Source organism: Microtus pennsylvanicus, chromosome 8, assembly GCF_037038515.1.
Source record: "Microtus pennsylvanicus isolate mMicPen1 chromosome 8, mMicPen1.hap1, whole genome shotgun sequence".
Taxonomy (NCBI): Eukaryota; Metazoa; Chordata; class Mammalia; order Rodentia; family Cricetidae; genus Microtus; species Microtus pennsylvanicus.
In genome coordinates this window covers 15,180,185-15,250,627 of record NC_134586.1, presented here as the reverse complement: position 1 = coordinate 15,250,627, position 70,443 = coordinate 15,180,185, and the positions used below count along the sequence as shown (strand labels likewise).

The 70,443-nt window shown below is 45.3% G+C and overlaps 2 protein-coding genes across 5 annotated transcripts in view; one reads left to right on the top strand and one right to left on the bottom strand.

Moving 5' to 3' along the window:
• Positions 1 to 10,010: 10,010 nt before the first annotated feature.
• Gpr19 (G protein-coupled receptor 19) lies at positions 10,011 to 41,993 on the bottom strand. Of its 4 annotated transcripts, none has more exons than XM_075982505.1 (4): positions 41,603 to 41,993; positions 41,267 to 41,318; positions 31,429 to 31,580; positions 10,011 to 12,642 (listed from the first exon to the last, which is right to left on the bottom strand). In XM_075982505.1, the coding sequence occupies exon 4, from the start codon at positions 12,598 to 12,600 to the stop codon at positions 11,371 to 11,373; it is 1,230 nt and encodes a 409-aa protein (XP_075838620.1). In that variant the 5' UTR covers positions 12,601 to 12,642; positions 31,429 to 31,580; positions 41,267 to 41,318; positions 41,603 to 41,993; the 3' UTR covers positions 10,011 to 11,370. The 4 variants fall into 4 exon arrangements, with proteins under 4 accessions (XP_075838620.1, XP_075838617.1, XP_075838618.1 ...); XM_075982502.1 differs by having other exon boundaries at positions 10,014 to 12,601; positions 41,603 to 41,990; XM_075982503.1 differs by lacking the exons at positions 41,267 to 41,318; positions 41,603 to 41,993 and adding an exon at positions 32,298 to 32,366 and having other exon boundaries at positions 10,014 to 12,601.
• A 24,772-nt stretch (positions 41,994 to 66,765) lies between these two features.
• Cdkn1b (cyclin dependent kinase inhibitor 1B) overlaps positions 66,766 to 70,443 on the top strand; it is a 4,938-nt gene continuing 1,260 nt past the window's right edge. Inside the window, exons 1-3 of the mRNA XM_075982501.1 lie at positions 66,766 to 67,755; positions 68,290 to 68,423; positions 70,400 to 70,443. The exon at positions 70,400 to 70,443 is cut by the window's right edge and continues 1,260 nt beyond it. Of these exons, the coding sequence (XP_075838616.1) occupies positions 67,281 to 67,755; positions 68,290 to 68,414 (600 nt within the window). The 5' untranslated portion in view covers positions 66,766 to 67,280 and the 3' untranslated portion in view covers positions 68,415 to 68,423; positions 70,400 to 70,443. The remainder of the gene's footprint in view (positions 67,756 to 68,289; positions 68,424 to 70,399) is intronic.

Below are 70,443 nucleotides of genomic sequence, written 5' to 3'. Positions count from 1 at the left end.
AATTGGACGCTCTTTGTGGCAATAATAGCCTTCAATTAATTATGTTCATTTTAAGAACCACTGATGTCCCAGCTGGTGATATTTTGGTCTGATTATCTACATACAGTGATTTTTAGGTGGCTAAATAACAGGGTTTTGTTGTTGCTGTTTTTTCCATTTCACCATTTTCCTTAATGACAGGTGGTCATTGATCAATCTGGACTGTCACGTAAAGGTGTGCAGTGGAGCAGAGGCACATTACGGTGGCCGATGGGTCTGAACTCTGCCTCACGTTCCTCTTTAATAAGCCTTGTAGAAGAAAGCCGCCTGTCATCTGCTCATTGAGTCCTGGGTCTCCCAGAATTATCCCAATCAGCTTACTTTTTTTAATTCCTCAACTCACTAGGGGTGCCTTTTTGAAAAGTGTGCAAAATCATGGCATGTTACAGATGACTTAGCCCAGTTACATGTGTCTCTTATACTCCATGTTCAGTGACATCCGGTGGTGCTCAGCAAAGTGGGTGTGTCCTCCCTCTAAGTGACATCAGTGACATCTGTGTGGTGCTCAGCGAGGTGGGTGTGTCCTCCCTCTAAGTGACATCCCTGTGGTGCTCAGCGAGGTGGGTGTGTCCTCCCTCTAAGTGACATCCCTGTGGTGCTCAGCGAGGTGGGTGTGTCCTCCCTCTAAGTGACATCCCTGTGGTGCTCAGCGAGGTGGGTGTGTCCTCCCTCTAAGTGACATCTGTGTGGTGCTCAGCGAGGTGGGTGTGTCCTCCCTCTAAGTGACATCAGTGACATCCCTGTGGTGCTCAGCGAGGTGGGTGTGTCCTCCCTCTCAGGACATCAGTGACATCTGTGTGGTGCTCAGCGAGGTGGGTGTGTCCTCCCTCTAAGTGACATCTGTGTGGTGCTCAGCGAGGTGGGTGTGTCCTCCCTCTCAGGACATCAGTGACATCTGTGTGGTGCTCAGCAAGGTGGGTGTGTCCTCCCTCTAAGTGACATCAGTGACATCTGTGTGGTGCTCAGCGAGGTGGGTGTGTCCTCCCTCTAAGTGACATCCCTGTGGTGCTCAGCGAGGTGGGTGTGTCCTCCCTCTCAGGACATCAGTGACATCTGTGTGGTGCTCAGCGAGGTGGGTGTGTCCTCCCTCTAAGTGACATCCCTGTGGTGCTCAGCGAGGTGGGTGTGTCCTCCCTCTAAGTGACATCCCTGTGGTGCTCAGCGAGGTGGGTGTGTCCTCCCTCTAAGTGACATCTGTGTGGTGCTCAGCGAGGTGGGTGTGTCCTCCCTCTAAGTGACATCAGTGACATCCCTGTGGTGCTCAGCGAGGTGGGTGTGTCCTCCCTCTCAGGACATCAGTGACATCTGTGTGGTGCTCAGCGAGGTGGGTGTGTCCTCCCTCTAAGTGACATCAGTGACATCTGTGTGGTGCTCAGCGAGGTGGGTGTGTCCTCCCTCTAAGTGACATCCCTGTGGTGCTCAGCGAGGTGGGTGTGTCCTCCCTCTCAGGACATCAGTGACATCTGTGTGGTGCTCAGCGAGGTGGGTGTGTCCTCCCTCTAAGTGACATCAGTGACATCTGTGTGGTGCTCAGCGAGGTGGGTGTGTCCTCCCTCTAAGTGACATCCCTGTGGTGCTCAGCGAGGTGGGTGTGTCCTCCCTCTAAGTGACATCCCTGTGGTGCTCAGCGAGGTGGGTGTGTCCTCCCTCTAAGTGACATCCCTGTGGTGCTCAGCGAGGTGGGTGTGTCCTCCCTCTAAGTGACATCCCTGTGGTGCTCAGCGAGGTGGGTGTGTCCTCCCTCTAAGTGACATCTGTGTGGTGCTCAGCGAGGTGGGTGTGTCCTCCCTCTAAGTGACATCAGTGACATCCCTGTGGTGCTCAGCGAGGTGGGTGTGTCCTCCCTCTCAGGACATCAGTGACATCTGTGTGGTGCTCAGCGAGGTGGGTGTGTCCTCCCTCTAAGTGACATCAGTGACATCTGTGTGGTGCTCAGCGAGGTGGGTGTGTCCTCCCTCTAAGTGACATCTGTGTGGTGCTTAGCGAGGTGGGTGTGTCCTCCCTCTCAGGACATCAGTGACATCTGTGTGGTGCTCAGCGAGGTGGGTGTGTCCTCCCTCTAAGTGACATCAGTGACATCTGTGTGGTGCTCAGCGAGGTGGGTGTGTCCTCCCTCTAAGTGACATCAGTGACATCTGTGTGGTGCTCAGCGAGGTGGGTGTGTCCTCCCTCTCAGGACATCAGTGACATCCGTGTGGTGCTCAGCGAGGTGGGTGTGTCCTCCCTCTCAGGACATCAGTGACATCCGTGTGGTGCTCAGCGAGGTGGGTGTGTCCTCCCTCTAAGTGACATCCCTGTGGTGCTCAGCGAGGTGGGTGTGTCCTCTCTCTCAGGGAATCAGAGAATGCTACAGACCCTGGACAGTCAGTCTTCAGTGTACCACTGAAAATGGCCAAATGGGGGCCTAGAACAGCTCAGCTCAGCATCCGAGACCCAAAAGTGTACATTCAAAGAAGTGGGCTCAGATTCCGTGGCCGGACACGTAGTGTTAAGATTCAGAAGCTGCTGAAGCCCCACCCACTCGAGAACCCTGAGGCAGAAGCTGGGTCAAATTTCTTTTTCTTTTCTTTATTTAAATAAGGTCTCACTCTGCAGCCTTGGCTGGCCTGGAACACGCTCTGTAAGTCAGGCTGTCCTTGAACTCACGGAAATCCACCTGCCTCTGCCTACTGAGTGCTGGGATTAAAGGCCTTTGCCACTACACCAGCTGAATTCTAAAGTTCTGGGGTCTCCACGGACTCAACTAAACCACTTACTGTGTTTGACACAGAGTCCCCAAACACTGTGGGGCTGGGCTGGCCTGGGCTAGCCTGGATTGGGCAGTGCTGTGTCTGAAAGACCATTTTGATTGGCAAAGATCTGACAGGAAAATCTCAGGCCAGGCCTGCCTCCCTCAGCACCCACTTCCTGGCAAGCACTTGTAAGACCCCGAGACAGAAGACAGTAACATCGAATGGAGTCTAAAGACCAGGTCAGCTCAGAATCAAACATGGCAAAACTACACCAAGACCGCACCAAAACCACCCTTTTCAGAACTACAGGAGAGAAAATACAAGGTCTATGACAACAAACAGGAAACGACCCTCACTAAACCTGTCTGGCCCCTTTCAGCTGAAGGTAGAAGGATCATCCTGAGCTACATAACAAATTTGGGGCCAACCTGGTCTACATGTGATATGGGATTCCCCTCTGTATGCTGTGAATATGTCTTATTACCATTGGTTAATAAAGAAGCTCTTTGGCCTATGGCAGGGCAGAATAGAGCTAGGCAGGGAAAACTAAACCGAATGCTGGGAGAAGAAGGCAGAGTCAGAGAGATACCATGTAGCTGCCCAAGGAGAAAGACACCGAAACCTTACCAGTAGGCCACAGCCTTGTGGTGATACATAGATTAATAAAAATGGATTAATTTAAGATGTAAGAGTTAGTTAATAAGTCTGGGCTAGTAGGCCAAACACTGTTGTAATTAATATAGTTCTGTGTGATTATTCAGATCTGGGTGACTGGGAAACCAGTGCACAGTCTCCATTTACAAACATGAAATGCCATCTCAAAAAACAAAAAGATAAGTGCAAAATGAGTTTTGGGCCAGTCAGGGATCTGTCTAGAGACCCTACCAGAAAACTGCATTTGAAACTGTAGCAGCCAGGCCCCAGCCACTACACAGGAAGAAAAGTTAACATCAAAAAGCCAAAAGTTGGTCAGGCCACGAAGGCTGGGTTCTGCGAGGGCTAAGAGACAAGCTGGAAATGCCTCTCACCTTGTTAGGGTATCTCCCATCTTTTTACTAATACAAGACAAGAAAAAATATTAAAAAGCCCACGTGGGCATCAACTTTTTAACCAGAAAGACCAAGAATTCATAGCATGGAAAAGAAAAATGTTTTCGAAAACTTGGAAACCTCTTCCTGGAGTGGAGCATCATGAAAGGGCCTTGAGTACAAATAAGAAACAGGCTAATTCGAGAAAGACATCACAGCTAGGGCATGGCGCGCGGCAGGCAGAGTGCTTGCCTAGCAGACGCCAGCTCAGATGGTCCCTGGCGCCACTCCAACAGCATGGATGCCCGCAGTCCTAGCTCTCAGGAGGTGGAAGTGGAGAATCAGCAAAGTCACCTGAGCGGAGTTCAGGAGACTACACACTCCCCAACAGGAGGGAGGAGGCGAGAGGGAGAGGGGCACACCCAACAAAATGGGGCTCAGCAGACGACTTAAACAGGGGGGTAGGTAGCTATAGTAGACTCGAGGCACGGAGGAAGGAAGGTTGCCATCAGGTCTTTGCCAATCCCTCTGCGCCTTCTTTTCTCGCTGAATCTGGAGACCACTAATTTCTGGCCATCAAGTTCCAGGGATCCTCCTGCGGCCCTCCCCAGTGTCGGGTTTAGAGACAGGAAACCACAGCCAGGTTGCAATGACTAAGCTAAAAGAATGGTAAGTTACCTTCATTGCAGGGCCACAGAAAAAGTTCCTTAGAGGGGCATTAGTCTTTTGTCTGTAGCTTCAGTGATTAAACAGATGGAGGGCCCTATGGACCGCGCATGCTCCAAACCAGATCATGTCCTCAGACCTCCAGTCCCGCCTCCTCAGCCTGATGCAGGACGTGCGTTGGTCACCCTGCAGAACTAAGATCCCTCGTCCTTCAAGTCTGAAGTGAATCCAAATTCTGTAAACTCTACCGCATAACCCAGAGCTGATGGAGAGCCGGTAAGGGTCAGTGATGCAATACTTTTCTTTTGATTTGGTTGTTTCCCAAACAGGATCTCCTGTAGCCAACCCTGGCCTTGAAATTCCCAATTCTCTTGTCTCCCCCCTCCCAAATGCTGGGATTACTGGCGTGGGACACCATGATGGTTAGTGTGGTCAGTTTGACAGAATCTAGGCTTGCCTGGGAGATGGGTCTCTGGGCGTGTCCACGTATCATCGTCATGATCTTGACGGCTTTATTTAAGGTGGGAAAACCTGCCCACTACAGTGACAGTTCCTTCCGCAGAGGATCCTGGGCTGAATAAAGGACTATGCAAGGGTCTCCCTGTCTCCCTGTCTCCCTGTCTTCCTCCCTCCTTCCTTCCTTCTTCACCCTGCTTCTTTCTTGGCCGCTGAGATGTGATCAGCTCCTTCGAATCAGCTTCCATGAACTGGGAACTAAAACACACCTTTTCCCCTGGAGTTACTTTTGTCAGAGTCTCACATCACCAGGAAGAGAAACTAAGAAAGACACGTGCCTAGATGCTTTCATGAAGCAGGCTTTCTCGGTACACAAACTGCCCTTGAGCTCCAGATCTCCCTCTTGCCTTTCAAGGGCTGGAAATGTAAGTGTATGCCATCACACCTGGCCTGAAGCAATAATTTAAATTTTTTTGTATTTATTTAGGAGAGAGAGAGAGTGTGTGTGTGTGTGTGCGCGCGCGCGCTAGCGTTTGTACACATGCCACAGTATGCATACAGGACTGAGTTCAAACTGTGGAATCTGTTTTCTCCTCCCACCTTGTAGGTTTAGAGAGCAAACGCAGGTCCCAGGCTTGATGCCAGGCACCTTTAACTTCTAAATCATCTCACTGGACCACAAAACAGTATTTAAAAAAAAAAAAAAGGCTTCTGAGAAAGAATATATAACACTCTTGAAGTGGCCACATTTGGGAAAAGTCCAGAGCTGCCCAGTTTGTAGCAGATCAAAAGTATAGAGAGGGTCTGCGGTCGATGAGATGGCTCTAAAGTGAATTTAGTCCACACTAAGTGTAACTATTTAACCCTGCACATGCGCACCCACTCAGGAGGAACTAGAGCTCAGCGCAAGCTATGGAGTCTGCACGTTCTCTGGGCCAAATTATGAAAGCCTCAGAAGAAGGATAGGATATAGCTCAGCTTTGCAGAGTGCTTACCCAGCTTGCACAAAGTCCTGGGTTTGATGCCCAGCAATGAATAATAATAATAAAAAAAAAAACCCAGGTGTGATGGCGCATGCCTGTAATCCCAGAACTGCAGGTAGGGGTGGGAGGGTGGGGGGTAGAGGCAAGAGGATCGGAGCCAGCTCGGAATATATGAGACTCTGATTTAAAAAGAAGGGGAATGGAAAACGGGGAGGCCGCGGTAAGTGCTGGTGGTACCCCAGCCGGTTTGGTGATCTATGGGGCTTTTTCAGCATGGTCACATTTGTAAAATGGGTTTGAAACAATATTTTGAGTAGCGATTTCGCGCCTGTAACGGGTATTGTTTGCTAGGGAATTTCCTCCGATGTTTATAGCACACTGATTGATTAACCCACAGCTGAGTCTGGGTGCTCTACAAGCTCCGCTGTGTGGTTGCTAAGAGACGAAGATGTCTCTGAATTCCGGTGATCTGCTCGGCGAAGAGAGGCCGGCTCTGCCCGCTAGACACAGCGCCACCAAGCGGCGTCTCTCAGAACTGCTCTCCGGCCTTCCCTCTCCAATGTTCCAATTAAGAGAACAAAGGCCCACTGAGTATCCTTCAAGGTCGGCCCTCTGCGAGGACGTTTATTTTCCAACAAATGAATGGTGAGAGACACTAATTGTCATATTTATTTGAAAATAAAGTTCCTGGGGGGTGGAGAACCATAGCAGGGGTGTATGGAGGTCAACTTTCAGGAGCTGGCTACTTCCATCCAGGAACAGAACCCAGATCTTGGGCTTGGTGGCAAGCACACACTGAGCCCCTTCACCCACCCAGTTTGTCCAGAACGGTAGATTACCCCCAACTTTACTTATTGGCCTGATTTCAATCTTCTAAAGGGAGAGAAACTTCTAGTGTTCCTTCTGCTCTGGAAAATGCATATTTAATTTAAATTGTTATTTTATGTATTTACTTTTTAGGAGACATAGTCTCACTTTGTAGCCTAGGCTGGCCTGGAACTCGCAGCTATGTAGTCCAGGTCTTCAGCCTCCTAGGATCCAAAGCATAAGCCTAAATCTTTTTTATTTTTAGATGGGGGAGAGGGGGCCGGTCAGGACTAACCCGAATGCCTTACATGTGAGACTATCACTTTCCATTGAGCCGTATCCTCAGCTCTCTTTCTTTTTTTAATTTTAAGAGAGTCCTGCTGTGGCCGGGCATAATGGCACATGATTTTAATCCCAGCACTCTGTAGGCAGAGGCAAGCAGATCCGTATGACTCTGAGTCTAGCCTGGTCTACATAGTGAGTTCCAGGACAGCCAGTGCTACAAGTGAGACATACCTCCATTCCACTATCCCCGAAAAGTTAAATTTAAAAGGTAAGACAGTAAAATAGATTAAAGGCGGGATGGTGCTGCAAACTGGTGTGACCCCAGCATTTGAGGGGCAGAGGCAGGAGGGTCAGGAGTTCAAGGACAGCCTTGTCTTTATAGAAAGTTCTAGACCAGCTTGAGCTACAGGAGACAATCAAGGCAGAGGCAGGTGGATCTCTGTGAGTTTGAGGCCAGCTTGACCTACAGCCCGAGTTCCAGGACAGCCACAGATACACAAAGAAACCCTGTCTCAAAAAATCAAAACCAAAATAACAACAATGAAAATAAATAAATAAGAACCCCCAAATCCATAAATCAATAAAATAGGGGCAGGTGAAAAAAAAATAGGGGCAGGTGTTAGTTTTTTGTCAACTTGACACAAGCTAGAGTCATCTGGGAAGAAGACCCTGAATTGAGAAAATGCCTCCATCATACTGGCCTGGGCTATTTTCTTTATTGATGATTGACATGGGAAGGCCTAGACCACTGTGGGCAATGCCACCCTGGGCTGGTCATTGGCTGAGTAAGCCATGGAAGCAAGCCAGTAAGCAGCATTCTTCCCTGGGTTGTGCTTCGGTTTCTGACTCCAGGCCCCAGCCCCGACTTCCCTTCATGATGGACTGTGAGGTTTGTAAAATGAAATAAACCCTTTCCTCCCCAGGTTGCTTTTGGTGTTTATCACAGGCACAGAAGCAAAGTAGGAAAGCTGCTGGGCTTGCTGAGTGAGCCTGCATGCCTGTGCACACACACATCATACATACACACAATAACAATAGTAAAGTTTAAATAAACAGAGTCTGGAGAGATGGCTTAGCAATTAGGGCACTTGCTGCTCTTGCAAAGGACTGGCGTCGGGTTCCCAGATGGTTCTGATGCCCTCTCCTCCTCTCCGCAGGCACTTGTACACTTCAACACACACATACACACTACAGTATTTAAAATAAGTGCCAGGTGATGGCACACAAGCCTTTAATCCCAGCACTCAGGAGGCAGAGGCAGGTGGATCTCTGTGAATTTGAAGGCAGCCTGGTCTACAGTGAGTTCCAGGATAACCAAGGCTACACAGAGAAACCCTGTCTCGAAAACCAAAACAAACAAAAATAAATAAGTAGAACAAGTAGAAGGGAGCTTTCTGCTTTAAAGTCTGAACCATGAAATGCAGAGGCCAAGTGAGGCAAGCCTCTGACTCATTCCAGAGACATCTGCCAAGCGTGCGAAGAGGGGGACAGAGGGAAACACAAGGTCTTGTTTTCTTTTACATTTTTAGCCTTTTGAATTGGTCCTTTGAAGGGAGCATCTCGACCTAAAAGCATTTCTGAAGGTATTTTGTTGTTGTCATCCGCTTCTGAGGACAGTCTCACGACATAGCCCTGCTGGTCTGGAGCCTACTGTGTAGACCAGGCTGACCTTGAAATTCCAGGTCCTCCTGCCTCCGGAGTGCTGGCAAGGGTGCGAGCATGTCCAATCTCTGCAGATGATGTTAAAGCAAATATCTTATTGTTCTGTTTGGGTTTTGTCTTGGATTTTGAGACAGGCTCTCACTATATAGCCTTGGCTGGCCCGGATCTTGCTATGTAGACCAGGATGGCTTAAACCCTGGGCTCTGCCTGTCTCTGCCTTCTGAGTGTTGTGATTTAAAGTGAGTGTCTGCATTGCTGTCCGTTGTCACAAATACCAAACTCAGTCTTGTCTTATTTACTGGTGTTTGTGAGACTAACTTCTGGATGAGGTTGAAGAGCCAATCTATGGCCAAGAGAAACTCCATCTTGCTGTCATCTTTACAAGGTCGCGATCAGGCCCACAGGGCACGTCTTGGTGGGGCTGCTCACGTCAGAAGTCTCTGAAGAGACTTCTGAAATGGTAAGGAATGAGCCACAGGAGGAGGGCCTGAGTCAGAATGCCAGCTGTCACATTCCAACCTAGCAAGTTGCCTCACATGAGAAGTTCCAGTCTCCTCATCTGGTAAATAGAGACAATTATGAACTCATCACAGGTGAGGCTGAGGCAAGAGTGCCTTGAATATGTAGTCAGTCTGGGCTATAAAATGAGACCCAAACTAAAGAAACACAAATAAAACCCATAAATACATCACGGAATGGTTGAGAGGATGAGCTAATACATAGATTGCTAAGCAATGAGTTATTACACGCGGCTTGTTAGCTAGCCCATGAAAATGCAAACCAGGCTTGTCTGTAAAGCCCTTACTTCATTAAAATAAATTCCTTGTGTTGTATTGTCTTTGAGACAGTCTTACACGTGTAGCCAAGGATGACCTTGAACTTCTGATTCTCCTGCCTTCATTTCCAGAGGACTAGAATTATGAGTGTGTGCTATATTCAGATATATATATATATATATTTTTTTTTTTCTAAAGGTATTAGTGCTAGATTTCAAATCAAACCTGGGAATAAAGGAGCCAACTCCTAAGTCATGGTTCCTGTCCGAGTTTGGAAGCAAATCATGGTTCACGCTAGGGAGACAGAAGGGAAGGATGTCTGACGAGATGACCTCATAGGGCTGGAGGGATGGCTCCTCAGTTAGGAGCACATGTCACTCTTGCAGTGGACCCGAATTTGACCCCAGCACCTGTGTTGGGTGGCTGACAACAGTCTGTAATCCCAGTCCCAGGGGATCCAATGCCATCCTCTGGTCTCTGTGGGCATCCTCCCCTACAAACACGTAAGTGAATGGTTATTTTTTTTATTGTAATTACAATAAAAGGCCTCGTGTCCGAATTTATAGGAGAAAAAGTAGTCAGATCTTGCCCTTGTGCCCTGGTGGTCACAGGACGTCCAGGCATTTGAAGAGCTCTTTGTGAACTGCAGAGCACAGAGAAATGTCATTCCTGTTTTTGGCAAGCCTAGCAAGGAGGCTTGCTCCTTTGCCTGAATATGACTTAGAGAAGGAAGATATGGGTCCTCGGAGCTCTGTGGGTGAATCACAGTATGTTGGTGCACTGGTTTCAAGCTTACACCAGTAAGAAGGCTCAGGGGGGAAGGTGCCCGTTGTTAAGCCCAATGACCCAAGTTCAGGCTCCAGAACCTACAGAGAGGAAGGTAAGGACTCCTGCGAGCTGTCCTCTGTCTCTCCAAGTGCACCCCCCCACCACCAATAAATCAATAGTGGATTTTCAAGGCTCCACCAGCTGCTTGGACTAAGGAAGGATAACAAGAGAAGGCAAGGAAGGTAGATGACTGCAAGCATCTCTCCCCCAAAGAATGGTTAAACCCATCACAGGAGGCTTCCCCAGTCCCATTAGGCTCGGTGGATGGGCCCTGCCCCCCTTTCAAGAGGTAACATGCAAATACATACAGGGTTGCTCAGCTGAGAAACACAAGTTCTTGAAATGTTCTGCTTAACAGATTTCAGTGGAATGGGAGGCCGCGGTTACCAAAATTCAGTAGAGAAAAGACAAAAACAAAACAAAGCAAGACAGAACCAACAACAGAAGAGTGTGCATACTGACATGGTGCTAGGGCAAAAATAGCAAAGTGTTTTAAATTTTTCTTTCACATTTATTTAGTGTGAGTGTGCAAACACAAGTGCGGGCGTGCCACAAAAACGTGTGTGGAGACCACAACTTGTGGGAGTTGGTTCTCTCCTTCCGTCATGGGGGCTCCCGGGATCTAACTCAAGTCGTCAGGCTTGGTAGTGAGCGCCCCACCCTCTGAGCTATCGCTCCCATTCAGGAAAGAACTTCCAAACAAACGAACAGAGAGGTTTTTGCTTTTTAAAAATTTTGTGTGTAAAGGTGCTTTGACAGCATAAGTGTCTGTGCACAAGCGTGTAGTGTTCCGAGAGGCCAAAAGAGGTCACTGACTCCCCTGAAACCAGAACACAGGTGGCTGTGAGCTGCCATGTGGGTGCTGGGGTTTGGAAGACCAACCACTGCTCTTAACCACTGAGCCATCTCCACCCCAGGAAAGAACTTTTCACGGGCATCTATCAGTGGGCGCACTGCTGACCAACAAGATCCACAGGAACCACAATCAACAGTGGATGCACTTTACAGACAGACGGCCGAGTGAGAACGACGCCAATCCCTTCCCTCTTTATATATTTAAAGCTTTTTAATCTCTGGCACATAACAACAGTGGAAGAACTCTTAGAAATTAGACAAAAGTGTTTGGTGGGGTTGAATTGATGGGCCAGGCAAGCTTCTTTTCCCTGGCCTCTCGGTCAAATGAGTCATAGACGGAGTCTTTGGTTACCGTCCTGCTCACGGGAGGGATTTCTGAAATGCCGACATAGTTTCTTTTGGCCATCCTCGAGCTGGCCGTGATGGTGTAGGCATTGCTGCGGTAGCATCTCATCGAGGACATGCAGAAAGTCTCTTTCAACCCTCTCCGAAAATTGGCGTTATAAATTGAGTAGAGAGTGGGCTTCGAGGCAGAAGAGCTGAAGGACACCCACGTGACCGCTGTGAAGACAAGGGAGCTCTTCTTATAGTCTTGCTCGTGGGGGTGCCAGAGCTGAGCCACGTGGAAAGGCAGCCAGGAGAACAGAAACACTACGTTCAAGAGGAGAAACATCTTAACGGTTCTCACCTTTGTCCTGGGGACGATGTTCATCGTCCTCCTCAGGGTCCGCCCATCAGTGCCTATTCTCCAGATGTATTTTATGACCTTCTGGTAGAATAAGATTATGAGGACGGAGGGAATCACAAAGCCCACCAAGAAGTGGATAACAGTATAGGCGGTTCCCTCCCAGGAGGAAGGGAGGAAGTAGTTACAATGGCTGTCCCCGCTGGAGCCGTAGAAAAAGAAGACGGGGGTCACAAATGCTGCATCTAAGATCCAGGAGGCTGCGATCATCTTCTTGGCCTTTTCCCTGGACACCTTGAAGCTCAGTGGGTAGACGATGGTGTAGAAGCGGTCTATGCAGATGGAGAGAAGCACGTAGATCTGGACACCCGGGGTAAGATACTGGCAGTAGCGCACGACCTTGCACATGGCACTGCCGAGGGTCCACTGTCCCGTGGTGAACTGCAGCACCACGAAAGGCGTGCTGGCCACACTGAGGAGAAGGTCAGCACACGCCATGGACACCACAAAGTAGTTGGTGGTGGACTGAGTCCTCCGGCTCCTGTGGATGACCAGACACACCAGGGAATTGCCAAAGATAGAGAACAACCACAGAGCGCCAAAGAAAATGCTGGCTGTAGCCACCTCTCCAGGGTTCAGTCTATACCGAAGGTCTGTCCTGTTGCTCATCCAGCCGTGTTCCTCATGGAATTCCACCAGGCCACCGGGCAGCAGGGCCTCAGCTGCCTCCAGGCAGCTGTGGTTCTGAAGGGGCACCAGCGGGGTAGCAGTAAGCACAGGCAGCTGGTCGTTCTCCATTCTGTGAGAAAAACCACAGCAGTCATTCTTTTCCTCTTAGTTCTAGATAAGACAAGAATGAAGCCTCCTGTTAAGACGCTGTCACGTAAGCTGGCTGCTAACGAGCCTGGTCTTTTGATACTATTCATTGTACAGTACTGGATTTCATAGACATTTCATTCAGGCCAGTCACGTGCTTGACCACATTCACCCTCCAAAACATCCTTTTCTCCCCTCTTTTTTTTTTTTTTTTTTTTTGATTTTTCGAGACAGGCTTTCTCCGTAGCTTTTTGGTTCCTGTTCTGGAACTCCCTTTGTAGACCAGGCTGGTCTCGAACTCACAGAGATCCGCCTGCCCCTGCCTCCCGAGTGCTGGGATTAAAGGCGTGCGCCACCACTGCCAGGCTTCCCTCTTGCTAGGCTTTCTTCTCCCAGACAATCTTGCTTCTGTCATGTCTGTCTGTCTGTCTGTCTGTCTGTCTCTCTCTCTCTCTCTCTCTCTCTCTCACACACACACACACACACACACACACACACACATCAATGATTTCATGTACCTATTAAAAATCTAGGATCCAGAGACGACAGAAAAACATGTGGCACCTGTCTGTGTCTAAGCTGTTTTGTTGCTAGGCTCTCCACCTCCATCCACTTCACTTTACTCTGTATGGCCGGATGGACTCTACTATGCTCCGTATGTATCCCACTTTCTTTATTCATCTGCTGGCTGGTTCTGTATCTTGGCTGTGGTGAGCTGGGTTGCAGTGAACACAGATGTGCAGGTACCTCTGTGTGTATTACCCAGGAGTGGCAAAAAGACTCCACTGTATAGACACCGAGCTCGGTGGTCGACTGTCAATGATTAGAAAACAGAACTACTAGGCTGGGTGTGGAGAACTCTGTGAGTTCCAGGACAGCCAGGGCGACGTAATGATCCTGTCTCAAAGAAGGGTAAAGGGAGAAGAAAAAGAAAAGGGGGGGGGGAGTGGGAAGGAGGAAAGGAGGAAGGATCCTCAAAAAGACAGGGGACAAAAAAAATCCCAGTAAAACAGCACAGAGACAAATTCAGAGGGCAGGCTTCTGGGCTGATCTTTAAGGCCCCATTATCCTTAGACACACAGTCTCCTTCAAACCATACCTCCTTTTATCCTTGGTGTGTGTACACATCTGTGTGATATGCATTTGTCTGTGTGTGGACAACAGTGTGTCTTCCTCTGTATTACGTTTTAAAATAAATGTGGGTATGAGTAAGCTGTAACATCCACACATCTTAAATTTAAATTTTTTTTTTAGATTTACGTGTATGAGCGTTTTTCCTACTTGTATGTATGTGCACTGTGTACATGCCTGGTGTCTTCAGCAGTCAGAAGAGGGCGTTGGATCCCCTGGAACTGAACTTACAGGCAGTTATAAACCACGATATGTATGCTGGGAACCAAAGCTGGGGTATCTGCATGAGCAACAAATGCTCTTCCTACTGAGCCACCTTTTCAGGCCCTCCACTGTAGTTTTTGACACAGGCCTCAGACTGGCTAGCTAGCACCTCCTGAGGTCCTCCTGCCTCTGCTCTGCACCAGAGCTAACAGGACCATTCGACAGTGCCCAGCCCTTCAAATGGGTCCTAGAAGATGAAGTCAGGCCCTCGCACTTGCTGTCCAACGCTGACTGAGCCACCTCCCCAGCCCCCAGAAGTGTCTATTCAGCAGGTGCTTTGCAACCGAACTGACCTAAGACTTCCCCACACTTACAATGAAAGGCTGTATTTTGCTGTATTTTCTGCACTCATGGGCTGAAATGTGACTGGATAGTAGGTTAACCTGTCCAGAAAGGCTGTGGTACCCTGTTCATGCTGCAATTAATTCTTCACTAAGTTTTCCCTAGCTTAGCAATTCACTATAATCTCCCAGAAACCTCTAAAATATACTGATTTCTGGTCCCCCCTCCCCAGCCCCGGGATTTTAATTTAATAAGTCGGGAACATAGAAGGCATCAGGATGTTCCAGAGACCCCAGGTGACGATTAAGGAACACAACTTTAATAGCTTTCTATGCTTCTGTCTCTGCCCACTGAACTCTGGGTTCTGGAGGAGGCATTATTCTGTTCTCCATGCCTCACAGTCTAACTCAAGGACTTTGCATTAACAATTGCTTGTTAAATATTAACTGAATTGGACCCATAAGCACAAAGAACTTTAACAAACTCCTCCCACCCATGGCACTGCTAGGAGAATTCAATGGGAGCAGACAGAAGATCACTGTGTTCTCAGGGAGCTGAACGCCAATAACTGTAGGAACAGAAGAAAACACGATGCTGGAAGAGAGGGCGGGGAAACGGTCACCCGGTTCCACTGCCACACTAGGGCAGAGGACAACAGCTTAGGGGCCCACAGACAGGTCTACCCCAAAGCAGGGAAAAGCCTGCAGCCTTGTTATCCTGGCGTCCCAGAGTAAAAGTTCTCAAAGGCTTCTGCTAGTGTAGAAATAAAGCCTTTTAGGGGGAAAAGAGGGGGGGGAGGGCTGTTTAATTAGTAACTATGTCTAGAGTCATCTATACATGGTCATTTTAGAAGTGACAGATACTCTGTGAAGTTATGTTAATTTACGTATACCTGTCTAGCTGAACAAATAATCCCAAAGTTAGGCTCTGTTGCCTTGTAGTACATTAACCAGTTTTGTGCCTAACCAGCTGACACTGTTTTAATGCTGACATTTTTTTAAATGCCTTTAAATTTGCATTGCTTCAAATGCTCTTAGAAGCAACCTTATCTCAGCATCTTGTAGTGATATTTTGTGTTTTAACAAATAAAGCTTGCCTGATGATCAGAGTGCAGAGCTAAGCCACTAGCGGCCAGGGAATGGTGGCACACACCTTTAATTCCAGAACTGGGGAGACAAAGGCAGAGGGATCTCTGTTAATTCAAGGCCACCCTGGTCTACACCAGATTGAATCTGTCTAAAAGAGAAAGAGCTCAACACAAAAGTGATTCTAGTTACTTGGGATCCCACACCTTTAATCCCAGAGTTAAGGAGGTGGAGACAGGTGCCAGGATATGGTTGGGCAGAGAGAGGAGACGAGACAAGGATATAGTTGGGCGGGAGGAGACAAAAGCTCAGTGCAGCCTAAGGATGCAATCTGAGGACAGTCTGAGCACTGATAGAGGTAAAACGTCTCTCTAGAGGCTGGCACACTGCATCCTTAGACGAATGGATGGATGGATGGATGGATGGAGGGAGGGAGGGAGGGAGGGAGGGATGATGGATGGATGGATGGATGGATGGATGGATGGATGGATGGAAGGATGGATGGATGATGGATGGATGATGGATGGATGATGGATGGATGGACGGACGGAGGGATGGATGGATGGATGGATGGATGGATGGATGGAGGGATGAATGGATGGATGGATGGAGGGATGGATGGAGGGATGGATGGATGGAAGGACTGATGGGCAGATGGAGGACTGGAAGCTAAAGAGATGAAGAGAAGGACCACAAAGAGAAGGATTCTTGGATGTGGTGACACATGCTTTTAATCTAAGCACTAGGGAGGCAGAGACAAGTGGATCTCTGTGAATTCAAGGCCAGTCAGAGCTGTAAAATGAGACCCTGTCAAAAGAAAAAAAAAAACCAAGAGGGGCACACATGATGAACTTTGTGCACTGTGGAGGGCTGACCCCATCTAAGCTGACCAATAGCTAGTTAGTTTCTATACCATGCAACGTCACTCCTAGGAGTTTTAAAACTCTAGTAAAGGGAGCTAGAAAAATACTCAGTAGATAAAGTGCTTGCCAAACAAGTATCAGAAGGATGCATATAAAACCTTAGACCTCCAAAACCCATATAAAACTTGGTGGGCATGGAGGCCTGGCTATAATCCCAGCACTTGGGAGACAGAGATGGAATTTTTAGGACAAGCTGGTCAGTTGGACTAGCAGCATCAGCAAGCTCTGGTTCAATGGGAGACCCCGTCTCAGTAAATAAGGCAGACCAGAGAAGACACTTAATGTCAGTCTCTGGCCTCTGCGTCCACACAGGCATGTATACCATATACACACACATGCAAAAAACACCACTAACAACTGACATTTACCTGAGAGTCCATTCTATGCCGTTCCAAGCCATCATTGTTTAAGGCATTTCTCTTTTTATGAACAGCCAATACAAGCCCACAGTAAAAGGAATGGTTAAAGAAAAAAAAAACTATCAGCATAGTATTTTCTTTAAAAAAAATTTTGTCTTACATGTGCAGTTTTTTACTTGCTTGATTGTGTGTGTGTGTGTGTGTGTGTGTGTGTGTGTGTGTGTGTGTGTGATGTGTGATGTGTGCAGTCCCCAAAGAGACCAGAAGAGGGCATTATAGCCCCTGGAACTTATAGAGAGATGTCTTGGTAAGTGTGAACTTATAGATAAGCCACCACGTGGGTGCTGGGAACCAAACCCTGGGTATCTGCAAGAACAGAAAGTGTTCTTAGCCACCGAGCCATCTATCTAACCACACCACAGTATTTTCTAAAATGATTAAAATTTTAAAACAGAGACCAACTTTTCCCTCTCTTCATTTGAGCCTGTGTGTAGTCTTCAGAAAGCAAGTCAAGCAGACCATAATGAGTTTGTAGAATGTGTAGTCCTTTATACTGAAGTTCTCCAGACCAGGTTGTCTGTGCTGTATTCAACCTGGATGAGAGATTCTGTCTCAAAAACCAAAAAACTTAAAATAAAAAATCAATCTTAGCTTAAGATTGTCAAAATGCTAGTTTTTTACATAACTTAGTTTAGAATGCTTCTACAGAATAGTAATACGGACTGCAGCACCTAAGGTCATTCGATGACAGTGGGGCTGTGACAATATTAGCATCACCCACAGGTAATACTTCTGTATATAATCCTCGGGGGCAGATGATATTGCCAGCTGGTTTTACCAGGGAAGGGAGCCTGAAGCTTTCCCCTAGACCACACAGTTGGAAACAGTGGTCACTTTGGGTTTCTTGCTCCATTTGGGTGAGCTTCATGTACACGGAGACCACAGGGGCTTGACCTGAATCTAGAGGGTCACATAGGCTGTGCTTGGAGGCCTTTCTGGACTCCTCATCCAAAACTAGAAATATCAAGTTATTCCCTACAGCCTCTCGCCTACCCACAGATAACATCTTTTCAACTTGAACGCTGGAATTTGTGATATATCCATCCCTAGCTGAGGAGCTAGTGACAGCTTTATGGATATGATCCCTGGTTGGTTGACCATGCTCTACTGGATGGCCCCACAACCACGCATATACAGGCAACACAAATTAGACTCAGTGAGTTAAAAAAGAAAGACAGGTCAGGCATGGTGGTATACCCTTCAAACCCAGCATTATAACCAGAACACACAAAAACATGATTTTGAAAGGCAGAGGTGAAGGGGGAGATTTACAGGGGTTTAGACAGGAAAGCTGAAGTCAAATATAATCAAAATATACTATATGTATATATGAAATTCTCAGAGAATATATAAAAAGTTATATATTTAAAAGACCTAAAAATAACAGCCATAGTGGTGGTGCACACCTTTAACCTCAGCATTCGAAAGACAGAGGCAGATAGATCTCTGTGAGTTCAAGGCCAGCCTGTTCTGACCTCCAGGACAGCCAAGGCAGCACAGAGAAACCCTGTCCAAAACCAAACAAACAAACAATAAAATCACAGTCACCAAGTGCAGCCTGAACACAGCACTCTGGAGAACTCTTCAGTATAAAGGACTATACATTCTACAAACCCAGTATGGCCTGTTTGACTTGCTTTCTGAAGGCTACACACAGACACAGACATACATACACACACACACACACACACACACACACGATCAAGCAAGCAAAACAACCACACATGTAAGATAAAAATACTTAAGTATTTTTTAAAGAAAATACTATGCTGATAGTTTTTTTTTCTTTAGCCACTCCTTTTACTGTGGGCTTGTATTGCCTGTACATAAAAAGAGAAATGCCTTAAACAATGGTGGCCTGGAAGGGAATAGAATGCACTCTCAGGTAAATGTACACATTGCTTCCCAATTCTAGACTCAAGGACATCATGGTGACATTTGTAATTAGCCAGCTACAACAGAAATGCTGTGTGGTAGTTTGAAAGAAAATGGCCCCCAAAGGGAGTGGCACTACTAGGAAGTGTGGCCTTGTTGAAGTAGGCATGGCCTTGTTGGAGGAAGTGTGTCACTGCAGGGGTAGGCTCTGTGGTCTCTTTTGCTCAAGTTTCTCTTACTGTCTACACAGTCCACTTCCTGTTGCCTACAATATAGTATGTAGCAGCTCCTTCTCCAGCACCACGTCTGCCTGCATACCGCCATGGTCCCCACCATGATAATAAGGGATTAAACCTCTAAAACTCTAAGCTACCACCTCAATTAAATGTTTTCCTTTATAAGAGTTGCTGTGGCCATGGTGTCTCTTCACGGCAATAGAAACCCTACCTAAAACAGAAGTGGGTACCAGAGAATGAGTGTTGTTGTGATAGCCCCAACCATGTTTTTGTTTGGAGGAATTTGAACTTTGGTACTTTGGGTTAGGAAAGCAGTGGAATGCTTTAAGCACTGCTTAATGGGTCATACTAGTAGGATCATGGAAGACAATGGTGCTGAGAATGATTTGAACTATGGGGGTCAAGAGCTTTCAGAGGAGAAGAATGGTAGTATGTGGTCTAGAGACTTGTGTGATATTTTGATGAAGAATGTCACTGGTTTTTGCCCTTGTCTGAAAATTCTGTCTGAGTCTAAAGTGAAGAGTTTTGGATTAATTCTGTTGGCAGAAGAAATCTCAAAACAGCCTAGTATAAACTCTGTCATGTGGTTATTAGTGGTAACTCTAAGGAAGATTTATAATGAAAAGAAGCAAGCTGAGCAGAGTAAATTACAAAATGTAAAATTTAAGGAGAAAAGGAGTGCCAAAAAGTGGAATGGATCTAAGTCCTGATTCAAGGAGAAAAACAGATTAAGAAATGGAATAAAGGGAGTGGTGACTTCAGGGTACAATCTCACCCAGCTAAGTTTCCAACCTGTGAAAGGGAATTAAAGAACAGCTTAGAACCTGGTGTGGTGGTGCCCCCTTTTATCCCAGCACTGGGAAGGCAGAGGCTGGCAGATCTTTGAGTTTGAGACCATCCTGGTTTATAAAACAAGTTCCAAGATAGCCAAGCTTAGGTAATGAAAGTAACCACTGAAAACAGAAAGTTGATGAAGATGTAATTGAACAAGAAGGCCATGTTCCACCACCAGCAAGCAACTGAACGTAGCTGTGGCTCTGGATTTAGAGCTAAGGATAGAAAAAACAAGTTATGGAATAAAGTCACCGAGACCAGGCATATACCAAGGATGTTCCTGAATGGAGACCTCAAGAGGCCATTGTGTGAAGCTGTGAAGTTGAAACCTGGATCGCCTTGGAGACCCTGAGACGTTAGAGCCATGGGATACCTGATGAGAAGAGCTGCTATGGGGGGTGAAGCCAGTCCAAGAAAGAAGTTAGAGATCTGAAGAGTGCTTTGATATCAGACATGAAGATGCAGAATTTCGAGTTTGCCCAGCTGGTTTTCAGTCTTGCTTTGGTCCAGTATTTCCTCCCTATGTTCTTTTCCCTATTTTGGAATTGTAGCACATATCCTGTGCTATTATATGTTAGAAGTATGTGATCTACTTTTCTAATTTAATTTCATAAGGAATTACAGTTAAGAGATTGCATGAATCTCAAAAGAGACTTTGAACTTTTGAACGTTGTTGTGGCTGTGATAGTCTATGGGGACTTTTGAAGTTGGACTAAATGCATTTTGCATTATGATTTGGAAAGATAATGCCTCCAAAGGAAGTGGCCTTTTTAAGAGGTGTGGCCTTGTTGGAGCAGGTGTGGTCTTGTTGGCAGAAGCATGTCACTGTGGACACAGGTTTTGAGGTTTCGTATATGCTTGAGCCACATCCAATTAGTCAGTCCACTCCCTATTGCCTTCATATTAAGATGTCTGTCTACATGCCGCCATGTAACCTACCATAATGATAATGGACTGAACCTCTGAAAATGTAAGCCACCCCAATTAAATGTTTTTCCTTTATAAGAGTTGTTGTAACCATGGTGTCTCTTCACAGCAATAGAAACCCAAACTAAGACATATTCATACCACAGAAATAGACAAATATAATAAAGAGTTTTTTCCTTCTTCTCTACAGAGCTAGTTACTGAACTACATACAACATGCCACTTCCAGGAAAACAGAATTCACAGCACACCTCCAGAAGCTTTTGGATGCTTGCTGTCTGAGGTGGAAACACTGAGATAAATGCTTTATAGAATCCCTTGAGGTAGTAGCCACCAACACACCTGCAGGGAGGAAGTGGAGACACCAATGGGAGTAACGCAAGTTCTAAAGGAACTAGGTACCCTTCACAAAAGCCATTCGTCCTGAAGAAGTCCAAGCCATGGGACTAATCTTAATGTGAGCACTATAGTACATGATGTGTGATATGGTTTTAAAGACTTATGGTTGACAATACTTAAGGCTGTGGTTTTCTCCAAATCACCCGTGACAATCAAAACAAACCACCACATACATTCTAAAATAACAAAGTCTACATATTTAACACGATTTTAAGTGGCCAGGTAAGCTTGTATCCTTCCGTCTCATAAAAACAACATCATTCTTTTAAAGTCATGGTCTCCACAGGCGTGGTGACACATGATAGTAATCCCAGCACTTAGGAGACAGGAGGGCCACTGAGAGTTGAAGGCCAGCTTGGACTACATAGCAAGTTTTAGGCCAACCAGTTTCAGACTCTGTCTCAAAAGACATAAAAAGGGCCAGTGATTCTCAGTGGGGCATTTGTCACGCCGTGCAAGGCTTAGACGCGGAGTTAGAATCTTAGAACCCATATGGAGTAAGAAACAGCTCTCCAAAGTTTTCCTCTGACTTCCACATACACACTACGGCATGCATACCCTACACATACATACATATATCATGTACATACACACAATAATATTTTTTTAATTTAAAGACACAAAAGTTTACTAAAATGTAACTCCGTTTTAAAGAACACATTATATATATATACATATATATATGTGTGTGTGTGTGTATATATATATGTGTGTGTGTGTGTGTGTGTGTATATATATATCCTGATCTCTAGAACCTATTCAAGTGCCAAAGTCATGGTTTTAGTGAAAATGAATGGAGGCCTGTCCTGTGACATACTGCTCTCGGCAGGCTAAGCAGTGCTGTAGCATCAATGATTACGGGAGTCTGAGGATAGCACCTTAACGGTGATTCTGCCCAGGGGTCGGCCGAACTCCAGTGTAGGACCACAGGGAGGGACTGGCCCCAGCCATCAAGGAAGGACCACCCTTTGTTAGGTGTCTCATGAAGAACAATGATGAACAACTGTGTGCTTGAGTCTGGCCTTGGAGTGCCATCTAGGTCACAACAGTGGCTACACACAGAACCATAGACTTGAGGAAACCCGGACTTAGGATGCCATCTAGTGTGCAACAGCAGAGCACCCACAGATATTCAGGCTTGTTTCAATGACAAAGACAAGCTAAAACATGCCAGAGCTTGAAGACAGGGCCAGAAAGCTAACCTTTCCAAGTCTAGCCCACAGCCTGCACCAACAAGCATTAAGAACATTTGAGAGTCGGGGGACAAGCGGTGCAGCAAGATGGCTCAGCAGGTAAAAGTGTTTGCCTTGAAAGCCTGGATATTGTGTCCATTTCTCTAACATGAAGTAAAAGGGGAAGGCGAGAACCAACTTAAGAAGTTGTCCTTTGGCCTTCAACCATGGGCCATGACAAATGAACACCCTCTCCCCTTAAAAATAATAAACACTGTTGATCAGAACTTTTAGAGAACAGCAACAACAAAAAGCACTTGGCTGGTGATGCAGCAGTTACACAGTGCTTTCTTAGCAGACTCAAGAGTCGGGTGGGGGAGCGAAATAGTCAGGAACTGTGATCACCCATGGCCAAATGAGGGCCACAGAAACTGACACAAGAGTAATCCTTGTGGGAACTCTCACACGGAGAGTCAATTGATTATTTCCCTTTTATAGAACTGGGAACTGAATTTAAGACCTTATGCAAAAAAATTTTTAAAGTTAAAGACTTAAAACGGACATAGTCGTACAGGCCTTTAATCCCAAGCAGATGGATCTCTAAGTCAGAGGCCAGCCTGGTTTACGTAGTGAGACCCTATCTCAAAAATTAGTTAATTAATGTGCACACATGCATGCATGTATTCATATATATATATACATATATATACACATACATACATACCTCCTCCCAAAAAAGTAAATAAAAATTGTTTTATATATAAAACATATCTATTTTTATGCAACGTATATATATACTTACATCTATAAAACATTGTCATTCATTATTACACACACACACACGGACTGAGATAGTGTGTGTGTCCAACATAGTAAATACTGGTGACTTTAGTAGCTATTTTCTGGAATGGAGAGGTCCTCCAGATGTAGAATCAGTAAGGGAAGAACAGAGTTTGCTGGCATCACAGCCCAGTGGGTCTCGCAGACATCTAGGGAACATCCCATTCAACAACTGCATGTGCCTTCTTCCCACCAGCACATGGAACACGCTCCAGGACAGACATTCATAGTCCACAAAACAGTCTCAACAGGTGACAAAACAAACAAACCTGAAAATCATTTTGAATATATTTTCCAACTATACTACAATAAAACTAGAAATCAATAACCAAACTATGTAAACTATACAGGTATGTGGATGTTAACCTAGTCTTGAACTTCCTTGGATTATGGAAGAATTTTTTAAATTGCTTTCCTTTTTCTTTCTGTTTTGTTGTTATTTGTTTTAGACAGGATCTCACACATCCTAGGCTGGCTTCAAACTTGGTACACAGACACGAATGGCCTTGAACTTCTAATCCTCCTGCTTCAACCTCCCAGGTGCTAGGATTTGAGGTGCAGCCTCTATTCTTAGCAGTAGAGGAATGAGTCAGGAGGGATGCAGATCTGAGAGCAACAGCAACTACACGGGGAGTTGCAGGCCACCCTAGGCTACACAGTGAGTTATAGACAAGCCTAGGCTATCATGAGTTACAGGCCACTCTGGGCTAGATACTGAGTTAGAGGCCTGCCTAGACTACAGTGAGTTACAGGCTAGCCTGAGCTACATAGTTAAGTTACAGGCCAGCCTAGGCTACAGTATAAGAAGTCACTGTCTCCAAAAATAAAGAGAATAGTAATAAAAGTTCAAATTCAAAATTTACTTTTTTTGTTTTGTTTTGTATTTTCTAGACAGGATTTCTCTGTATAGCCTGGGCTGCCCTGGAACTAGCCATACAGACCAGGCTGGTCTCCAACTCACAGAGATCCCCTGCCTCTGCTTCCTGAGTGCTGGAATTAAAGGTGTATACTACCAACACCTGGCTCAAAATTGAATCTTGCTTCATTACTTAAAAACTCTCAACAAATTAGGAATAGGAAAAATACCTCAATACAATAAAACACAAGCACAATGAGTAGGGAAAGGCTGAAACCTGTCTCTCAGATAGAACAAGCTAAGGTGCCCATTCCCATCACTTTTATTTAGTGTTCCACTCAAAGTCACAAGCATCAAGGTGGCAAAGAGCAAGACAAGACAGTTTGGAGATAATGTGCTCTTGTGTGAAGAAAACCCTCAAGTCCCACTGAAAACAATTTAAACTGATAAGCAAATCCAGCAGAGTTACAGGTACAAAGTAAATACACAAAAGTGCAATCGCTTGATATACACCTAAAGCAATCTCATCTGTAATGGCTGTAAAGCAAACACCTAGGAGTAAATGTAATCAAAGATGTGAAAGACAGCTACGCTGGGAACTGTAAAAAACACTGAAAAAAAGAAACAGGAGATTAGGATGGACGAAAGGAGGGATGGAAGGACGGAAGAAAAGAAAGGGCAAGGGAAAAGGAAAAGAAAAATTTTGTGTTCGGGGATAGAAGAATCAGAATTGTTAGAAGTCCGTAATGCTCAAAATGATTTATCTATAGATCCAACACAGCCTCTACCAAAATACCAATGGCATTCCTTATAGAATTAGAAAAAAAGTCATTTATATCAAATCACAAAAGCTCCAAATAGTCAAAGTCAAGCCAGCATGGTACTGGCATTGACACAGACAGACACACACACATCGGGGTTGGCGGGAACCCACTTTGCTGCCAAGCCTGATAACTTGAGCTGCATCCTTGAAATCCAGAGTAAAAGGAGAAAACTGATTTCTTTAAGTCATCCTCTGACTTTCTTCCACATTCCTGCCATACATGCATAGCAACCCCCAAAATAAATAAAACATCAAACACACATATTCCTAGACGTAAACTATACAACTAAACCCAAGTGACTTTTATAAAGGTGCTCAGAACACATATTGTCTTGTCCATAAATGGTGCGGGAAAAACAGGATATCTGCAAGAAAAAGGATGAAACTAAATCCCCACTTCCTGCCAGGTATAAGGAGAACTGAAATGGATGAAAGGTGTGGATGCTAGGCCTGAAGCGGAAACTACTAGAAGGAGACAGGAAAGGTCAAGGGCTCTGGGATGACAAGAACTTCCTGGATGGCATCCTGGTAGACTCTGTGAAGGTGACACAGCCTAGAGCCAACTGAGAAGGGACTTTCAGTTGAGGGGATTGGCCTGTGGGGATTTTCCTGATTATTAATTGGGGGGGGGGGCCACTGTGGGAGCTAGCTAATAAGCATAGGTCTGCAAGTAATCCAACAAGCAGTCTTTCTCCTTCAAGTTCCTGCTTGAGCTCCTGCCCTGACTTCCCTTGTGATAGACAGTAACCTGTAAACTGAATTTAACCCTTTCTTCCTCTAAACTACTTTTTATCAGAGGTTTTTTATCACAACAATGAAAAGTAAGTCAAGAAAGATAGGATGCTGACAACACAGAAAACAAAGGCAAAATTAGACAGATAAATGGGGGCTAGAGAGCCGGCTCAGCAGCTAAAGAGAGCTTGGTGCACACCTGCTGTTCGTGCAGAAGACTAGTTCTGTTGTCAGTACCCATGTCTGGCAGTTCACAATTACCTGGAACTCTAGTTACAGGGCACCCTGCATGCACAAGGACATACACACACAGACATATACATACAGACAGAAGAAGGAAGAAGGGAGGGGGGGAGGGGAGGGGAGGGGAGGGAAGAGAGTCCATCAAATTAAAAGGCTTCTGGGAAAGGTAGAGGATTAGAGGCTGCATTTTAAGACAGGGCAAAGGAATCAGGTTAAGAATGATTCCAAAGAGGAAAAACAGTGGGGTTCACAAAGGGTGTGATAGGAATAGCCAAACAGTTCAGAGAAAGAGACCAGACTGCCCCAAGGACTTGAGGATGGACAGCCAATGTAAGGAGCATGAATTAACATGCTACTGTCCCCAGAAAAGAGAAGACATCCAAGGGAAGCGAATGTGGAGAACAAGACAGCTGGGGGCACAGAGCATCTGCTTCGCAGTGGGGCCTACAGGGGGAGGGAGGGAGCTTCCCTGAGGGCTTAGGTGCTGACCTCATCAATGGAGAATCACTTTGAAGTTTGATAGCCCTGAGTCCAAGGTCAATTTGTGGGTCAACTTCTGGACTGACCTATCTGCCCAGAGGATCACTGCTGTGGAATCTGGGAACTATGCAGCCCCAGTGGATTATATCATGTCCACAACCACACCTCTTCAGGGGGGTGATGAATATTTGTGTGTCTGGGCTATGGAGATAGGTCTGCTTGACAGAGCGCAGTGCTGGGGTTTCCGCCCCTACACCTGCTAGCTACATCAATAGCAGCTAGCTAGAGGGTGGGAGCACCTGCCCAGACAAGGCCGCAAAGCTACTTACAGCAACAAAGGCCCTGGGAGTGCACCAAAGGAAACAGCTCTGGAGGACATCTGACACTTGTCCAGCACAGGCAACACTAGCACACATCACAGGGAAGACACTGTCCCTGCCTCTGCTTCAGCCACCTGACAGACCCAGAAAGAAGCTCCTCCGAAACTTGTTTTCCCCTTGTGTTTCCTGTTTTCTCTCTTCTGTATGTTTCAGTGTTTTTGCTTTGTCTTACTTCTTAGCGTACACACATATATGTGCATGTTTGCAAGTGTATGTGGAGGCAAGGCAATCTTAGGTGTCTTTCTCAGGAATGCTGCCCACCATTGGTCCTAAGCTCACTAATTCAGCTAAAATGGCTGGCCAGCAAGGCTAAGATCCTCCAGTCTCTGCTTCCCCAGCATTCTTACACAGGTGCCAGGGAGTTAGCTCAGGTCTTCCTACTTGAGAAGCAAGTGCTTTACTTGACTGAGACCCCTAAACTTCTTTATCTTATTATTTTTCACTTTTTTAAACAAAAGATTTATTTATTTATCATGTATACAGTGTTCTGCCTGCATATATGAATGAATGCCAGAAGAGGGCACCAGACCTCATTACAGATGGTTGTGAGTCACCATGTGGTTGCTGAGAATTGAACTCATGACCTCTGGAAGAACAGCTAGCCAGGGCTGCTCGGAGCCATCTCCCCAGCCCCATCTTATTATTTTTTTAGGTTCTTGTATTTTATTTATTCAGACAAGGGTTCATAGCCCAAGCTGACCCCAAATTTGAAATGTAGCCTTAAACTTCTAATCCTTCTACCTCTGCCTCCCAAATCCTGAGATTACAAGTGTGCACCCAAGTCCGATTTTTACAAGAGACTTTTTTTCCTTCCACTGTATGGGCCCCAGCGATCCAATTCTGGTTGTTAGGCCCAGCAACAAGCACCTTTACTGGCTGAGCCACCCTGACGGCACTCTGTACATTTTGGATATGAAGAGACTGTACAAGATGGGCTGAGCACTGGGGCTTCAGTCTGGCAGTTCTTAGGTGGAAACAACTTTTCCTCCCAGAAGACATATGGCATCTAGAGACATTGGGTTCAAAGGGGTGTGTTACTGGTATCTGGTAGGTAGAATCCAGGGACGTTGCTAAACACTCTACAAGAACATCAAAGAATTATCTGCCCCCAAATGCTAAATGTGAAAAAAATGCTCAGAGCTAGTCTGTCTGGTCTTAAGCTCACAATCCATATAGCTGCTGGCAAGTTAATTATCTTTGGACTTATTGTTCTCATCAATAGAATTACAGTACCTATTGATTTGTTGTCAGAATGAAGTATATGAGAAAGGGGTTAATGCAGGTGTTAGACAGAGCATCTGAGCAAAGTGTGAGACTGCTGGGGCTGTCCCCATCCAATTCCCCACAATACACTAGGACAGCCCCATCCAATTCCCCACAATACACTAGGAGGATTTCATCTTAAGAACAGTGAAGTCCGAGGAGGACCAGTGATGCCCAGGGAAGGATTTAAGAACACTACTGAGCTCTGGTTCACAATGAGCCTAACATACTTAAATGCCAAGTACAGTTTGACTGCTCCCAACTTCTTACTGTGCATTTGCTGCTTTACTATAAATATACGCAAATAAAATAGTATAGATAGAAGTTTTTGTCAGACCCTGTTCCACAGCATTAAGTTCCAAATAAACACACAGAAGCTTATAGTAATTATAAACTGTTTGGCCTACTAGCTCAGGCTTATTACTAACTAGCTCTTACAACTTAAATTAACCCACAATTCTAATTTATGTTTAACTATGTGGATTGGTACCTTTTCTTAATAAGTCATTCTCATCTGCTTCTGATGACGACTGCATCTCTGCCTTTCCTCTTCCCAGAATTCTCCTAGTCTGGTTGCCCCACTTATACTTTCTGCCTGACTACTGGCCAATCAGCATTTTATTAAACCAATATGAGTGACAAATCTTTACAGTGTACAAGAGCATTATTCCATAGCAAAATAGACTCAGAGCTGATGTGGGATTCCCCTCTGTATGCTGTGAATACCATTAGTTAATAAAGGATCTGTCTTGGGCCTGGCAGGGTAAAATAGAGCTAGGCAGGGAAAACTAAACTGAATGCTGGGAGAAAGAAGTGGAATCAAGAAAAGGCATATAGCCCTGACAGAGACAGACACTGGAACTTTACCTGGTAAGCCACGGCCTCATGGCGATACACAGATTAATACAAATGAGTTAATTTAAGATATGAATTAGCCAAAAATATGCTTAAGCTATTGGCAAACAGTATTTCAAATATGCTTCTGTGTGATTATTTCGGGGCTGAGCAGCCAGGAACAAAAAAAGCGGCCTTCCTACAACAGAGAGCTGGGCATAGTGGTGCATGGCTGGGCATGGCAGTGCATGGTGGTACATGCCTATAATCCCAGGATTGGGAAGGGGAGGCAAAGGGGATCACCTCAAGGCTCATGCCAGCTACATGGAAAGTTTGAAGCCAATCTAGGCTACATGAAATCCTATCTCAGAAAACAAACTAACTAAACAAAAACAACAACAAAAAAATAGACATAGGCCCCAAAATTAGCTCCAGCAGAATGCTGCTGAGTGTTTTGAGTCTTCTCATTGTAGGTTCACATATGTGCACCAAGAGTTTGCCATTCACTAGGTCACTTTTCAAGTTACCTGTCCCAGAGAAATGTCTGTCACTGAGAAAAAAACTACTCTTCGAAGTGCTTTGCAATGAACTACTAGAGGAAAACACAATGTTTTGAAAAAAAGTTTGCAAATCTGAGCTTGCTGCCTATCTTTCTACTTTATGTTTTAGACCCAGCACCTCTTTCAGTTTTCCACAGCGTGGAGGAATAAGAGCAGAAGAAAACCCACACAGATCAAGGGGAAAATCTTTTACTTTTTATGTTTGTTTTTATAAGACAGAGGCTTACTCTGTAGCTCAGACTACCCTTCAATTCTTGGTGGTTCTTTTACTTAGCTATCCTTTAACTCCTCACCTGTGATTACAGGCATTGTCAACCACTCACAGTGAGAAAATCCGTGTGTGTGTGTGTGTGTGTGTGTGTGTGTGTGTGTGTGTTCATACCCATGCAGGACAGAGGTCAAGGCTGACTAGCACAAAGACCCTCCTACCTCTGCCTCCTAGTGCTGAGATTACAGGTACACATAACCATACTCAATTTTTATTTTTCAAGTTCAGTGCTAAATATCTGAACTCAGAACCTCACACCCGTCAACCGCTTTATTCATTGAGCCATCTCCCCAGCACCAGAAATTCCTAACTTATAAAAAAAGTATTGGCAATTTTTATTTATTTATTTTTGATTTTTTTGAGACACTTTCTCAGGACCTGTCCTGGAACTTACTCTGAAGACCAGGCTGGCCTTGAACTAACAGAGATCTACCTTCCTCTGCCCTCCAAGTGAAGACATGCACCACCACCACCACCCAGCTAGCAATTTTCTTTTACCCTTAAAAAACTAAGATAATTTGCAAAGAAAGATCTCCTTGCTTTAAAAGCATATTATTTTAAAACAACAAATGCAGTCAGGCATCATAGTTAATAATTTTTTTAAGGTTTTCTTCTTTTTTGAGACAGAGTCTGACCCTGCAGCCCAGGCAGGCTTCAGATTTATGGCACTCTTCCTTTCTTGGTGCTAGGCTTACAGGATATATTCATTGTTTTTAAGAATCAGATGAAAGCAATATGCTTAGACTGGGCTTGTTACTAGGTTCTGAGGATAGAAGAATATTTCTAGGTTTGATTTAAAAACTCAACCATAACATAATTCCAGATTTATCTTTTTTCCTTTATACATCAGTGATCACCATAGTAACATCATGTTTTACTACTAGGTATTTATGCAGCTCAAGATGGAGAGAACGGGCAATTACTTACTGGGTTATTTGGGGGTACAGAACATGACTATTGGGATAATTCAAAATTAAATATAGATTTCACTGGAGAGCTGCTTTAGCCAAGCAAGCTGACTCAATCTTCTAGTAGCGTCAGCTGAACAAAATTTGTAGCTCTATAGACTGTTGACATCATTTCAGATAACACAAGACGGCAAGCATCATAGCTCAGTGGTTAAGAATGAGGACTTTCAAGATCAAGAGTCTTGAGCTTCAGTTTTTGTTCTATTATATGCTACCTAAGTGACCGTAGAATAGCTCCTGAACTAACTCCTCTGATCCTGGGTTTATCTCTAAATTGTATTCTGAAAAGATTAATGATTACCTATGCTTGGAATCATGGCTCACACAGAATAAAAACTTTTTCAAGTATCTGTTAGATGAAATGAAATGTATATTTGCTAGCTCTTCTCTTTGTGCTCAGTTGAAAGACTGGAAGAAACCAAGATGAGTGCATGGCAGATTCTAGCTTTTAAGTCTGGCAGATTCCTGTAAGAGCTTCCCATAAGATGTGGAGTTCTGTGGCAGTCTAGGGTCCTAAAACAGAGCTCGGGGACAATCACTGGTGCTCCTGGTTATCAGGGACAACAGGAGGATGAGCTAACAGCACAAAGGAATAGCAGGACTATCCATCCACCCAGGCTCCCTAAGCTACTGCCAGTAACCTGGGCACAGAAGAGCAGCTCACAGGCATGAAATGGGATTTTCTAACAGAGGCAATGAAACCTAGCTCTTCTGAGTGATGATTCCCCAAGACCCTTCCGGGATTAAGCAGGGAGAAATCCTTTCATCAATGAGTTTATGGTTTTATTATCAATTACTATATACAATAATTTTTCCCCTCAATAGGTACTTACTCTGGAATATTTATTTTACAGAACTACCTAAGCATCTTTTTGAACCTGTAACAAATCTAATGCCCCTAATGAGCATTTAAGCCCATAAAATCTCCAAATTGCCCCGAAAAAAATAAGAGAAAGAGAAGGTATTGTGTCCTCCGAGCCACATTCCAGCTGTGATAGAGCGATCTCGAGCACATACCTTCATGGGGACTTGATTTCAGAGACAGTCTCTGTAGGTCTTCTTGGTCAGGAGCAGCTCTCAGACAGGACTCTGGAAGATGCCATAAACCACCAGGAAACCCTCCGAACACATTCATGTCCTCTGCCTTCCCTCAGCTCACAGCCTGCTTCCTGGTAGGAGACAAGATGACGCTGTGCTGGGTTGACTGTTAAACCATCTTCCCACCCCCAGCCCCACTCTCGGGGGCCCCTCCTTCTCCTTTCCAAGGCTCTGGAATGTGTCACATGGGGAATGGATCATGTGGCTTGGGGGGAAATGTGGCCATCGGCTCTCTCCCTTCCCCCACTTCTCTTTTCAGGAGCAAAGCAGCAGAAATCTCTGACCCGATTGGCTCTGATCAGAACATCTCCATATGAAAAGGGCACGAACAGCCCACAGATCTCCAGCCTTCTTCACTTTCCTTTCTTTCACCAGGTAATTTCATCCTGAGCTTTCCGAGTTGCTTCCCAGAGGAAGATTATGCTTTCTCTCCGATCCCTCATTCCCTTTCTGTTACCAGCATCCGGACGTGACTATGCGCGCCTACTCTATCTTGGGGGCACCCTCAAGAGCACAGCTGGGCAATGGAGTATTCAGCACCACGGACAGCATTACCTTCCCTTCAGCCCTCCTTAAAGCCATTTCTCTATTTCAGGTAAATAAAAATATTTTTAAGGCTTTTCCCTGAAGCTTTTTTTTTAATATTTAAATATAAATAACCCACACCATGTACTTAGGGCTCTAACTTCCTCTACTGTCAAATTACTTTATTTGGGAGAAATAATTTAATTTCACTAATTCCACATCTGCTCTCTAGCCCCCATCCTGCAATCATCCCCCACTCTTACCTCTTAAATACATTCTTTGGGGTTTTTGTTTTGTTTGTTTTGGGGGGAGATTTCAAGATATAGAGTACTACACATGTGTTCCCTCATCTCTACTTGCGGGAAAATCTGTATCAACACACAGGAATGCTGAGGTGTACGAGCCGAGATGTTTTTGGCTCCGTCAGTGGGCCTCGGGCAGAGCTGAACTGAAGAGGCAGGACAGAAGCCTGGTTGCAGCTATTCTGTGTGGGTCTATCCAGCTTTGCTGACGTCCTGGTTGCCATGGTACTAGGTAACTGCTGAAGGGGACTATTGCTTTCCAAACCGGTCGCCATGGGACCCTGTAGTCTAAAGAAAGAGGAAAAAGAACCTAATTGTTGAAGAGCTTTCGGCTAGCATCTGCAGAACCAAATCTACCTTGTGGATTTCTTCCTGACTGGATTGCTGAGACCCTACACACTGCCAGAATTCTAAGGACCCATCGTCACACTAAGACAGTAAAAGTTCTCCCCTCCTCCCTCGCTTCCTTCCTTAAAAACCTACTGAAGATGTCAGCTATGTCGAGTATCTGAGGATGCTTCCGCAGCACAGTGGGAAGCACACAAAAAAGGGCATTTCTCTTTGAGACCACATGGAAGTGGCCTTTTGGAAGCCACTCACGTAATTCCTAATAGCCTACTGCAGAGATATGTATGAAATACGTCTGAAGTTGACCAGGAGAACCAGTTTGCAAATACTTTGCCCTTTTACAGGTAAAATAAAAAATACAATTTGAACACAGACTACTAAATTGATTTTTTAAACATCACTTCAGGTAGAAATTGAAGGGCATTAGGATTACCCCAAATCGGGAATTTAAAGTAGCTATTCCCTGGCTGGCAAGACAGCTCAGGGTGTAAAGGCCCTTCCTGACAACTCAAATTCATTCTCAGGGTCAACATGCAGAACAAATGTCAGATACTTGTCCTATGACCTACACACCCACACACACACACTCCTCCCTCCCTTCCTCTCTTTTTCTCCCTGCCTCCCTCCCTTCCTCTCTCTCTGAGAATAAATGTCTGGAGAGATGGCTTGCTGCTTTACCAGGGGACCAAAGTCCAGTTCCTAGCACCTACAAAGTGGCCTGTAAGTCCAGTTCCAGTGGCTCTGACACCCTCCTGGCCTCCACAGGCACCGGACACAAACATGGTGCACATACATTTGAGTAGTTGTGTACATAAAATTTAAAAGTCTTTTTTAAAACATAATGTAAATGTGTAGCTATATTCTTGTTTCACTGGTTGACATATAACTTATTAGTTTTCCCTAAGAATACAAACAAAGGCACTCCAAATATTGTTTTAGAGAAGAAATGCTGACTTGAAAGATGTGAAAATGCAAATTTTAAAAGAAAAGAGACAGACAGGTGTTGCGGGAGGTCCTTCCGTTCCTCCAGCCAATGGCCGCTTTTTTAAAGAGACCACGCCCCAATGGGCTGGTATCTCAGCGGCTATTGGCTGAAGGAGCGGAAGGACCTCCCGCAACAGACAGACTGTGGTGGTGCACACCTTTCATCCTAGCACTCTGAAGACAGAGCCAAGTGGATCTCTGTGTGTTCAAGGCCAGTATGGTCTACAGAGTGAGTTCCAGGACAGTCAGTGCTACACAGAGCAACCCTATCTCAGAAAACAAAACAGAGAGAGAGAGAGAGAGAGAGAGAGAGAGAGAGAGAGAGAGAGAGAGAGAGAGAGAGAGAGAGAGAGAGAGACAGCTCCTTCCTGGCTCAATGTCCACAGCTAAAGATAAAGTTCTCTTTCTGTGTGTGTGTTTGTGTGTGTATACAGGTGCACACATACACATCTGTGTGAGGACCAGAAGTTGACATTGAATCTCTTCTCAATCACTTAATCTCTCCTCATTATTTTCTGAGACAGGGTCTGTTTCTCATCAAACCTGGAACTCACTGATTTGGTTAGGTTGGCCCATCAGCCACTCCAGTTTTTAACGTGGGTGCTAGAGAGCCACTGGGTTCTCAAGCCCTTTTACTGACCAAGTCATCTCCCTAGCCCTGTATTTTCTACTTCTCTTTTATGAAAAGGCTATGCTAATTCTTTTTTATATAAGACTCAGAATACTCTTGCTATATAGTTCTGGCTAGCCTCCAACTCATGGTCCTTCTACCCTTGTCTCCCGGTGCTGGGTTTACAGGTAGATGCCCCTATACTCAACTATAAGAGTTAGAAAACCAGCTCTTAATTTTAACATTTGCGTCTTCTAGGAAATTCTCTCATAAGCTGGATATTGTTTAGGTTAGGTTGTCCTCAAACTTAGCATCCTCCTGTCTCAGCCTTCTAAATTGCTGGAATTACAGTCATGTGCCACCGAGCTAGGCTCTAGACATGTAGCACCAAGAACAACTAAACTGGGAGTGGCACTACCAACCTACACCAGCATTTGGTCAGCAGGAAGACACCTTCAAGGTCAGCCTGGGATACCTAACAAGATTCTGTCTCAAAACAAATAAACAAAACCCACCATCAGTGACGGTTTGGGTCCATTATCTCAGCACTTGTGAAGCAGAAAGATCTTCTGTTCAAGGTCAGCCTGGGCTACATACAAAGGCTTTATCATTAAAAACAAAACAAAACACCCTATTCTCACCTACTGTTACCTCAAACTTCCAACCAAAATAAGTGAATGGCTTGAACAACTGAGTAACTAATCCTTTTAATAGACAGAAGCAGGATGGTTTGTAAAGGTTCAAGCCTCACAACCCCTGTGGTAGGAGAGAAATGACTACATCCACACACGCCCCCTGGTGTGTATGTGCACACAAAGATACACACACAGTAAATACAATCAATTTCAAAATAAAAAGAGTCTTCCCAATTGCTTCAAACATTAAGGGAAAGAAAACCACTATCCAACTGTGCCTGGGAAATTCATTAAAATATCTGTCTGTTTTAAGTTCTCTGTCTTCTGCTTCCATGGTTTAGGTTTGACAGTTTCTGTCAGGTCCACTCCAAAACCAGACTAGTTTCTCAAACTATTGTTTTGGTTTTTTTTTAATTCTTCTTTCATACAATACATCCTGACCAACCACAGCTTCCCCTCCCTCTACACCTCTCCTTTCCCCCAATCCCCACTTCTCTCCCAGATCCACTGTTCCTGTTTCCCTTCAGAAAAGAACAGGCTTCTCAGTAGTATCAACTGAGGCATAACAAGATGCAATAAGACTAGACACAAATCCTCATGTCGAGGCTGGAGGAAGCAACCAGTAGGAGGAAAAGGGTCCCAGGAGCAGGAAAGAGTCAGAAACACAACCTCTTGTTGTGCTATTTTATTTGTATTTTAATAAATAAAGCTTGCCTGACGATCAGAATGCAAAACTAAGCCACTAGAGGCCAGAGAGTACTGGCACACACCTTTAATCCCAATGTTTGGGATTAAATTTTCTTAAAATTTATTTTACAAGTATTACGCCTGCATGTGTCTGTGTACCATATGCACACCTAGTACCCAAGGAGACCTGAAGGTGTCAGATCCTCTGGAACTTGAGTTACAGACAGTTGTGAGTCATGGTGTGGGTGCTGGCAATCCAACCCAGGTCCTCCATAGCTCTTAACTGCCAAGTCATCTCTCCAGCGCCCCCAGAATTAAAAAATTTTAAAGCCAGCTAGGTGTTCACTAATTTTATGTTCACGTTAAACAAACGTGAATGTGGGTATTATCCTAAAGCAAATTAATTTTTAGTTTCCACTGTTCCTTTAAAAACATCTTGTAAGGGGCTGGAGAAATGGCTCAGCAGTTAAGAGCACTGACCGTTCTTCCAGAGATCCTGAGTTCAATTCCCAGCAACCACATGGTGGCTCACAACCATCCGTAATGAGATCTGGTACCCTCTTCTGGCCTGCAGGGATACATACGGGCAGAACACTGTATACATAATAAAATAAATAAATCTAAGAACAAAATAAAATAAAAAATAAAAGAGCAATCGTGTTGCAGTATCAACACTTTAAAAATAAAACAAAATCAAAAAAAATCTTGTAAGCTGAGCGGTGGTGGTGCACTCCTTTAATCCCAGCACTCGGGAGGCAGAGGCAGGGGTATCTCTGAGAGTTCAAGGCCAGCCTGGTCTATAGTGTAAGTTCCAGGACAGGTTCCAAAGCTACAGAGAAACAGAGAAACCCTGTCTCAAAAAAATAAAAATAAATTAAAAAAAATCTTGCATTTGTTGATCCTTTTATCCCTAATTAAAACCCATTACTTGGACATATTTACTTAAAATTAAAAACCATGACTTGGACATATTTACTTAAAAGACACTACTAAATGAAATATTGTCTTTGTTTTGATTTAGTTTTTGAGACAGGCCTCATGTAGCCCAGGCTAGCCTTGAGGACTCACTGTGCATCACTAATTTTTCTTTTTTCTTTTTTTTGGTTTTTCGAGACAGGGTTTCTCTGTGGCTTTGGAGCATGTCCTGGAACTAGCTCTGTAGACCAGGCTGGTCTCGAACTCACAGAGATCCGCCTACCTCTGCCTCCCGAGTGCTGGGATTAAAGGCGTGCGCCACCATTGCCCGGCTGTGCATCACTAATTATGGGGACTAAATGTATGGTTTCACGCATGCTAGTCACACAGGCTACCAATTGAGCTACATCACCCTAACCCCTTCTGAGATTTGTATAACCTTCGGTCTGCTTCTCTTCACCCAACTCCTATCTTTCCATCCCAATCTACTACTCCCTGCAGAATCTGTTCTATAGCTACTTTGTACGTCTAATGACTGTGCCTCTGCAGTCTCTGGACTCGACCTCCTAACCCCAACAGAGCTTGGCCATTTACCAATGCTCTTGCTAGAATGAGACACACTAAAGCTTGCCTTTGTCTTTTCCCTGTATCACTTTAGCAACCTCCCTCTGAACCGTCCCTAGTCCCCAGAGGCTGTCTATACTTTTTAGGATTTTTAGATTATCACAGACTAAAGTTCTCTAATATCAGCTGGGTCAGCGGTGGCTTGAGCAAGTCTTTTGTTCAGATCTGGTCATTAGCTGCCACACTTGCAGATGACAGACACTTCATTTGGTATAGGAAGCTGTAACTCCAATAATGGCAGGCACAACTTAACCCCAATCTTCATAGCGCCAGTCCCCAAATACTTTGTGTAGAGAAAAAAAATAATTCATTACAAGAGAAGTCTATTGCACCTAAGGAAGCTACTCTCATTAGAATCCTATTTCTAACATCCCCTAAGGAAGCAGAAAGATGGCCTGGACACCCTTATTTGAAGAACCAGAACTTCACATTGGTTTAGCATGAAAACTCTGAACAAGGGCCAATAGATTTTTTTTTTTTACATCTAAAAGGAAGAAAACAAAACTAGCAGTCTTTTGCTAACTAGGAGGTGCAGGAGGCATCAGGTTTTGAGCGGATGGTCAGGATGGTCAAATGAAGGGCTCAATGATTACTAAGCATGTGTTCTACCCCTAGGCTATAAACCCAAAGCTCCTAACTGCAGCTTTTTTTCCAGTTGGACCTATCTTTTTTCTTATTTTGCCCCCTATGCAAAAGCACTGGTGATCTCCAGCAGATGGAAAAATTAGTCACGAACCTCACGCATTACTTGTCTTTGGCTCGCTCAAACTCATAAAAAGCACCTGATGGGGGTGAGACGGCTCAGTGAGGAACGTGCAGTAGGAGCTGACAGCCTGGGTTTGAGCTCTGGAACTTACACAAAGGTGAGAGAAGCTGTCCCCTGACCCCCACACCCAAGCCCACAGGCACATCACACACATCAATAATAAATCAATTAAAGTTTAAAAAAGAACTACGTGAGCCAGACACAAACCTCTCCTATATGCCTGCCTGTCACACAAGGACTATCTTTCATAGTATGTCTGCCTGATTCTGTAAAACACAGGCCCTAATCAATGATCATGTCCAGGGCTGCGGAGATGACTCAGAAGAACCCAAAAAGAGGAGAAATCTCTCTCCCAGACATTTCCCATCCCCAAGTAATTTTGTTTTCACTGAGAAAGGCTATAAAGATAGGCTTAAACCGCTCTCTTCTCGTCTGTCAGTAACAACAAAACCTTTGGTGTGGTCAGATCCACCTTATCCCTCTGATAGGCTTATGGAAAGGCTTCATTATCGATGCCTGCTAAGGAAGCATTCCCACCTGCCCTCTCAGAAGAGAAGACCACCCGGGCGGGCGCAAACACACTTTAATCATGCCTCCCCTGATCAATGGAGCACAACAGCTCCAGGTGGCAAGGAAACCAAGATATCTTTTGTGTTGCCTGTGCTACATCAAAGGGCCAGCCTGGGAGGTTCAAAGTCTTCCATACAGCAAATTCAGTATGTTTCTGGCATCCATGGTAATGACAACACTAACTGCTCCCCAGTTAGTGTGCTTATTTCAGTGCCTTCCCTCCACAATCTACCTCTCTGTGCCCAACTGTACGTCTAATGACTTGGCCTCTGCTCTTGCCTCTATCCCTCCAGAAAAATCTTCAAATGTATAACTATGCAGATCAGAAGGTCTTAAGACATGGATCTTAGTTTTTTCACTTTCTAGAGGGAACGCTTTAAGCAGTGGTTCTCAACCTTAATTAAAAACAAGCAAACAAACAAAAAAAAAAACAGAGCTTTAAAAAAAAAAATACCAGTGGAGTCTGGGCATGGTAGTGCACACAAGAAAAATAACAATGGTGCCTGGGAATAGTAGTGCACACGCACACCTTTAATCCCAGCACTTGGCACAAGAATCTTTCAAAAAAAGAAAAAAAATACTGATGGGCTAAAGAGATAGCTCAGCAGGTAAAAGCCCTTGCTGCCCCACACAGCAAACCTAACCTGCTGAATTCCATTTCTGGAACCCACAGAATAGAATGGACTCCATAGAGTTGTCCTCTCAGGAACGCTGTGGCAAAAGCATCCACATACATCATATACAAACACTTACACAACAATCATAAAGATAAAAGGCACTGATGTTGAGCCACTGAAATGGCCCAGCAGGTACAAGTTTGCTGGCCAACCTGATGACCTGAGTTGGAAACCTCTGACTACATATGTGATATTGGGAAAGAGCCAACTCCTGCAAGTTGTTCTGTGGCCTCTGCACACGAGCATACATACACATGTGCACACGCACACTAAATCAATCTAAAAATCTTTTTAAAAAAGGAAAAGAAAAAAATACTGCTATCTGGGAGCACCACTCCCAGACATTCTGATTTACTTGATCTAGGGTAAAGCCAGGCATCAAAATCTTTCAAAGCTCCCCAGATAATTCTAATGTGCAAACAAGATAAAGAGCCTGTCTCAAGGCTGTCCAGTACAGACAGACTTACGCTCCATTCAGTACCCACAATTCAGTGGGTAGGTTGCAAGCATGAATGTTGTCCAGGAAAGAAACTCCATATAAGAGACGCTAAGTTCTATGCTGTTAAATCACAGTCTTTCCAATAGTAGCACATTGGTCACTACACTAATTCTTTAAGAAAAGTTTGGAGAGATGGAGAAATGTCTCAGTAGTAAAGAGCACTGCTGCTCTGCCAAGGGCACAAGGAACACAATGGCGCACAAACATATAATGCGGGCAAAACACTTACACAGGCAATAAAAACACTTACACAGGCTTTTAAAAAAGATACTCTTAATCTTATTCTTTTTATTGTAATACTTACAAAAAAAACCCCTTTATTTTATGTGCATTGGTGTGAAGGTGTCAGATCCCCTGGAATTGGAGTTACAGACAATTGTGAGTTGCCATGTAGGTGCTGGGAATTGAACCCGGGTCCTCTGGAAGAGCAGTCAGTGCTCTGAACCACTGAGCCATCTCCCTAGTACCTCTAAACAGTTTGTATATTATATAATATACAAAAAATGGTGGATGATCCCACTCACTAACCAAGTATCTAGGCTCCAACTCAGAAATCCTCTTCTATTGTATCCATAAATTTCTCCTCCATTTTCCTGGGAATTCAGCACATACAGCCTACAGGACAGAATACAGTCTGCCAAAATACAGTGCCCTCGGGAGAACTTCCTGGTAGGGTCTACCATATCTGGCCCTTTCTTCCCTCATCCCTTCCTCTCTCCATCCACCTACCAGGCTGTTTCCTAACTAGGTTCGAACAGTTCTCCGCTCTCAGCCTCCTTGGGTAGCTGAGACTCTAAGTGTATGACTCTTTATCTGGTTCCCAAGCATTTTCCTCTAACTAGATCTTTCTCCATCATTGCCAGCTTTAATCCCAAAGCATTCCATTTCTGCTGTCTTACAAATGAAGGAATATTGCTCATCTATCGGCTGGCTGCTCTTCTGTTGGGCCTTACAAGGGGCCCCATCAGTCTTCCTACATTTACTCTATAGAGCACACAAAGGATTAAAATGCATTCGGAACCATACCCAGCACACACCTACGGTGTCAGTTACTAGGGAAGCTGAAGAGGACTGCCTGGGCCTAGATTTTGAGCCCATTGAGGCCAGTCATGATTAATTCAGGGAGATAACTCTTTCATACTGAGGGAGAAAGTCAGACCCCCCCCATCCACGGGTTTCACATCCTCAAATTCAGTCAAAAAGCAGACAAAAAAAAATCCTGAGAAGAAAAATTTGCAGCTGTCCTGAATGCTTTTCTTGCCGTTCCTCCCTACACAATACACAGCAGGAGCTACTTACACGTCACAAGTAACCTAGAGATTGTTTCCAGGAAGGTGAACACAGCTTCCATGCAAATAGCACACCTTATTACAGAGGGGACTTGAGCATCATGGAATCCCTGCAAAGACCTGGAAGCAATCGCTGGGGGTTAATAAGGAATGGCTGAATCCTGACTGTATTAAGGTGGATTCCAAGGCCTATAGAACTGAGAGGCTACAGACTAGGAATATGTAATTTTGGGATGAGCAAGTGACGTATCTGAATAACTTGTAAGCTAAATTTCATTCTGGATGAAGGCTGAGGCTGATGGGATTCTTCAGGCTCTGGAAGGTACCTTTGAGACGTTGTAGGGCAAAAATCCAGTTTGCGCAGGTGTTCCACGTGCCCTGGGAGAGAAAAGAGGCCAGGTCAGAGACGCCCCACACTGCCAACATGCCATGCTCCAGATTATTACCTGTTCGACCCCGGGCCAACCCCAGCTCTTGCTCATAACCCTGTTAGAAATGTTTCTGTCTCACTCAGTCATTCACTCCCATGCCACTATTCGCTGCCATAGACCAAACGGCATGTCTGCCTTATTTATAAATACGCACAGACACTATAGGCTAAGCTTCCTATAGAGGTTCCTTCTAGCCTCATTTCTCAAGTATGTGGTCCTGTCTTCGTTTACCTCTTCCATCCTTAAAATTTCCCATCTTCATCCCTCTGTATTCCCTCGGTCCACTTTCACAGCCTCTCAAGGTCTTCAAGGAAAAAAAAAACCTTCCGCCCCTCAGACTTATTTATTTATGCTGCTCGCAGAGATATCACTCTATACATCTAAAACTCAACATTTTATTGTAAAACCGTGATGGGCTCGCCCACTCCCGCTCTGATTATTTGATTCGCTGGAACCTGTCAAGAACTCATGACCCGTCGAAGAACAGGAAAGAGAGGGCGAGCTACAGTCGAGTGGAATTTCGAACGAAAAATCCCTAAAATTGGGATGCTCTGGGCTTGAACGCTGACAGACACGCCACAGGGGCCCGGATTTGGCCACCTGTGACCAAGCAGGAAGTTTTGAAACCCGTTTGCGCGCCAAAAAGCCGCACGCAGGCGCACGGAGTCTCGGGGAGGGGGCGGGGTGTGTGAAGTCACGTCCTGGCACAGGATCTCGCGTTGTCTGGGGAAAGGCCGGAGCTAGGGAGGTTTTTAATGTGGCGTTGTGGGGACCGCCCACCACCTCTTAGGGAGAGAAAAAGATGTCTTTTCTTCCTTTCAGTGCGGTGGCTCCGGCCGACAGTTGTGTCGGATTTTGGCTTCCATGGTCGCGCAGAAACATAAAGCAGGAAAAGCCAGCTAGTTCGTCGTCCTAGGAGACGCGGGTTCGCTCGGCGTCCTCCGCCCCACCCCCGCCTTTTTTTTTTTACTATGCAAAACAAAAGACAAAAAAAAAAAAAAAAACTTGGCCCAGGGCGCAGGCGCAGTGCTTGTTTACCGCGGGCCGAGCGCAAGCCCCTTCCCGCCGGCTGGAGCCTGCGCCTGCGCGGATGACGTGGATCTCTCTCTGAACGGGAAAACCGCGCCTACTTGTCCCGGGCCGAGGGGGCGAGGAGCGGAGGTGGAGGACGGCGCTGTGTGCGTTTGAAAGCTCGGAGGACTGAAATGAAAACAACAACGCCCAGAAGTCGGTGGCGTGTCGGAGGCACGAGCTCAGAGGACCCAGATGCTGGGCACTGTACCATCACTAAAGTGAGCGGCGGCGCTGGAGCGCGAACGCCAGCCGGCCGCGCTCACACCTCGTTAAAAGGATGGACTTTGCAGTGGCAAAGATGCAAATAAGTCCGAACCTGAGGCCGCCGAGTTCGAGCAATTCCTGCATGGGTTAAGACTGATTCTTGAAGCAAACTCAGAAAGGCAGCCATGCAAATTTTGAAACTAGAAAGAGCTGACTAGAAGCAGTAGCCAGATAAAGCAGAAGCCTAGTTTTTGAGTTTGAATATCCTTTCAAAGTTCGCTTCAAGTGGATTCAGACAATGCTTATAAAATACAATCCGATAAGCACACTTGATTTAGATTATTTTAGGTATGATTATCCATTTGCAAGTGAGGGCAAAGTGACTAAATTTTTAAAGTTCTGTGAAAGAATATTCTATAGATACATTCTAGGATGCCCAAAAGCCATAAATAAAATATAAGTGGTAAGTCAGTTTAGCGTGGATATTTTTCTAGCATTAAAATCAATTGATGTTTTTGACAATTTTATTAGACCCTAGTTATTTTTTGACTGGTGAATTTGAAGACTTTAGGTTTGTAACATTTCCTACTACAAAAGTGAGATTTGGGTAAGAAGAGGAAAATGTATACATGTGAACACACAGGGCCAGGTTTTCAAGGCTTTGCATGATCCCCAAATTCAGTCACAGGAGAAGCCACCATCTCAAAAGCTAGCTTTAGGGTTTTCTTTATGTTCAACATGATAGATTAATAATAGTATTTTAAACAATTTGTACCATCTGGATATGGTGGTATCTGGCAAAAGGGGGAGGGTAATATAGGTGGGTTTGTAGCTCAATAGTAGACTCCTTGCACAAAACCACAGGATTCATGCAGAACTGAATGAAATGGGGCCTGGTAGCACATTCCCAGCTGTAGAAGCAGGATCAGAAGTTCAAGGTTATACCTACTTACACACTTCCAGGCCAGCTTGGGCCACATAAGACCCTGTCTTAAAAACAGATGCAGGGGCTGGCTCAGAGGTTAGGAGGACTGCTTGTCCTTCCAGAGGTCCCGAGTTCAATTCCAAGCAACCACATGGTGGCTTATAGCCTTCTATATTAAATAAATAAATAAAAAAATAACAGATACAGGACAGAAACAGTAGCTTTACTTGAGGTAAGGTAATAATCAGCTTTCCAAGCCTAAGTTAAACTGACATTTCTTCAAAAAGGAAAAAAAATTACAGAAAAGATGTATAAATTCCTTGTTCACATTTATGATTAGACTAACTCAAAAAGAGGGCTTACTTTGTCAAGACTGACAGCTATCATAAAAGAACAGATTGTAATGGTAACCTTTTTTTTGTTTTGTTTTGCTTTGTCTTTTGGGATTTTTGTTTATGTTTTTTGAACGAGGGTCTTGCTGTGTAATCCAGGATGGCTTCAAACTGGGAACCTTCCGGCCTCATTGTCCCGAGTTCTGGGACTACAGAAGTGCACCGCCATAGCCACCCTGAAAGACTGTTTTAAACGTTATGATATGTCTCTAAATGGAAATTCTCTTAGATGAAAAGTTAATACATTCAGGGTGGGAGAGATGGCTCAGTGGTTAAGAGCACTTGCTGCTCTTGAGAAGACTGGAGTCAGGTCCCTAGTGCCCACATGACAGCTCACAACCTCTTGTAATTCCAGCTCCAGGGGATCCAGTGCCTTCTCTGGCTGGCTTCTGTGGGCACTACATGTGATGCATATAAATGCATGCAGGGAAACACACATAAACTACAAATCTTTTCTTTCTCTTCCTTCCTTCTCCCCCCTCCCACCTCTTTCTTTCCTTCTTTTTCTTTTTTAAAGAAAAGAGTAGATAAAGCCTGGCATGGTAGTACATCTGCAATGCCAGTACCTGAGGCTGAGGAGGAGGTTCGGATGTTCAACCAGACTAAGGAGCACAACAAAACATTATCTTAAACAAACAAAAAACACAGCAATGGTAAATGTTTGGTGGAACGTTCCAAGCCCCCTCCTCTGGGAGTGGCCACAGTCCAGACTCCACCTCCAAGAAAGCTCACCAATGGTGACCCCTCCCCAGATAGGGTCTAGACCACTCCCACAGGCTATTTAAACTGACCCCTAGAGAATGAACACATGGTCCAGGGTTTTCCATGGTCATTCTGGTTCTCCTTTTCCCATCTTCATGTTTTTTCGGGGGGAGGGGGGTTGGAGGGGGTGACCTGGGGGGGCCACTGGGAGTGCTGGCATCCATTAGAGCTAGGCATCTTCTAATTCTGTCTGATTTGGTCTAATTTGGATTATTGTGTTGGCCGAGAGGTTTGTCGGTCCGAAAAAAACTTAACAGTCAACAACATAAAATACAAAAACAGCTAAAAGGTGGCTAGAAAAATGAGTCCTGGACTGGCAAGATGGTTCTTTGGGTAAAGGCATTTTTCACCAAGGCCTGATGACCTGAGTTGGCTCCCTGAATGAACACAATAGAAGACAGCCTACTCCTGAAGATCGTCCTAGCCTCTACATGTAGTGTCTGCACATTTGTACACTGAATGTAAGATATTTGAATTAAAAAAAATGAGTCCTTTGAGTTTCTAACTCACCTACGTGTGATAAAAATTAGTGTAGGACTGGTAAGAGGTCAAACAAAATGTCCTTCTAGTGAGTGGTGGCGCAGGCCTTTAATCCGAGCACTCAGGAGGCAGAGGCAGGGGGATCTCTGTGTTTGAGGCCAGCCTAACTTACAGAGTGAGTTTCAGGACAGCCAGGACTACACAGAGAAACTCTGTCTTGAAAAACTAAAAAAGATAGGTTGGAGAGATGGCTCAGCAGTTAAGAGCACTGATTGTTTTGATTTCAATTCCCAGCAACCACATGGTGGATCACAACCACCTGTAATGAGATCTTGTGCCCTCTTCTGGCCTGTAGGTATATACAAAGGCAGAACACTGTGTACATAAGAAGTAAATCTAGAAAGAGAGAAAGGGAAGGAAAGAAAGATAAGAAAAGAAAAGAAAAGAAAAGAAAGAAAGCAAGAAAGAAAGAAAGAAAAGCCAAAGAAAAGGAAGCAAAAGCCAGCTGGTGGTGGTGCATGCCTTTAATCTCGGCACTCTGGAGGCAGAGGCAGGCAGATCTCTATGAGTTCAAGGTCAGCCTAGTCTAGGACTGTTATACAGAGAAACCTTGTCTCGAAAAACCAAAAGAAAGAAAAGAAAGCGAACCAGAGTACTGGTCACTCATTTTAACTCAGAAAATGTACTTCAAGTTTTCACGATCAGGATCAGAGAAAGTTCCCAGTGCCATTTCTTCAGCCCACTTTCTGGGTATGTTTTCTTAGTTAGGGTTTCTATTGCTTCAAAGAAACACCATGACCAAAAAGCAAGTTGAGGAGGAAATGGTTTATTTGGCTTACACTTCCAGATCATACTCCATCATTGGAGGAAGTCAGAACAGGAACTCATGCAGGGCTGGAACCTGGAGGCAAGGGCTGATGCAGAGGCCATGGAGGGGTACTGTTCACTTACTTCCCCTGGCTTGCTCAGCCTGCTTCCTTATAGAACCTAGGACTGCCAGCCCAGAGATGGCACCACCCACCACAGGCTGAGCCCTCCCCTGTTGACCACTCATTGAGTAAATGCCTTACAGATGGATCTCATGGGGGCATTTCCTTAACTGACACTAGCTTGTGTCAGGTCGACACCCACAAGCAGCCAGTGCAGCATGTTTGCTATAATTATCATGACGCTGTAAAGTTCTGCCGCATTTGTGTCTGCATACTGAGTGAATACATGGTTTTGACATTTCTGGTGGGGGTGGGGAATATATATATATTTTTTTAAATCTTTGCTGTCACTTTAACTCTACATGTTAAGTCCTGGGGGTTGGGCAGGGAAATCCAACACTCTTGTTATACCTTAAGAAGAAATTATGTGGGCTGGGTGTGGTGTCACATGCCTTTAATCTCAGCACCCCAGAGGCAGAGGCAGGAAGAGCTCTGCAAGTTTGAGGCCAGTCTGGTCTACATGTCGAGTTCCAGGACAGTTAGAAGTACACTTAAAAAAGAAGGAGGAGGAGGAAGAGGAGAGGAGGAGGAGGAGAGAAGGAGGAGGAGGAAGAAGAGGAAGAAAAGAGGAGGAGGAGGAGGAGGAGGAGGAGGAGGAAGAAGAAGAAGAAGAAGAAGAAGAAGAAGAAGAAGAAGAAGAAGAAGAAGAAGAAGAAGAAGAAGAAGAAGAAGAAGAAGAAGAAGAAATAATGATGATGGAGGAAAGAGCCTCCGGCAAGAGAGGGAACTGGCAGAAAGAAGGGCAGGTTGGGGTTGATACTATGTAGGCAAAGCCCATTGAGGACCTGCTGACATTCTCTTCCTTCTGATAGGGAACTCTATCCTTGCCTCCCTTTGTCCCGAGTCTGCATGGTTGGCTTCATAAATTTACATCTCTGAAAAATGCCCTTCTTTTATCTGTACTGCATTAAAGAATCTTTTGTCATTATCCCAAAGTAGTTGTTGCACCCCTAAACATGTTCTCAATAGGAAGTGCTCCAAAAAGAAGGAAAGAGGCCATGGTGACATGCCTATAATCCTAGCACTAAGGAGGCTGAGACAGGAGCCAGCCTGTGATACTTCATCTTTCTAAGTGCATAAGGGATATGGAGTGTCGGTACTTTTCCAGCGTTCCTCTGGAACTCACTCCCGTAAGGGCACTTTCGTTCCTATATGACTTAATAGTGTTACTCAGAGCTCCATCATCTATTGGACTCATATATTGAGCTACATATATGTACAAAGAAAAATAACGTTCTTGAACATTTTAAGCTGACCATAGTGGTGCACACCTATTGTTTCAGCAGTTTGGAGGCAGAGGCAGGAAGATCAGGAGTTCAAGGCTAGGCTGGGCTAAGTGAGATCTTGTCACAACTTCTGCCTACAAAAATAACAAGCTTAGAGTTAGAAGTAGTTCGTTCAAGCTTTATCTAGGAACGTTAAAAATAGGGTGGTGTGAAAAGCAGACAATGAAATCTCAAAATCTCAATTAGCATTTGGACTTACTAGCCTAACCTCTTTTTTGTTTGTTTGTTTGTTTAGTTGGTTGGTTGGTTTTTCAAGACAGGGTTTCTCGGTAGCTTTGGAGCCTGTCCTGGAACTAGCTCTTGTTGATCAGGCTGGCCTCGAACTCACAGAGATTCACCTGCCTCTGCCTCCTGAGTGCTGGGTTAAAGGCGTTTGCCACCACCATCCAGTTTACTCTCCTAGCCTCTTAAAGCTTCCTGCCCACTCTGATAGAAAAACATGCTCTGTTATTGACCAGCACTCTGGCTTGGAGCACTGAACTGTGTTGATAGAAATTAAGATGGACTGTAAGCATAAAATAGACTAAATTTCAAGAAATCAGCATGAAAAAGGAAAACAATAAAAGGCAAGAAGTGGGGTTGGAGAGATAGCTCAGCGGTTAAGAGCACTGGCGGTTCTTCCAGAGGACCTGGGTTCACTTCCCAGCACCCATATGGCAGCTTACAACTGCCGGTAACTCTACCTCCAGTGGATCTGACGCCGCCGCAAAATACCAATGCACAGAAAGTGAAAATAAATAAATCTTTTTCTTTTTTTAAATGTCAAGCAGCTGGGTGTGACGAGTGATCTGCAGCTGTGGGACCCTGGAGGCTGAAGCAAAAGAAGGCTGGAAACTTGAGACCAGTCGGGGCTACATCCTGAGACATTGTCTCAACAATAGCAAGGAAGTCATGATAAATGTTATTATATTTGTTACATGCTGAAATGACATTTCATTTGTTTCTTTTTTTCTTTTACTTTGTATAACTGTGGCTATTAGGAAACCCAAATTGCTTGTGTCCCTGTTTCTGTTAAACAGTGCCACCTTAGAGCCTTCAATCCTGGAACAGGTGCTGCTTCCTTGAACAGACATGCCCTTAAGGGCATTTGTTGCAATTGACAGCAGTTATAGGCCAAGTATAGTGATGTATGCCTGTCTAAGCCAGCCTGGGCTACAGAATGATATTATTTCTCGAGAAAACAAAACCTGTGCAGTTTCACCCAGACCCAGTGTCATAGGCCTACAGCCCCCAAAAAACAGGCGCATGAGACAGGATTGCAGTTCAAAGTTTTCCTGAGCTACAGGAGTTCAGGCCCAGCCTGTGCAACTTTGTGAAACACTGAGTCAAAATCAAAAGCCAAGCCATGACTAGGGACGTAGCTAAGAGTATTTGCCTAGAATGTGCACGGTCCTAGGCCCAATCTCTAGTACTGGTTTCACGCTAAAGCAAACAAATGCAGTTTCATCACAATTTAAAACCTGATCCAAAAGTTTACTTTAAAAAATTTTGTGTGTGTGTGTGTGTGTGTGTGTGTGTGTGTGTGTGTGTGTGCCTTGCATATGCTAGGCAAGTACTTCCCTGGCCTTATTTTGTCTTAAAGTCTTACTATACAGTCCAGGCTAGACCTGAATCACTAGGTAGCCCAGGCTGGTCCCAAACTCTCAGCGATCTTCCCACGTTGGCCTTTGTAGTGCTAGGATTCTATATGTGAGAATCATGCCCATGCTTTGTCAGCTTGTTTTTGAAGACAAGCTCTCCCAAAGTTGACCAGGCAGGCCTTGAACTTGGAATCCTTCCTCAGCCTGAGCCATAGCTGGAGTCACACGGGTGCGCTACAATGTCTGGCTGCATATTGTTTTCTCCATCCGTCTGCACCCCGACATACACAAGAGAAAGTGGTTTCACACCTTCGTTTACACTTTGCAGCTTTACCACATAACTCAGTGCCGTGAAATGAGTCAAGGTTTTTATTGTTTTGGTGCTGGGGAACCCAATGCTGTATTCTCTCTCTCTCTCTCTCTCTCTCTCTCTCTCTCTCTCTCTCTCTCTCTCTCTCTCTCTTCTGTTGGGATTGCACTCTGTACCCAAGGCTGTCCTGGAACACACTGTGCAACCTGACTGGCCTAGAACTTGTGGTGATCCTCCTGCCCCAGGTTCTCCAGTATGGGGGTTACTGCGCCAGCTGAACCGAGGACTTTGTGCACACACTGTACCATTGAGATAAACTCCCACCCCAAGAGTTGCTGGCATTTGACTCACATCTGCCCACCCTATCAGGGAGCCCAACAGAGCTCTCAGAATGAGTAGTGTCAGGACGTCAGACTGAACGTTAGAGTAGGCACATGGGAGTGCTCAAATTTTATTTTAAGCAGTTATGACTCCATCCGTGGTAAACACGAACCTATGATAAATCTGGACCCAAACACTGGTGAGTCATGTATTTTTCTAAGACATTTATTTTTTATTTTAGGTGAATGAGTTTCTGCCTACATGCATTGCATGTATGTTTGGGCCTGCATGTATTCATGCATGTGTGCCTGGTACCCTTGGAGGTCAGTAGAGATTCTCTAGAACAGAAGTTGCAGGCAGTTGTGAGTTACGATGCGGGTGCTAGAAAATAAACACAGGTCCTATGCAAGAATAGCAAGTGCTCTAAGCCACTGAACCGTCCATCCTTGCAGCCTCGTGATGAGTCAAGACTTGTTTTCTATATCTTCCTTTCTCTTTACTGGAGGCCTCCTCCCTTTCTTCTTATTTTAAACATGTGCTTACTTCTTTTCTTTTAAACATATTTTTCATTTGTTTACTTCTTTTGATAATCATTTAAGACACACCTGCAAACCCAGCAGTTGGAAGGCTAAAGCAGAAGGGTCTGGAGTTTGAGGCCAGCTTTGGATATCTGTAGTGACCCTCAGGCCAATCTGTGTTAGGTATTGAAACACTGTCTCAAACAAAAGAAAACAAATGAAGAAAAGAAGTCATGAAAGGATTTAGAGCTTCAGTCTAAAACATTGTATCACATTAAAATCCTGTCAGGTGTGCGCTGCGTTAAACAATGGTTACACTGAACTTGGTCGCTATGATCTTGACCACCTAGTTAGGCCATTCCACATACCAGTGATCAAGGCGCGGAGCAGAGGAGCTATGATTTAATTCCGTCCTTGTGTTTTCGCTTGGTTAAACAGTATGCCGATGCAAACCTCATCCTAATCTATAAACTGTATGAGGGTAGAGGAGATCTGTCAGAAAAACTGAATGCCAAAGAGAATCCGCCATTTATGTTACAAGAACCGTGTTTAATAGAGACTCAAGATTTTCTGTAATTTCTTTGTCCTTTTTTTAAAAAAATTATAGTTGGTCAAACCACTGTACCCATTAGAAGTCAGGGACAACTTTGAGGAGTTGTCTCTGTCTTTTTACTATGTGGATCCCAGGGACTGAACTCAGGTCATCAAGCTTGAGAGGAGGAGACTTTGGCAGCTGAGCCGCCTCACCGGCCCCGTTGTTTTGGGTTTTATATGGTGCATCTGAGTCTTCCTCACTGATACTTAGCCCCATTTGTCTGTGGAGCTTATCTGTGTCTGTGATTGCAGCACCTAACATAGTGCCTGACGTGAAAGAATGAAGTATATCAAAACAGTAATCAAATCAAACTGCTACTGTTCTGCATCAGCTGGGCTGGCTTAACTGTGTGCTTGTCTTGGGTATGAAGAGTTAGCTATTAAATCTGACCTGCCTCTGACCATATGGAGAGTGTCTGAGCATAATTTGGACATGCCTATGACTAGGTCTGTGTGATATGGTTGACTTAGCGCTTTGGGGGTGAAAGGATCTGTCTCACTTGTCACCACAGGTAACGTGTGCAATATGTGTTCATGTGTGCCGCAGGAATGTTAGCCATACCACCAAGTTCTTAGAACATGAAAAACTGATCTATGGGACATTTACAAGGGTCCCATGGTTTTTTATTATTTTAATTTTGGTAGGTTTTTTGTTTTTGTTGTTTTGTTTTTGAGACAGGGTTTCACTATATAGCTCTAGCTGTCCTAGAACTCACTATGTAGACCAGGTTGGTCTCAAACTCACAGAGATACACCTGCCTCTGCCTCCCTAGTGCTGGAGTTAAAGGTGTACACCACCATCCAAGCTATAAGGATCACATATAAACAGGAATAGAAGATACCTTAGATATTTGGGGTACCAGACACCTTGACGTAGATGTCCAGGATTAAACATTCCAGTACACTGTGATTGCTGGTCCCCGTACATCTTCACTCTGTCTGGCCTCTTCTCTATTAGCTCTGATTGTACAAAAGAACCTCCCAGTTGAAGAAGGATGCTTAAAAGAAATCCCACACTAGCTCAGAATTGAGAAATAGATGGTTATTTATTTAGGGGTAGACTCACAAATCACAATCCTCTGCTTGAACAGAGAACAGAAACCGAATCCAGCAGCCAGAACAGAGAGTAGACGCAAGCTCTACATCAGCATATATAGTATAAGAGGCCACACCCAGTGGGCTGGTAACAGGCTGTAAGACTTCCTACAGCACCCAGTTCTAATTTATTATTATTATTATTATTATTATTATTATTATTTGGATTTTTCGAGACAGGGTTTCTCCGTAGTTTTTGGTTCCTGTCCTGGAACTAGGTCTTGTAGACCAGGCTGGCCTCGAACTCACAGAGATCTGCCTGCCTCTGCCTCCCGAGTGCTCAGATTAAAGGCATGCGCCACCACCACCCGGCCTAATTATTTTTTATATATTTATCTTGTTATTTTTGTATGTGTGTATGAGTGTCTTGCCTGCATGTGTATCTGTGCACAACGTTTGTGTCCGGTGCCCGTGGGGGCCAGAAGAGAACATCAGATCCCCTGGACTGGAGTTCTGATGGCTATGAGCTGCCTTGCAGCTGTTGGAAGTTGAACCTGGGCCCTCTGCAAGAAGAACAAGCACTCTTAACTGCTGAGTGAACTCTCCATCCCCCCTCAGTTCTAAGTCTTGAGAGTGGAAGGTTGGCTTAATTAGTAGCCATTTTCCTTTTGGAGGGCAAAGGCTATACTAATTGCCATTATAGGAGGCAGGAGAGACAGCAGTTCACAACCATCCACACCTCCAGCTTTAGGGGATCTGGAGGCAGGCATACATGCAAGCAAAACACTCATACCCATTAAATAAATAGGTAAATAAATAAATGGTGTGTTTGTGTGTGTGTGTGGTGTGTGTGTTTACATACACACATATATGTGCGTGTGTTTGTGTGTGTGTTTGTGTGCGTGTTTGTGTACATAAATATGTGAAGGGTACACCCAACTGACAAGCCACCTTTTAACTTTAGTTTCTCTTTTTTTATGGCGTGTATCCCGGACTTGGAACTTGCTGTGTAGCTGAGGTCGACCCTGAAGTTTTTATCCTCCTGCCTCTGCCTCCCAAGTGCTGAAGTGACAGTCATGTCCCACCATGCCCACGCACTTCTTAAGGGCTATACTGACTACACAGACAATGACCAAAACACCTGATCATAAATGAAATGGTAAATTCATATTATTATGTTGTGGGGAAAAGTTTAGCAGGTAAACTGTTGGCAGCTTTGGAGTTTAATTAAATTTCTAAGGATTAAGCTGCCCTTGGTGGTGAATACTTCTAACCCAGCACTCAGGAAACAGAGGCAGGTGGATCTTAGAGTTTGAGCCCAGCCTGGTCTACAGAGAAAGTCCCCAGACAGCCAGGGCTACACAGAGAAACCCCATCTCAAATATATATATTAAATAATAATAATAAACAAAAAATTCTGTGGGTTAAAACTTTATTTAAATATCTTTAGAATTATTTATTTTATGTGTATGAGTGTTTTGCTCACATGTATGTCTGTGCATCACGTGCATTACTAGTGCCTGCTGAGGTCAGAAGAGGGTGTTGGATCCCTTGAAAGGGGAGTTATGGATGTTTGTGAGTTACTATGTGGGTGCTGGGAACTGAACCCAAGACCTCTACAAGAACAGGAAGTGCCTTAACAACTGAGCTGTCTGTAGCCCTGAGGATTAAAATGCTTGGAGGTATGTTAGAAGAGTAGGTTACAGAGATAGCTGTGGTCTGGAATACGTGCAGCATTGGAGCTGATGGCTCTGTCCTGGTGGTGCCCTCCATGTTGTTTAAGCAGAGCCGCAGTCAATTACGTTCCTGCTTCCTGTGTGTTCTGCTCAGGGCAGAGTAGGGAATTCTATCTCATTACCAACCATATCCTGTCCTCCTGTGGCCACAGAGGGCCTGACTGTTTTGGGTATTTCTGCCTTTTCAGTAAAGAAAGGCAAAGACTGGGTGGTGGTGGCGCACGTCTTTAATCCCAGCACTCGGGAGGCAGAGGCAGGCAGATCTCTGTGAGTTTGAGGACAAACTGGTCTACAAGAGCTACTTCCAGGACAGGCTCCAAAGCTACCGAGAAACCCTGTCTTGAAAAACCAAAAAAAGGGGGGGAGGGCAAAGAAAGTTACTCTGAAGTAACCAAGTTACATAGGTCAGAAAAAAATCTACTTCTGAGTTAAGGAAAAGGCAGAAAGTAGTACTTTGCATTTAACCTTGGAGCTATCCAATCCACAGCAATAGATCTGAAACAGACACCTGAGATGCAGAGAACAGTGAGCTCAGCATTAGTGGAGGCTTTGGTGGAAACTCAGTACAACCAGGCGTGGCACACTCAGGAGGATTACCACAAGTGTTTCAGATCAGCTCGGGCTACATTTCAAGGTCCAGTGCTATCAGTGGCTACATAGTGAGACATATCTCAAAACAACAACCAAAAACTAAACAGAAACACCATGTCACTGCCCTTCTGATGTTCTAAGAGTCTGTAATAATGCCTTACACTTTATTTCTGTGGGCTCAGAAGGTAATATCTTCTGTGATTAGCTAAGAGAAACAGCTGCTGGAAGCCTTCTTTTTTTTTTTTTTGTTTTTTTTTTTTTTTGTTTTTTTCGAGACAGGGTTTCTCTGTGGTTTTGGAGCCTGTCCTGGAACTAGCTCTTGTAGACCAGGCTGGTCTCGAACTCACAGAGATCTGCCTGCCTCTGCCTCCTGAGTGCTGGGATTAAAGGCGTGCGCCACCACCGCCTGGCTTGGAAGCCTTCTTTATACACCTTCGATCCTAGCATCTGGGAAGTAGAAGGAGGAGGATCAGGAATCAGAGGCAGCCTCAGCTACATTGGGAGTCCAGGTCAACCAGGGCTACATATGACCTTGTCTCAAAAAGAAATTTGTTTTCATTATCTTTTTTTTTTTTTTGAAACAGTGTCTTTTACACATGTGGTAGCTTAAATGTAATTGGTCCCCCCTAAACTCACAGGGAGTGGCACCCTTAGGAGGTGTGGCCTTGTCGGAGGAAGTGTGTCACTGTCAGGGTTGGCTTTGAGGTCTCCTAAACTCAAGCTACACCGAGTGTGGACAGACTTTTTCTGTTGCCTGTGGATCAAGATGTAGAACTCTCAACTCCTGCTTCCGCACCTTGTCTGCCTACACCCAACCACGTCCCACCACGGACTGAACCTCTAAACTGTAAGTGAGCCACCCCAATTAAATGATTTCCTCTAGAAGAGCTGTGGTCCTGCTGTAGAAACCCTAACTGACACAGTACACCTAAGCTAGGCCAGACTAATCGCTAACTCATGGCAATCCCCCTGCCTTAGCCGTCTAAAGGTTATAGGCATTAGCCACCCCACTCAGCTCTCTAAAAAAGTTTAAAGCCATTGTTGGCACAACAATGTGTTACAAAATGTAAGAACCGGAGCTAGGAATGGTGATACACGCCTTTGATCTCAGCCCTTGGAAGCAGAGGCAGGAGAATTGGGAATTGAAAACCAGTTATATGTTAAGCATTGGGCCAACCTAGGCTATATAAAGTCTTGTCTTTAAAAAATAAAATCTAAGAAAAGAAATTGACAGCAGCAGTGTAAAACCAATCGATGAAATTGAAGAGAGGTAGTCAATATGGGGAACACTTTTCTTTTTCAATGCTGGGAACAGAACCCACAGCCTTGTCACACTAAATATGCTGTCTTCCTATAAGCAGTTCCTCAGCCCTATGTGATGTTTTTAATACTATTGTTCCCCTAGAAGCACTCACTGCTGACTTCTGTCTGGCCTGCTCCCAAACTGCTCTCATGATATTAGGCCCATCGTCTGCTTCAGCTAGTGTGTTGGTTTCTTTCCCATGTAGGTATACCCACGACTTTCTTCTCAGCCTTCCTCAGTAAACTTCTACAGCTTCCACTCTCCTAACACGATTCTTTCTTTCTTCAGTTATTTAGTTGGTTAGTTTTGAGGCAGAGTCTCTGTAACTCTGTCTGTCTGTCCTGGAACTCACAGAGATCCTCCTGCCTCTGCCTCCAGAGTGCTTGCATTAAAAGCATGCACCACTACACTCTGCCAACATTTTTACCAAGATCAACTAAAAACAAGTGTGACTCCCACCCTTCTTTTCGCTAGACCTATCAGTTTCTTCTCTGCCCCCTGTCCCCCCACCGCCACCCTGCCTAGTCTTTTACATGGTCTCTGGGTCACCATGACCATGGGTCACAAGTGGCCTAGTGCTTACTGCTTAGGGTTCTTTTTTTAAACCCCTCTGTGTAATTACATCCTGTAGCTTGTTGAAAAACAAAACAAAAACACCAGGGTCTCATTTGCCTAGGCTAGCCCTGAACTTGCGATGCAGCTGAAGAAGGAGAATGATCTTGACCTATTGGCCTCTTGCCCTCACCTCCTGCTGTGGTCTGGCTAGTCCTATGGTGTTCCTGTCACCTATGTGCTCAGAATGTCCACATTTGTATTTCCAGCATAGATCTCTCTCTACCCTGAATGCCACCAAGTGCCTACTTAAACTTCCATCTGGGTGTCAAGAACCTCTCCAATTTAACATATATTTTTTTTTTAATTTTAACTTGAAGCAATCCTCCTACCTCTCTGTCTTCCCAGTACTAGGATTCCAAGTGTATGCTACCATGCTTGGCTCAAACCTAGTACATTTAAAGCAAAATTTGTTCTTCCTTCAGTCAAACCCAGCTTAGTAAACAGCTTCTTTTGTGGTTTCGGCCAAAACTTCCCTCATTATGGTCTTCTCTCTCTCATACACAGCATTTTCCAAAGCTTTAGCAAATCCCGTCAGCTCTCCCATCTCTTCCCATCCGCGGCTACCACCCTAGCTAGGCTGAGCCTCCGTGCCTAGGGTGCTGTGGAGTCTGCTAGCTGGTCTTCCTCCATCTTTCTTGTCTCTTTGAAGTACTTCCCACTCAACAGTCAAAGGGAATTGAAGTTGGCCAAAGTCAAATCGAAACTCTGCTCAAAGACTTCAATAGGAATAATACTGATTTTTTTACCATGGTCTATGAATTCTACGTCATCTGAACCCCTGCTTTCCTCTCTGATCTCATCGTCTACTACCCCGCCCCCATCACTGTTTCTAGCTTATTAGCTTCCATGTTGTTCCTCAACCACCCCAACGTGGTTCAGATTTGCTATTTCCTCTGCCTGGAAGACAGGAACTCCCATGGTCTATCCCCTCCCCTATTCAGGTCTCTACTCAGACGCCATTTTATCGAAGAATCCTTTCCTGTTGATGCAGCATGGGCCTTCGTTCCTCTCTCTCCCTTCCTCCCTCCTGCCCTCCCCCAACTTGTCTTTTTGTCTTTTTTGGCACTCACAACAACATGACGTATTACGCTTATTTATTTGTGTATTGTGTGCCTTCCACACTTGAGTGTAAGCACCATTCCATGACAGCAGGGACTTTGCTTACTTTTGTTCTCTGCTGTGTCCCCAGAGAGTCTGGCATCTGCTAAGGGCTCATTAAAAATTTAATGAATAAAGAAATGAACAAATAATCATGTGAATGATTATTAAGAGAGACTGAACAGAAACAGAGAGTGGGGAGTTTCCAGGTTTTGTTTGTTGCTTTTTTTTTTTTTAATTTAGATGTAACTTTGAATAAACTGAAGATTGAGGTTAGAATCATGGGAAATTTTCTCTGTGTTTTCTCAATCAGAAGAAGAGAATAGAGTTGAAAAACGTGGATTGGTGGCAAGGATGTCTGTTATTCTAAGTTCCATGTTTCACTTACAGATGTGAAAAGTGAATTATGTTCATGCATTTAAATTCATTTTTTATGTTTATTTCTATCTGCAGGACACAGGCAAGACTGCTCAGCTTGCCTTTGTTTACTACATTTTCCTTGAAATTATTTTTTCCTCTAGCTAAAAATGGCCATTTTTTTTAAAACCCTGACCTTAACATATTTAAATCATTTCTCTTTTTCTTTCTTTCTTCCTTTCTTCCTTCCTTCCTTCCTTCCTTCCTTCCTTCCTTCCTTCCTTCCTTCCTTTTTTGGTTTTTCAAGACAGGGTTTCTCTGTGTAATACCTCTGACTGTCTGAACTCACTTTGTAATCCAGACTGACCTTGAACTCAGAGATCCACCTGCCTCTATCTCCTGAGTGCTGGGATTAAAAGTATGTGCCACCACACTTGCTTGGCCTAAAAATTTTATTTTAAAAACATTTTTGTATTTATTTAATTTTATGTGTGCTGACAGAGGTTTCTGTCCTGCCTGGTCCCTCAGTCATTCAGTCCCAAAGAAACACACAGGGGCCTACATTAATTATAAACTGGTTGGTCTATTAGCTCAAGCTTCTTATTAACTAATTTTTACATCTTACATTAACCCATTATTCTTGTCTGTGTTAGCCACATGGCTTGGTACCTTTGTCAATGAGGGATTCTCCTCTTGATTCCTCTGCGGCTGGGTGATGACTGCAGACTGAGCTTTCCTCTTCCCAGAATTCTCCTGTTCTTGTTGCCCCACCTCTATTTCCTGCCTGGTTGCCCTGCCTCTACTTCCTGTCTGATCTCCCTACCTCTACTTCCTGCCTGGCTACTGGCCAATCAGTGTTTTATTAATAATAAAACAAGTGACAGGCCCATGTGTCATGTGTGTACGAATGCTTTGCCTTCATGTATGTATGTGCACCACACTCATGTCTGGTGCCTACAGAGGTAAGAAGGTGTAAGATTCCTTGAAGCTAGAGTTACAGGAAGGAGCCTTGAGTTGCCAAGTGGATTCTGGGAACCAAACTTCAGTATTCTGCAAGCGCAACCAATGCTCTTAACAAATGCAAAAACTCTCTACCCTTTGGTTTTGGTTTTGAGGCAGGGTCTCACTCTATAATCCCAGCATAGCCTGTAGCTCACTATGGAGCCCAGGCAGGGCTCAAACTGTGGGTATTCCTGCTGTCTCACCCCCCCCCCCCACCAAGCGTTAGATTTACAAGCACAAGCCACCACTCCATGCTAACCTCTTCTTACATCTAATTTCCCTCCACAGATTCCACTTTTCTTTCTCTAAGGATCTGAAAAATCATCTGTGTGGGCATGTATAATGTGGGGGAGGGGCACATATGCCAGGATGTATGTGTGGTGTCAGAGGGCAGCTCTGGGGAGGTGGCTCTGTCTTTCTGCCTTTATGTGGGCTCTAGAGATAGAACTCAGCCCATCAGGCCTATGAAGCAAGCACTTCTGCCTGTTGGGCCACCTCCCAGTTCTAGACCGTCTGTTTATGACTCGGTCCCTGTTAATTAAGCCAATGTGGCCTTTGAGGGGGTGCAATGTGCAAGCCCGTCAAGTCACTGCACCTCCTAAAATGAACTCTGCATTTGCCTCCAGAAAGGGGGTACCCTAGTCTGAGAGCCTTCAGAACACTTAGTCCTCTATTTCAGAGTTTCATGTACGTAAGATGGTCATCGTGTCTGCATCAGGACTGTGGCCATCGCGGGCCCAGCTGTGACAAAGTCAGAGGAAGTGGTTCCAGTTACGAAAAGTACCGTGTTAATTGAATGCCTGGGTCCACAGAGAGAAACCCATAACGCAGTAGTTTGGAGCAAAAGAGGTTCTATTAATATAGGACTGTGTCTTTGAAAGTAGCCACAGGGAGTCAGGTCTACAGGGCCCTGGCCTCTGTTCTCTGACCATCATCGCGTGTTCTTTGTCTTCTCTTCTGACACTTGGCAGACAGATGTTATCAGCATCTTCATCACACGGACTGAAGATAGTGTTCTTAAAAGGGCACTCTCATCCCAAGTCCACATTACCTTATTAGTCTTGAACTCACCGTGATCTGTTGCCTGTGTGTGCAGCTGCCTCCCAAATCACCCCCTCCCCCCGTGTAGCCTCTCTAGGCTCCTTACACCCAGCCTTTACTTTGCTGTCAGACTCCACTTCCTAAGACAAAGATCTCATTGTCCAAGACAGTTTGGGCCCCTTAACGGTTACTTCCCTGTGCATAGCCAAGCTGGAGGCACCAGAAGGCAAGTGCAGCCATGCCTTTGAGGTTCAGTAGATCATGCCAGGCTGCTTCCAACCCTGCCTCGTGGCCTTTCTGCCTCCTACCTATACTTGCTTCTGCCTCTCAGGTCCCTTTGGATTCTTTCTACTGTGGGACTGTCTGTCCATCTGTACAGTTAGCTCTAGCCTTAAGCACTGATCTCAGATGACCCTCACTTTTAACCTCTGGGGATGACCTCAGAACCCGAACACAGGCCCAGGCCCAGGCTTGCTTTCGTTCAGGGGACAAGTTTGGACAGCAGTCATGCCCTTCTTTTTACCAGAAGTCCCAGCAGTACCCACCACTGAACACAGAAGACAAATTTTGCTTTTGCTTGCCTTCTATGGCCTGTGACTGTCTGATCTCATCCTCCTATTACCTTCCCTCCTGACATATGCTTATAATAATTTTATCAGGGTTTTCTTTCTTTCTTGATTTTTTTTTGAGGTGGGGGTCTGATATAATCCAGACTGACCTCCAGCTCTCTATAATCAAGGCTGCTCTTGAACTGATCCTCCTGCCTCCACCTCCCAGGGGTTCTAACTATAGATGTACACCGCTACATGCTACTCTTACTTCTGAGAAGACCGAGTTTCAAGTAACCCAAGCTGACCTGGCCTCAAACCTTTAGGTAGTTAAGGCTGGCCTTGAACTCTCTCGATCCTCCTGCCTCTACCTCCCAATGGGGTTGCAGGCACGTTACACCAACAGAGCTGAAATCTTTTCTTTAATATTTTTTGGTTAATTGATTAATCAATGGGACCTCCTGAAACTAAAGAGCTTCTGTAAAGCAAAGGACACCTTCAACAAGACAAAACGACAGCCTACAGAATGGGAAAAGATCTTCACCAACCCCACATCAGACAGAGGTCTGATCTCCAAATTATACAAAGAACTCCAGAAATTGGTCATCAAAAGAATATATAATCCAATAAAAAATGAAGTACAAACCTAAACAGAGAACTTTCAACAGAAGAATCTAAAATGGCTGAAAGACTCTTAAGGAAATGCTCAACATCCTTAGTCATCAGAAAAATGCAAATCAAAACAACTCTGAGATTCCATCTTATACCTGTAAGAATGGCCAAGATCACAAATGCTGATGAAAACTTATGCTGGAGAGATTATGGGGTAAAAGGAACACTCCTGCATTGCTGGTGTAAGTACTAGCTGGTACAACCCCTTTGGATATCAGTGTGGCGATTTTTCAGAAAACTAGGAAACAACCTACCTCCAGGCCCAGCAATACCACTTTTGGGCATATATCCAAAGGATGCACAATCGTACCACAAGGACATGTACTCAGTTATGTTCATAGCAGCATTGTTTGTCATAGCCAGAACCTGGAAACAACAAATGCCCCTCGACAGAAGAATGGATAAGGAAAATGTGGTACATTTACACAATGGAGTACTACACAGCAGGAAAAAATAACATCTTGAAATTTGCAGGCAAATGGATGGAACTAGAAAACATCATTTTGAGTGAGGTAACCCAGACCCAGAAAGACAATTATCAAATGTACTCACTCATAAGTGTTTTTTTTAAGATTTATTTATTTATTAAGCATACAATGTACTTCTGGCAAGGAAGGCACCAGGTCTCATTGCAAATGGTTGCTGGGAACTGAACTCCGGACCTCCTGAAGAGCAGCCAGTGCTCTTACCCTCTGAGCCATCGCTTCAGCCCCTCATAAGCGGTTTTTAAACATAAAGCAAAGAAAACCAGCCTACAAATCACAATCCCAGAGAACCTAGACAACAATGAGGACCCTAAGAGAGACATATAGAGATATAATCTACATGGGAAGTAGAAAAAGACAAGATCTCCTGAGTAAATTGGGAGCATGGGGACCTTGGGGGAGAATTGAAGGGGAGCAGAGAAAAATGTAGAGCTCAATAAAAATAATTGGTTAATGACATTGATTTATTTGATATTTATTTATTTGTATGTATGTATGTGGCACACATGTGTTAGAGGTCAGAGGACAACTGGTAGGAACTGGTTGTCTCCTCCCATCATGTGAGTTTCAGAGATTGGAGTCAAGCCCTCTTAGCCAGTTGACCTGTCTTGCTGGCCCACGTTTTCTTTATCCTTCAAGACCCTAACACACATACACATGTCAGCTCTTCACCGTATCTTGTTCGTCTGTTTTGTTTCCTATCTCTAGTTCTTGGTGTATGTGGTGGTCTGCCTGTCAAGGGCATAAGCTCCCCGCAGGTGAAAACTATGATTTATTCATCTCTTTATGCCCCAGGCTGCTGAAGCAGATGCCCTGGGAATTTCTCACACATGGTGGGGGCCCATCATTCTGCTCCTCCAACCCTCTTGATGTCCTGGTGTCTTCCCTTATCCCTTGCTGTGAACAGCTGTGCTCTGAGGCCCACGTGGTCCGGTGTGAGTCAATGTGCCCGCCCTTTGATGCTTTCCCCTTGCTTTGTCTTGTGCATAGCACAGGTGTCCTGGAATGAATGCATCCTGCAAGGTCCCACCAGAGCTTTTGTGCTTGCTCTTGTTACTGGGACACTCTCTCATCCCAGATACCTGCCATGCCTGTGTTCTCAAGTCCCTGAGCCTCTCTGGAGGGCCACTTTCCCTGATAACCCCTGGCCACATCTGTTCCTCGGTTCCCATTTCCTCATTGATGCTTTCCACAGCGCATCCATCACCTCTGCACAGACACCGCATCCTACTCCATGCTTGTAACCCAGAGGCTACAGGAGGGAGGTTACAGAGGTAAGCAGGAAGACTGAAACAAGTTTAAGGCCACCTCGAATTACACAATGAAACACTTTCACAACAAACAAACACTAATAAAAAGCCCAACCAAAAAACCCCAAAGCAACCCCCCCCCACACACACACACATACACACACTCACAAAGAAACAAGCAAGAACAAAATGGCAATAACCCCAGTTAGGTAGGGTGGTGAGCCTCCCGAAACCACAGCATAGCACTCATGGGGTAGGAGTAGAGGCACGGGCAGAAGCCAGGCAGGAAAAGGAGGCCTGCCAAGGCAGCCTAAGTAAGCTACACGGTGAGTTCCCGGACCCGGGGGTGGGGGTAGGGAAAACGACGGCGAAAGCAAGAGAACAAGAAAGAAAGCGCGATAACCGAAGGAGCTCAGTAAATATTTGTTAGGATGAACTAAAAGTGTCAGAAACGAGGCACAACTTTCCCAGCTCTGAGAATAAGGCTGGTGATGTTGGGTGAAGGCTGTCCTGTTGTGTGCGTTTGCGTTGGGAGGGCAGCGGGGCTCTTTTTCATAGACACAGTTGAGGCTCATGACGGCCCTGTGAGGATCGCACTTGGGAACCAGGCTGCTGGGAGCTGCTGGCCCAGCCATCCTTTTGGGACGCGAACCTTCCTTCCACACAGGTGTTTTAAATCGTTTTGGTCTCAGCCTCTTTCGCTAAACTCATGAAAGTCACAAACCGGGGGTGGGGGTGGAGGGGTGTAAGTGACGCTTCTCAGCGCTAAGAAAACACCCAGAATGGAAAAAGCTGACCAAGCTTCACGAGGGACTAGGGGGTCTTTGAGATGCAAGCCTAGTGAAGACCAATGTGCTGTGGGACTTTATTCTACCCGTGTGAAAGTTTTCTTCCCGGTTTACTTTTCAGCAGGTCCCTAACTTTCTGCAAGGGACTGGGGCTCTGCTCTCTGCCTCTTCCTTCACGACTCCATAGTATTTTTTTTTTCCACGCTTCGCCGCTACTACAGCAGGCTCTTGCCTTCTCAGTATTTGCCTTACGATCTTGGGTGCCTTGATTGTAAACAAAACACTTTAGATCCGTAGTGAGGTCGGCTAAGCTCAGCCTTCCGCTGGCAGCCAGACTTCTTAAGGTGGAGTGGCTCGGATTGGTTACGTGAGACTAACACATCAACAAAATGGTGCTCCTACAGAATGCTGAATGATTCCTGCCGCGCAGGGACAGAAGTACGAAGTTTCTGCTTTCATTCGAATATTACTGTGACGAACTAAAAAAAAAAAATCTTCTGTAGTGAGTTGTTATTTCTCCGTTTTACATAAGAGCTATAGTTCACACACAGAGAGGGGCTTCTTGCTGTCTATTAACCATATTTTATTCTAGTGTAAATTTGAGGCGTGGTCTCACATACCTCAGGATGGCCTTGAACTCTCTGTAGTTGAGCGTGACTTTGAATTCCTGGTCTTCTTGTCTTTACCTCCACAGTGCTGGGATCTGTAGCATTTAAAATTTTTATGGTATTGGTGTCAAGGATGGACATATGTTGTGGACATAAGGCTCACCCCAATTTTGCTGAGCCTTCTTCCCCAGTTCAGTACATTAAGTAGGAATGTTAAGTGTTGGGGTGGGGGGTAGTTGGAGGACTAGTGGAATGGTTCAGTGGGCCCTGAGTGTGATCTGCAGAAGCCACAGAAAGGTAGGTGTCATTAGGAAACAGACTCCACAAAATTGTATTCTGGCCAGCATGCACATTTGCACAACATAAACAATAGTAATGAAAAATATTTAATTATTTTATTACATTGTGTGTGTGTTTGTGTGCACTCACACACGTGTGCATATGTTAGAGGTCATAATACACCTTGTAGGGGCTGAACTCAAGCCTGTCAGGCATTTTGGCAAGTGCCTTTGCCTGCTGAGCCATCTCTTTGCCCAAATCTAAAATACAGAACAAAACAACACCCTGGGCACAGCAGAGTGGGCCTGTAGTCCCAGCTATGGGGCTTTTGTTTTTTGAGTTAGGGTCTTACGTATCACTATCTGACCACCAACTCAGCTATGTAGTCAAGGGTGACTTTAAATTCCTGGTCCTCTTGCCTGGCAGAGGCACCATGGCACCAGACACCAAACTCTGCAATCCTAGCTACTTGGGAAGCTGAGGCAGAGTTCAGGAGTTCAAGGCCAGCCTGATCAACACAGTGCAAAGCCATCTCAAACACAACCCACAGAAGATGCAGCTTCCCACCTTGATCCCAACTGAAGTCTTTCATCTGTGTTAACTCAGAAGGCCTGGCTTTGATGTGCACCCTGGACGCACCTGTGCACTACCCCTCTTTCTGGAATCTGTATCTCAGTTGAATTCGTAGATGGTGACGCCAAAGGCCGGTGACAGCTGCACTAAATAATACTGACATCAAGGAAACATCTGCAGGCGGCCCAGGCCTGGGAAGAGCCATTTTGGATCCTGGTAAGAGAGGAGGACCTGCAGACGGCATGCAGTTCATGCCAATCCAGACAAAACCCGGAACACTGCGACCACCAGGAAGGAAAGGACAGAAAATGGACAAGCCTGAGAAGGAGGAGACCTGCATCTAGGCCTGGCTTTGCCACCAACTGAATGGAAGTCCCCAGACAGGAAACCTGAGTCTCAATTTCCTCAGTGGTAAAAAAGAGGCTAAAACCACAGGGTCGCTAAGGGCCTTCTGGACTGTTACATTCTGAATTTAGGAGAGGTAGGCAGGCACACACACACACACACACACACACACACACACACACACGGCCTGGCAGTACAAACTGTGACTAAGAAGTCAACATTCAATCTCACCTACAGTATTGGCGCATAAGAAAACTATGCTTCTACGTGATACTAAAACAAATTTAATTTTCAATAAAATGCATTGTGTTCAGCACAAACCAAGACTGTTTTGGGAATACCAGTGAGTGAAGCTTAAACTTAGGGTCTCACTTACACTGTTTGAGACACGCCTGACTCTTCTGTTCTAACTTCCATCACTGTGCTCAACAGTGAGAGGGAGATGTCAAGTTGCCACGAGGAGCAAAGAAACACCCAAACAATATTACTAGAGTTAGTAACACCGTGACGGTGGTATTACAAATCACTTGCTAAAATCAAGAATCGGATCCTTATGGGAAGCATTTTCACCCTTTAACAGCCCGCAGCTCTCTAAAAGTATTTGCTTGCATTTGAATATTGCTCGGAGTGGATTGGGAGCAACAGGCTGGTGGGAGAGGAAAGGAAGGAGCTGTTGTCGTTGGCGTCTAGACTCAGGTGGAGGAAACGCTTCAGCCCGGGAAAGAATTGAAAAGTATAGAGGCGAGTTCCCACACGCAGCCTATGGCGATGGCCTCGCTGTGCTTGGGAAACAAGACAAATCAGATCCGAGTTGTAACCTGGCTTTTTCAAAATTTAGTGTCTGGGATAGCTACAAAACAGATGACGAGGCTTGAGAGAGCAACGGGGTTTTCGATCGAGATCCCTATGCAGGGAGTGCTTGGATTCAGAAACACCCTGATAACTTTGGAGTCTTCAGTCTTGACTTCTTCCTGAAGCCCCCCCCCCCCCCCGGCTTGTCCTACCATAGCCGAGACTTCTGGGGTCAGACTACGAGGCCGATTCCTGCACCCCAGCTAAGGCACCCTGCCAAGGGGGGTGGGGGTGTCCCAGGCGCTGAGCCAAGGTTTCTCCAGTCTCCCGCACACCCTCCCGCATTCCCACCTCGGCTAATGCAGGCGGGCTGAACTAGTCACTGAGGTCCCTAATAAGCCCCAGCGACCTTGCAGCCCACTGGCTCTGGCCCTGGGTTTCGTGGGCGAAGACCTGGAGGTCGCAGTCGGGAGCGGTGGCGCGCCTGCCAGCGCAGCTTTGCAACTCCCGGACCTAGAGCCCCAGGTCCCCGCCTGGCCGCCGCGCAGGCCCCTCCCCAGCTCTCCAGCCGTTTGGCTAGTTTGTTTGTCTTATTTTTAATTTCTCCGGGGCCAGCCAGAGCAGGTTTGTTGGCAGTCGTACACCTCCGAGCAGTCACGCGACCAGCCAATGTCCTGGCGGCGCTTCGGGGAGGCGGCGCGCTCGGGAACGCGGAGAAGCAGCGGCGCCGCGCCCGGGGCCACCTTAAGAGCGCGCTCGCCAGCCTGGGCGGAGCGGCAACCGGCGCCGCGACCAATGGAGCTCCTCCTCTGTTTAAATAGACTCGCAGTGTCAATCATCTTCTTCTTCGTCAGCTCCCTTCCACCGCCATATTGGGCAACTAAAAAAAAGGGAGGGGGGGCTCGTGCTTTCAGGGTGTTTTTCTCCCCCTCATCCCTTGTCCCCACTCACTCGCGGCTCTGGGACTCGCGCGGCGGCAAGGTTTGGAGAGGGGCTGCATTCGCGCGACCCACGGGCTCGCCCCAGCCTTCACCCGGACTGTTCGCCACCTCCTCTTGCCTCCTCCCCCTCCCTTCCCCGCCCTCCAGTACACTTGATCACTGAGCCTCGAGCTGCGCGGCCGGGGCGTCCCTGCGCTCTCTCCCCCAGACCTGCGCGCTCCTGAGGTTCGAGCGGTCGCTCGCCTGGCTCTGCTCCACTTAACTCCCCGGGTGCAATCGCAGAACTTCGAAGAGGGGTTCGCGCTGCGGCCGGGGCGTTTCGCTTTTGTTCGGTTTTGTTGTTTATTTCATTTTATTATTTTTTTCTTGGAGTGCGCGAGCCGAGGCGGTGGTCCACACCCGCCCGGGAAGGAAGATGTCAAACGTACGAGTATCTAACGGGAGCCCGAGCCTGGAGAGGATGGACGCCAGACAAGCGGAGCACCCCAAGCCCTCCGCCTGCAGAAACCTCTTCGGCCCGGTCAATCACGAAGAGCTAACCCGGGACTTGGAGAAGCACTGCCGAGACATGGAAGAAGCAAGTCAGCGCAAGTGGAATTTCGACTTTAAGAATCACAAGCCCCTTGAAGGCAGATACGAGTGGCAAGAGGTGGAGAAGGGCAGTTTGCCCGAGTTCTACTACAGACCCCCGCGCCCCCCCAAGGGCGCCTGCAAGGTGCCGGCGCAGGAGAGCCAGGATGTCAGCGGGAGCTGCCAGCCTGTGCCTTTAATTGCGTCTCAGGCAAACTCTGAGAACCGGCATTTGGTGGACCAAATCCCTGACCCGTCAGACAGTCCAGCGGCGTTAGCGGAGCAGTGCCCAGGGATGAGGAAGCGACCTGCGGCAGACGGTAATGACCCTTTGAAAAACGTAAAATGTCTGTGTGTCTCTGTAGCGCCTCTTTGCTAGACCCTATTCAGTTGGCTTTTCCAGCATGTTCTGCTTTAGCGCTGCGAGATCGAGCCTGTGCGACGCTTAGGTTTGAACTGCCCCTTTGCCGACTGCTTGGCCTGTTTATGGTTTTGAAGTCAGACGCCCCGGAGATAGTAAGATCTGATAACTTCCCCAGCCTAACACATCGCAGTTCCTCCCCGCTAGCCAGCTGTAGGTGTGTGTGACAAAAGTTGGAATGTTTACCAACTGCCTCCTTGGCTAGGGCGAGAGAGAAAGATGTGGGGTGTAGAATACTCCTTCTGTTAGTAGAAACAACCTCATTTTGTGTCCTTAGAGGCTACCGGGGATGACGGGTCCAGGGGTCGTGGGTGGAGGTGGTGGGTTTTTCATCACTTGACTCTTGGGCCAACTTCTGTAAGCCATTGTTCTCGCTAATAAAGATGGTTTGTGTGTGTTCTTTTAAAAAAATTTCCCCTTGCCCCCCTCTTAGATTCTTCTTCGCAAAACAAAAGGGCCAACAGAACAGAAGAAAATGTTTCAGACGGTTCCCTGAACGCTGCTGGCACTGTGGAGCAGACGCCCAAGAAGCCCGGCCTCCGAAGACACCAGACGTAAACAGCTCCGGTGGGTCAATGAGGAAGAGCACAAAACTGCCACCCCAGCTGGGCTGCGCTCCCCGGGGGGCCAGCAGACCCCAGGTCTGCCTGCAGATTAGTTGCCTGCCAGAAGGAATTATTTTCCTAGGCCAAAACATTAACAGTGGGGAAGGCTGGAATCATTTGGTCGGGGACCATAATGCTAGTTAAAGATGTTTTCCCTAGACAAGGACTTGTCACCAACGCCCCAGAGAAAGGAAGGTCATATTCTTATGATTCTGACCAAATCTTGGGCCGGGAGTGACAATCTTCTTCCCCATCGAAGCAAGGACTGAGGCACCCCCGGTCTCACTTCATGAAAATCCATTTCCCAGAGGTTCATTTTGAGCTAATAGAACCGCTTTTGACTAATAGAAAAATGGCGAATATACAATTACGTTTCAATTTTTTTAAGAGGAAAAATTGGGTTACTCCTAGTTCACATTGGTTAGGAGTGTGAACAGGGCTGCCATGCCCTGCACTCTGACCGTTTTTATAAGCTGTCACTTTCCTTGTATGCTGGTAGGTTTTGGAGAGAGAGAAGGGAACTTCGTATTTAAAAGACAAAGGCTAGGCTGGGAAGTTCAGAAATACTGTAGCTCCCACAGAATTTCTGATTTTAACCCTGGGCTTACAATGCAGAAGTTAAATGGAAGCAGTCGTCCAGCAGGTCAGCTGTGTATGCTCACTGAGCTGAACCGGGATGGTTTGGGTGTCCGTAGGGAAATGGATGGTAGATGTTAGGACCAGTTGGGCCAGCACAAGTGTGGATTTTTCCATGTATCAAAATCTCATCACCCTGATTACCTAATTAGAGTAACCCAGCCCCACATTTACATAAATTGACTATTCATAATGATCTGACTACATACATTAATAGTTTAGCAGCCCCTTAGAAACAAATACTGTGGCCTCTTATTTCCAAAGCCCACTCATAACCCAGCATATAAAGAGATCTTAACAGTTTATTGTTAACTTTTCGGGTCCTCATTAATAGAAATTTAAAAATAAAATGAAGGATATAAAGTTGGGTTGTTGGGTTGTAGGGTTGTAAATCATAATGTCATAGTATACCTTCTACAGACCTAGCATTTCTCAGAGCTCATAGAAAATGGAACACTAGAACCACTTTCCATATTATACCCTCCCTAAAGTGGAAAAATTGCATGGAAGTTCTTGCTAAATGACTATCACACCTGTAGCTTTACTTGGCTTGTGTGTGGCCTAGCTCTTCAGATAAGCCTCTGATATTTTTACCTGGCCCATTGGAATCAGGAGGCATTTGTTAGTCAGATTACCAGTTTAGAGTCCACTAAGCAGCCATAAGGTTCTAGCCAAAAGCATTCATGCAAATATTCTGCATATAAATAACTTGCAATTTTAAAAAGCATTCATAGATGACCCCCCCTCCCCGCCGGAGCCTTTTGAAATTGCATTTCCAGGTATTTTTCAAGTTTGGGAAATTATACTGCTCTGAAGTATTATGGTTCCTGAATTTCTTTTCTTTCTCACTCTCTCTGACCCAGATTCTTTAGAGTGAGTTAGTTTCTCAACCTCTGTACTGTTGACATTTTGGGCCGAATTATTCTTTCTTGTGGGAGGCTGCCCTGTACATTTTAAAATGCTGGGCATTATCTCTGACCTCTCCCACCAGATGCCAGTAGCAATCCTCTTCTCGGAGCTGTGACAAGCAGAATGTCCCCACAGCATTTCTAAATGTCCCCTGGGGCATGGGAGGGCTGCACAAAACTGACCACTTGTTAAGAACCCTGACTCTCAACACCACACCAAGTGGAACAAAAATCCAGTGAAGATAGCATTAGAGATGACTGTAGTCATCAGGCCTGTAGTGTTTATCCCCCATCCCTGAAGCATTTGTCAACTAAGATAGTAACAAAATAATTCCTGTACTTTGGCAATGTTACTCTAGTGTCTTCTTCCTAATCCTTTTGTTTCTTTTTGCAGAATTAAGAATATTTCCTTGTTTATTAGATACATCACTGCTTTAT

Bases quoted from the DNA above. Each gene is read 5' to 3' on its own strand.
- Gpr19 (XM_075982505.1), bottom strand. From the start codon at position 12,600: ATGGAGAACGACCAGCTGCCTGTGCTTACTGCTACCCCGCTGGTGCCC.